Genomic DNA, 72,089 nt, shown 5'->3' with positions numbered 1-72,089 from the left:
TGAACGGAGAACGCCAGCGCTTTCAGTTCAAAGTCTATAACTCCAAACCCACCCTGACTCTTGGGAAGACAAACGGTTTTCCTGGCCACAAGCTCTTTGCGGCCAGACCAAAAGAAACCCCAGACTGCCTTCTTCAAGCGACGACAAGCCCAATCTGGGATTACAAAGTTGTGACAAAGATGCCAAATTTGGCTGAGAGCAAGGGTATTTATAACAGTTGCCTTGCCCTGCAAGGTCAACTGGCGACCCTTCCATGAGGCCAGGCGAGACTCAACCTTCGCGACCGGAGCTTCCCAGGTGCAACGGAATAGTCTCCAGCGCTAAAGGTGGCTCCAAGAAGTGGGAGTTCTTTCACCCACTGGATACCCCATGGCGAGTCTTGGCGATCTTTCCAAGCTCCCAACCAAAGCCCTTCGATTTTGTACGGTTGAGCTTTGCACCAGAGGCAAGCTCGTACTGTCCATAGACCTTGAAAGCAGCCTGAAAGAGCCGTCCGTGTGATAGCAATCGACGTGTCATCGGCATAGCCGGAACACTTGAAGAAAGTGTCACGGCCCGGCAAGGCTACTCCTGGAATATCTGGACAGGCACGGATGGCAACAGCTAAGACCTCGATGCAAAGCACGTAGAGAAGGGGTGATAACGGACACCCTTGTCGAACTCCCCTAGAGGGAGAGAAAAAGGAAGAAGTCCAACCATTGATGACAACGGCAGACTCAATGTTTGTATAAAAAAGGTCGATCCATCGCCGGAAGGAATCGCCAAAACCGAAACGCTCCAGAACCCGCTGGAGGAAAGCCCAGTTAACGCGATCAAAGGCCTTCTCTTGATCTAATGAGAGAATGGCCAAGGGCATGTCTAATCGGTCGGCGTACTCGATGAGATCTCTCACCAGCGAGAGATTTTCCGAGATCGTGCGGCCAGGAATGCCACACGTTTGATCCGAACCGACGATGGATCCCAAAACACGCAACAGCCTACCGCTCAAAGCTCTTGTGGCGATCTTATAGTCCACATTGAGCAGGCTGATGGGACGATATTTTTGGTTTCCAGATGGTCACCTTTTTTATATAAACTATGATGAGGCCACGTCTCTGAGACACGGATAAGCAGCCCTCATCATATGCAATGTTCAAAACACGGACAAGATCAGCTCCGAGGTCATCCCAAAAGTGGAGGAAAAACTCCATGGGGAAGCCATCCGAACCCGGCGTCTTGCCACGTGCCATTCCAGAGAGAGCCCGAAAGCACTCTGGCTGGATAATTTTCCCTCGCAAGATTCCTTGTCCGCCTCGCTGAGGGAGCGTTTAAGGTTACCCAACATTTGCTCCTGTGCGGTGGTGTCACACACCTCGGTGGTAAAGATCCGCTCGTAGTATCGCTGCCACGTACCCAAGATGTCAAAAGGATCGTGATGGATAATGCCAGAGTCGGGGTCACGAATCTTTGTTTAGACTGTTTAGCCCTGTGCTTCTTCTCCAAACTGAGAAAGAAGCTGGACGATTTCTCCCCCTCCTCGGCCCAGCGGACACGAGAGCGAACTTGAGAGGCCTTTGCCTCCCTGAGGTGAATGCCACGCAGCTGCTCCTGCAGCGAGCAAAGTTGGGCAAAAGCAGAAGAATCACCCGCATCAAAGAGAGACTGTAGATCTTTAATTTTTCTCTCTAAATTATTCTTCTCCTTCGACTGACCCGCAGCCTTGGAGCGAGCAAAAGAACGAGTGATCTCCCGCAGATAAAACTTTCCCTGATCCCACCAATCACGGGAAGAACTATATATAGAGAGATCTTCCTGGCCTTGCCAGAAAGACCAAAAGGACCGCACTAGCTTGCCATACTCTGGATCCTCTAAAAGAGAAGTGTTAAACTTCCAAACCTCTGGACCACGAACAAAAAAGTCACCAATGTTAAAGTTAACTAGGAGGTAACGGTGGTCAGAAAAGAAAGAGGGGTGATATTCGCAGCTAACAATAGACTGCTCAAAAATAGTGGGAGCCCACACCATATCAATACGGGAGGAGAACTCTCCCGAAGCATGGTCCAAGAAAAGGTGATGTCTGAAGGGTGAAGGGTCCGCCAAACAGGGTATGTTTGCGTGGCAGAAAGCAGAGACTGTAAAGCTGTAACACTCTCCTGCCTCAGCGAGTTCCTTGATGTTCCAGTGTAGGACCTGCGACGCCAGCGATCTAAATTAGGATCAAGCACGGCGTTAAAATCGCCACCAATGTATGTTGGTGCGAGTCTAGGCCACGCAAGGATGGCACGGAAGAAGATGCCGCTGAGGATGTCCCAGCAGCAGGAGCAGAAGAGCAGAGTAGCATTCCCCCCATTGATTTAGGAGTACCATCCTCATCAGGGAATCGATAATCAATGGGGACAATTGCTGTTTCAGCGGCAGTCACCCGAGGTGTAGCAGGAGGCGATGAGAACTCTCCCTCTGAATCCTGCGAAGAAGATTCTGAGAGAGCCGGTCGAGGTGTAGAGGCAACCGGTGTTCGCTCCGGAGAAGGCAAAGCCTCCGCCTCCGCAGAATGAACAGTGGGGAAACAACCAACTCGGTGTCTACCACCGACTGTCCAAGGACGTCCAAATCGTTAAGGTCCTCCAGATGGTCTTTGAGGGCCTGAAAACGATTAGCTACTGGAATAGAAGGGACATCCAAAGTAGCAGGAGGAGGAAGAGGAACGGATAGAGCAACGGGTGAAACACGCTTCGTCTCTATAAGGGTAGAGCGGTTGATCTTACGCCTCTTATTGATCCCCTTCCGGATAAAGTTATCCTTCTTTGGGGGACGAGGCTTAACCACTCTATGCTCCATGACAGTAACTTCTCTCGAGCAAGAGAAAGTGCCATTGAAGGAGACAGACTCCGAAATTTTGGAAAACTGGCTGATGCATATGGACAGCCCAACCCTACTATCCCTAGATACCTCTGAAGATACCGTAGAAGATATCTCCATTGGCACACCGGAGGTCTGAGGTGGAAAAATAGACTTTGGTAGAGATAGCTTTGCGTTTTGGGCTGGTACATCAACCACAGCAACCCGCTCATTACTTTCAGAGCCAACTGTCTTGCCAGCAGTCTCAGAAGGCTTGACCGAAGATGAACGGTTTGGGACCTTACGCCCTTTATCCTTATGATTTGGGCACTGACGAGGCACATGCCCAAAGGACTTGCAGCCAAAGCAGTAATTTGGCTAGCCCCGGTACTTCACTGCACAAGAAAAGTTTGCAAGTTGAAGCACTGGCGGGATAGGCTTGTTAATGGACATTATCACCATGCGGGTCCCGGTTTTAATATGGGGGTATTTTCGAACAGACAAGTGCTGAACGCTAACCACACGACCATATGGTGACAATGCCGCAGAGAAATACTTATCCGGCATCTGGACAGGGGCGCGGTCAACAATCACCCTAGTTAATGTCTCATATGCCGGAGATGGGGTGATGGTGATTCCCCTAAAAGATAAACCATTAGTTTGGTAGCCAACATTGTAAGACTCTGCCGTAAATTCAACACGAAAACATTTATCTGGCAGGGCCTGCACACACGAAACCCGGTCGGCACCAATGGCATCGATCAATGCTATCCTAACATCCTTGATAGCTTCCTTTGCAATCAAACGTGCTGGAATTTTGAAAATGGATGATGTTTTATTCCATTTGGCAAAATCAGCAGCAGTGAAGTCAGGACAAGACATCGTGAAAAATTAAGAGGTTTATAAACACAGAAATATATACAAATCAACCTCTGAAAAAAAGGATACTAATAAAAAGTATCACCAGAAAGGTCTGTGCCAAATATAGACACAAAGAAATATAGACACAAAAGAGTCCAGCAAAGGCTAGTCCTTTGCCCCCCAAGAAAAAACACACAGAAATAAGGGAGTCCAGCAAAGGCTAGTCCTTTGCCCCCCAAGAAACAGAAATAAGGGAGTCCAGCAAAGGCTAGTCCTTTGCCCCCCCTGGAAAACACAGAAAGGGAGTCCAGCAAAGGCAGTCCTTTGCCCCCCCAAAAAGAAACAACAAAGAAAGGGGTCCAGCAAAGGCTAGTCCTTTGCCCCCCAAATAAAATAAAATAAAATAAAATAAAAAGACCTACAGGGAGTCCAGCAAAGGCCGTCCTTTGCCCCCCCTGAATAAATAATCAAAGAAGAGAAAACAAGGGCCAGTAAACCTAGTGTTCACCCCTTGGGAAAAGATACTCACTAGACTAGACACCCTAAAATTACAAGGTGCCTCTCGCGTCAGGTAAGTATGCTTTTGTGGCAGCGCCGTTGACTTATAACTGTGGCGACGAAGCGTTTCGATCGCGGTCGTTAACGTTACGTAGTGAATAATGTTTATACAGGTACGTACGTTCGCCGTTTCGGTTATCAATGCGGCTGTTCGTAACTGGTTTCCCGATCGATCGAGGAGTCCGGCGGCGGCGGCGGCGGCGGTTCGTCTGAAATGGAAAGCGGCCGTGAGTTGATATGTGAGGTTTAACTCTACCGAAACAGAATTTTAGAAAGAACAATGCCAATTAAGTTATTGCATTGAATAATAATAATATAGAACCGGTTGCATGACTGAATATGAGATAGATAGCTACTAGATTGGATGCTATAGATGATAAAATTACTTATACCGAGGGAATTTTTTGTTTCGATTCAAATGATTTGATTCTTCCCCCGTTGAGGGGAAGAGGGCCATACTCGGATGTAGTGCAATACCGAGACAACCCGTGGCCAGGGCGAAGCAAGCTTCAATCCCAGGGCCGAAGGCCAAAAATCAGTTTAATATATGAGTTAGGCATTGCCTAACATATCAGATATTAAGCTGATAAGAACAGATACTACACTTGATCTTATTTTGGATCGAACGACAACTGGCTTGTCGTCTCCGACGGTGCAATGGAGCCTGAACCCTTCGTGTTGCCACACCCAGGGAGGCCGCTACAAGCGACGCAGATCGACAGAGGTTGTGAGCCTCTCTCCCATGCCATGAAACAACCGTGGATGGTGGATGGATGATGTAAAGCACGTGGTAAGCGTGAAACGACATGAGCGGCCCATGGGCCCAAAACCAGATCGAAAATTCTGCTTCCCGAAAAGGAAGCCCAAGGCTAAGCAGAGACACCCAATAGGGCACCCGTCTCAACCCCGGTTACAAATTGCAATCTACCTGAAAGCAAGCCAAGAATGGCTACTCCCAAGTAGGATCCCTGACAAAACAAAAACAAACATTAAACAAACATTAAACAAAACTGGGCTCACAAACAGGCAACAGCAGTACAACTAGTAAAAGCGACCGCTGTGTCTGCAAAAAAACCGGACTTGACAAAAAAACAGGACAAAGGCTGGAAACGCACGCGGGGGCATGCAGAGAGAAAGGGAGGCCGGGTAGACCACCCCCCTTCCTGGGGCAGGAGACGCTACCTCCATTTACGGGGCAAGGGCATGACCCTATAACCTAAAAGAAGGTATACGGCTTAAAGAGGACGTGCCAAACAAAATTCAACACGCCGTTGCTCGGCTAATCTCCTTACGGAGAAAACACCGAGCCGTTAACCAGAATTAACCGACCACAGGAGGGGTGGGAGTCGACTCTCTTGGACGAGAAGCATCAGAGACCGTCAACAAAGACTTCAGCACTCCCCCAGCAAGCCACTCGTTAGTGTAAAACACTTCACTTGTTTGACGCCGTTGGACCATTGAGACAAATCGGAATGAAGACACGATTTTCTCAACCAAGCCCCAGGGATCTGGACGGATATCCTCAAATTGCCAGGCATTTCTAGCGACCCAGATGTAATGTCTGAGGGTTGCCAAGAGAAATTTATATCCGGCTGGAATTTTGACCGAAGCCGCAAAACCAAACCGGACTTCTGCGTTCGAAAGCTGGCGCCCGAAACGAGGCCAGCGGCTTAACAACCCCTCGAACCAGTCAACCATTTCTTTAGCCACAGGACAGGACTCATAAAGGTGTTGCTGAGACTCCAAAGCACCACAATGACAGTTCATATGATTAAAGATTACTCCCCACTTGGATAAACGGTCCGCAGTTGGCAGGATACCATGACATATTAACCAATTCGTTTTCCATACCGGACGATCGATAAACAGCAGAGATAAGTCCTTCCAAATATTTGGCCAATGGAGTTCATACTGCTGAAACTTGCCCAAACAACGATGAGCCACTGACGGTTGCAATGCTAAGTACGCAACTTTAGCAGTAAGATCAAACAACTGCATTTGTTGATTGTTCACAGGGACCCCATCATTAAGGCCACCTCCTAATCGTAGCCATGCTAGGATGACTTGATGGTAAAAGTCTGGGAGGCGACGTAGAGTTGATGATCCCACGTGCTTGAGGTTGAATACTCGATTGACTGGTTCGGCAAGAAATGCCCGGCGGAGGAAGTGTCGGAAAAAACACTTCCACGGATGCTCTGTACCAACAAGGAAGCGTTTCACCCACATCACCAGGAGTGATGCTAGCTTCAGAGACACGTTGACAACACCTAATCCTCCATTGGAAAAAGGGCTGACAGACCGAGACCCTCTTGAGCCACTCCCCTTTATTGTCCCACACGAAGTCAAACATAAGTTATCTATCCTATGTACCAGATGTGAACTTACCGATACCGTGGAACCCAAGTACCAGAAACGGCTCACACCCAGTACGCATGCAATTATCGCGCGACCTCGGTATGATAACTGACGGCGTTGCCAGGAATGAAAGATTGCTTCCAGCGTTCGTAACGCAGGCTCCCAGTCCTGATCACCCCCTGCGGAGATTCTCGTTCCTAGGACCTTGATGTGGCTGGAAGACCACCGAATATCCACTGGTAGCGAAGTACGATTACGCCAGGAACCAAGAAGTAAACTGTAGCTCCTGAGCATTTGCCCTGATTCAGCCTAGCGCCGCTTGCACGCTCATACTTCGCAAACAAACCAAAAAGTGCGATGAGAGAACCATCGCGGCAAACGAGACAAGACGTATCATCGGCATATTGTGACAGTTTCACGACGTTGTTTCCTCCGGGGAGAGGAAAACCGTCGATGTTTGGATCACCGCGAACTGCACATGCCAAAGATTCCATCACCAAGACATACAATAACGGCGAGAGCGGACACCCTTGACGTACTCCCCGAGTCACCGGAAAGAAATCCGTGAGGAATCCATTCACAGAGACTGCAGAAACCACATCGGTGTAAAGAAGTCTTATCCAGCGCCTAAACGACGAGCCAAATCCCATGCGGTCAAGGACTTTCATCATGAAGGAAAATTCCACACGATCAAAGGCCTTTTCTTGATCCAGGGAGACAATTGCTCCCGGAACGTTGTAACGGTCTGCATAATCGGCGACATCTAACAGAAGTCGCACATTCTCACCACAAAAGCGACCCGGAATTCCACAGGACTGATCGGGCGAAACAACGGTCGCAATTACGGCAAGAAGTCGATTAGCTAAAGCTTTTGCGGCGATCTTGTAGTCCACACACAAGAGTGTTATCGGACGCCAATTCACTGCATCAAGACAATCCCCCTTCTTAAAAAGAAGCGAAATTGCACCGCATCTTAGGGATTTTGGTAGAACACCTTGATGGTAACAGGAGTTAAGCACCTCGACCAAATCTGGGCCCAACAGCTTCCAGAACCGAATAAAAATTCAGCCGGGAAACCATCTACCCCGGGCGTTTTGGCTTTGGACATCTTGGAGACAGCTCTCCAACATTCCTCGATCGTGAGGTCACCTTCACATAACTCCGAATCTTCTGGCGACAGAGTACGTTCTATGCTGTTCAGGAACAGCTCTTGATCTTCTTCAACTAATTCTTGAGATGAGAATAAGTCGAAGTAGAAATCTCGCCAGACGTTCAAGACATCTTTCGTGCTCGTTGCCGTGGAGCCATGTTTCCGCCTAATGGCATCAATCAGTCTCCGCTGACCACGAACCTTTTCCTGTCTCAGGAAATAAGACGTCGATCTCTCCCCTTCTTCAGCATCCTGGATTCTCGCCCGTAACCGAGCACCCTGAGCCCGATGAAGCAACAGTTCATCAAGTTCAGCCCTCGTTTCCTCAAGAAGCACGGAGAGATTGTTACCATCATGGGCCCGTTTCTCGAGATCTTTAAGCTGGACGTTCAACAACAAAATACGTTCGTTCTTTTCCCTAGCAAGTTGCTTTGAAAAATCCCGAACCAAAGCGCGGAGCTTTGTCTTGCCTGCTTCATACCAATTCGAAAGCCGGACAAACCGACTGCGCTCTCGGCGCCAGCTGTGCCAAAATTTTTCAACTTCAGCACAAAAGGCTTCGTTCTGAAGAAGCGAAACGTTGAACTTCCAACAACCTGGTCCACGTTCCACCCCACTGGGGAGGTCCAACTCCAGATACACACAACTGTGATCAGAGCGAAGAAAAGGAGCTATATCTACAACATGGACCCGACCCATCCATCTTTTCGACAGCCAAATCATATCGATTCTAGACCCCTGGGAACCATTCGTCCTCCTCCAGGTGAACTCCTTAACTCCCTGATGTAAAGCACGCCAGGTGTCATACAGTTCGAATGTACTCATCAGATCGTGATGAGTGGAGGCCCAATTGTTTGCCCATGGGGAGTCGGGATTACAACCGAAACGATCAATACGAGGATCAACTGTCGCGTTGAAGTCACCGCACATCAACAAAGGGATGTCAGGATCGATTGCTTGGTAAAGGGACTCAAAAAAATGTTTCCCTTCGGTTTTATCGTTAGGCGCGTAGAGGCACATGACTTGGAAATCACCACTGTCACCAGAGAACTCGGCAACAACGAGTCTTCCCTCATCATCCCTCTTCGTACACTCCACCTGGAATTTAGAACGGTAAAGAATGGCAACACCCGAGGAACGCGCGCTACCCGGGGAACTAACACATTTATACTGGGTGGAATTAGAAGCACAATTATGTGAGTCTAACCAACCCTGGAATTCGGCGATAGAGGTCGCGTGCGTTTCCTGCAGACAGACAATGTCCGGACAGAAACAAGTTAGCCACAAAAAAAAGACAAGTCGAGCATCCAGGGACCACAGTCCCTGACAATTAATTGTTACGATCTTATTGCGATTCTCCTTCATCGGTTAAGGTGGAAAAAATGTTCGGAGACGTAGGAATTACACCGCAGCCGGTAGGTAGCGGGCTTGGGCGAGTAGATTTGCGACCAGAAAGTGGTGAAGCTATAACAGATCCAGACACGTTCCTGCGAGTTTTTTGCACAATCTTCTTCTCACTGGAGGAGGAACCAGAAGATGACGACGATGGTGGTAGGGTAGGCCGGGGAACCAGGGTTTTTTTGGAACCCTCCATTAACTTTCTGACTAAATCAGTACCAGAAGACACCTTTGCTTTATCAGATTCTTGAGATTCAGCTGGATCGGTTGGTGGAGTGACAAACTCAGCAGGTGGATCCGGCGGATCAGCGGGTAAGGGCACGTCTACACCCGACTCAGGGGATGAACGGGACGGATTGGAAGCATCCAAACCGACTGCAGGGTCCTCAGACTCTGCTTCCATGACAGGCTTTGTCATGGAGACATCCATTGCTACAGTCTCCACAGGAGGCACAAACTCGTTTTCCACCACTATTTCCCCAGAAATAGATTGTTCATGGGGAAGGGCTGTAGATGGATTTGTCCCCTTGGGCGGAACCTCTTTGACTACCGGTGGATCATTAGGAGAGGGAGTTTTCGAACGGGGCGGTGGTGGGGGGTGCCACGAAGAGTTACCATTAACCACCTCAGAAAATGACAAAGCATCGTCATCATCTGACAAAACTACACGAGCACGCTTTCGATTGTCCGAAAGAGGAGAAATATCCTTAACGGGGGTGGTTTTGTCTTTCTGAGGACCCAGATCCTCATTACGACGCGGCCCCTTTTTTGTTGGGCAGAACTTGGCCTCATGGCCTGCTTGTCCACATACGAAACAGGATCGGGGTTGTCCTTTGTAGAAGACATTAACAGGGTTGCCTTGGATAAAGATTCTGCTTGGAATACACTGCTTTAGTTCCATTTCCAATACAACCTTAGAGATTGATAAGCCTTTATTTTGGAAGACTTCGAACCCTTTACAACGCCAAAGGGTTTAAGTTCTGCCTCTATGACCTGAGTATTAAGGCCATAAGGAACCCGCTCTAAAACGACAGTTGTCGTTCCCTTTGCAGCAGTCAATTTGACCGGATGACCTCTAAAATTGATTCCATTCGCCACAAATTCGGGAACCTGTTCAGGTTTTACAAGATGGACAATAAACGATTTTGCCGAATGTTGCATTATGTTGACCATCAGGCCAGTTAAACCAGCTGGACCCAACTGGCTTTCAAAGTCATCAATTAGTTCGGTCAGACTAGGTTTCGGTTTTAAGGCCAAGTCAGGGATAGTACCCACCACCGCACGCTTTATCTCGTAGATGGGCATACCAATAAATCAACACACACGAAAAAAAATAAAATGTTACCCCGTCTGCGACAATTTGTCTACAGACGTTGTTGTCCACACGCGACGCCAAGGAAACGCAAAATAGGACAGATAATACCACACTAAGTAAGAGACACCACAGCCCCCAGGCTAGTGGACCAGCGAGGGACCACCAAGGCCCTAGGAGCAGCAACCAAACAGCAGTACACACCAAGACACAGAAGAGAACAGCAACACCAGAAAAGAACTTGAGACCAACAGGAACAGAAAAACACCAACTTTCTTGAATCACTTGAGAACTTGCTTGAAAACCATTATTCTTTTCAAAAAACTAATACTGTACTTAGCCAAAAGGCCGAGAAGCGATAACCCGTCTTCGCCTCGCCACCAAGACTTTATTGCGCCGCGGCGAGCCCGCTCGACCTGGTGGCCGCTGCTGGTGTGCGATCGAGCGAGCTGAATCAGTCGCCGGCACGAAGAAGAAGCGAAGCAATGTCGCTGCAGCTCTCGTTATTTCGTGAACGGGTACGATGCGAGGCCGGCGGGCCACCTACGCTTGCCGAGACGTCCTCGCGGTCACGCTTTGCTGCTACCGCCGAGCCATTACCGTCGAAGTTGGGGTTAGGGTTAGGGGAGCTGTTTTTTGCGGTTTTCGTTCATTTGCTTTCGCAACAGTTCCGAAAGGTAGTTGGTTATTTATTTATCTACGTCGATGTGTTGCCTCGCAAGAGTTGTGGTGCTGTGGTATGTGCTGATATCCGAGACCTTGTTATATATAGTGTGACGAACCTCTCGACGCTGCGGTAGCGGTGGTAGTATATGTATATATAGTAATGGCACGCCATCCATCGATCGGTAGCGAGAGCTGATCAATAGGTGTCGAATTTCAAACGATTTTCCGAGATTCCGATTTTCCGAGTTATAAAATCAAGTTGTTATTATCTTTCACACGCACGCATGCGGCGGCGGCACATTAATAATTGTCGCTGCTTCGCTGTTTTAGACTTGTTGTTTTTCGATTTTTCAGTTTTGAATTATGAGGCCAAACCGAAGGGAGAAGGGGACGAGCGCGAACGCAGGTCCCCACTACCAGAAATTATACGCTCGAGTTACCCACATTAGGGGTAATCGCAGGAGTCAACCCAGTCGAAGTGCAATGAAAGGGCCTCATCCTGAGAGGACCTCCTAGTTGATCAAGGTGCCTCTCGCGTCAGGTAAGTATGCTTTTGTGGCAGCGCCGTTGACTTATAATTGTGGCAACGAAGCGTTTCGATCGCGGTCATTAACGTTACAGTAGTGAATAATGTTCATACAGGTACGTACGTTCGCCGTTTGGTTATCATTGCGGCTGTTCGTAACTGGTTTCCCGATCGATGGAGGAGTCCGGCGGCGGTGGCGGTTCGTCTGAAATGGAAAGCGGCCGTGAGTTGATATGTGAGGTTTAACTCTACCGAAACAGAATTTTAGAAAGAACAATGCCAATTAAGTTATTGCATTGAATGATAATATAGAACCGGTTGCATGACTGAATATGAGATAGATAGCTACTAGATCGGATACCATAGATGATAAAATTACTTATACCGACCGAGTTTTTTGTTTCGATTCAAATGATGATTATTCTTCCCCCGTTGAGGGGAAGAGGGCCGTACTCGGATGTAGTGCAATACCGAGACAACCCGTGGCCAGGGCGAAGCAAGCTTCAATCCCAGGGCCGAAGGCCAAAAATCAGTTTAATATATGAGTTAGGCATTGCCTAACATATCAGATATTAAGCTGATAAGAACAGATACTACACTTGATCTGATTTTGAGTTGAACGACGATGGGCTTATCGACTCCGACGGTGCAATGGAGCCTGGACCCATGCAATCGCCTTACCCAAGGGGGCCACTACTTAGTGACGCAGATCGTCAGAGGGTATGATTCTCTCCCCTGTGCCATGATACAACACGTGAATGGTATTCTAATGGTAATGAATGGCAGTAATGATGGAAATTACACGATCGACGCGAGCGGCCCAAAGTCACCAGTGTAACTCGTCCGCAGGCGAGCTACACTTTAAACACAACGACAGTACAGGACAGTCCATATGAAAGAACAATACGCCGAAGGGACAACAAAATTACAAGTCTCCTTGACAGATGCCAAGAGAGACACGGAGTTACATCACAAACATTGTCGAGAACAACGGCAGTACTTTCCTCTAGGGCGACCACCAAGTCCACGAAGAACAAAAAGACAGCTCGCCGGACACCATTGGCATACCAACGAAGGATGCTGCAGGGCCTTTGAGGTACAAAATAACAAACATTAAAAGGCAATGGAATGTCCCGGGTGTTTAGGAACAAAGGATCTGGGTACATCAGCCAGAACCATGCTCTCTGGACCACAATGTCCGTCCCAAGCATGGGCAACCAAGGAAGCTTAGAAAGACACACTGCTAGCTTGGGGATATTCCGGAAGACCCATCCCCCGACGCAGCCAAACATGATACTTGACCCGCAATGAGAATATTTACATATAGGTGTGCGTTAACATAAGTCATTTTAAGAATGGGCTAAATGCTATAGTTTCAGCCGAGGTGATGGAGCCAAATGTGTCGTTAACTAGCCACAGGTCGGAGAATTGTTTCGGCGAACAGTGTCGATGTTGTATTTTTAGTTGGAATCGAAGAGTTGATTTGATCTTATCTCTGGATATCTCAAACTTGGGAAACACTTTGTCGAAACGATATGAATTTCGAGCGGTCCACACGTAATGTCTGATGATGCCTAAGAGGCAGGGATACACAGGCGGAATTTGAGTAGAGCTTTTGTAGCCAAACAGGATCTGACTGGGAGTGGGGAATTGTGATGCTGGGGAATACTTTCGGAGAATGGCGTGGTACCAGCAAACAAGTTGAAGGGCGAGACAACAGGTGGTGAATATATGGACTAGAGTTTCATTTTGGCCGCAATGGCAGAAGGGATTGACGTTCATGCCGAATCGGAGTAGACGATCTGCTGTAGGAAGGATACCGTGAGCTACCAACCACGATGTATTTCTGACAGGACGAATATAGCGCCATAAGGATAAATTGTGCCAGACCATCGCCCATTCACACTGAAGACCCCAACCACGATACTTCTCCACGCATCGATGTTGTGTACGTTCACGAATTGATAGTAGCTTATAGACAAAGTTGGCTGACAAGGAAGATAAAGTGCAAGAGGAACCATTGGTGCCTTCAATAGTAAATTCGCCATTGATGAACTTTCGAAGAAGCGAGAACCAGGACTCCATAACAGAGCGGTAGAAAGGAGGAAGGTTGACCATAGCATATTTTGGAGGCGTTGCCAAGGATAAGATCTGTTGGATGGAACGGCCAGGAAAGGCAGGGCGAAGATACATTGCAAAATAGATTGCCCACGGTAAGTCTGGATGGAGGACAAGACGCTTTATCCATAATACGTGTAGAGAAACGGCTTTCTGTTTGATGTCAATAATACCAAGACCGCCCAGAGTAGAGTGCTGTGTGACAGAGGAGCGGGCCAGCCATTCTCTCTTTTTTTGCCATATAAAACCGAAAACCGATGAGTTGATTTCCTTAATAACGTTGTTGGGATGCAGGAAAAGGATATCAGGTACCAAAAGAGGCTCTGGCCTAGTACATTTGAAAGAAGAGCACGACCGTGGTATGATAACTTTCGAGTTTTCCAGGTGGAGAACAAGGAGGAGAGGGTTCTGATTTTTGATGCCCAATCTTCAGATCCTGAGTTACGAAGGGATGAGCCAAGTACAGTAATGGAGGTGCTGGACCATAGTAGAAGGATAGGAAGGTCATCGCGACCTTGCCAGGTGCCGAATAGGAGGCCATGTGACTTCTTGGGATTTAATTTTGCTCCAGATGCGAGTTCATAACGATTAAATAACTTGAAGAGGGCTTCTAAGGCAGGCTGGGATAGGACTATAACGGAGGTGTCATCAGCATACTGACAAATTTTTACACGTTTGCTGTTAGGTAGAGGGTAGCCGTCGATACTAGAGTCTTGTCGAATTGCACAGGCAATTGTTTCAGCAACTATGACATATAATAAAGGTGAGAGGGGACAGCCTTGTCGTACCCCCCTAGAAACAGGGAAGAGTTCACTTTGTTCCCCATTCAGCAGGATGCCTGAAAATATTTTCGTGTAGAGTAACGAGACTCAATTACAGAAGAAAGGACCAAAGTTCATTTTTTCGAGAACGTTTCTGAGGTAAGACCAGTCTACACGATCAAATGCTTTCTCTTGGTCGAGAGAGATTATGGCACCGCCAGTACCTCATTTGTTAGCATGATCAACGATATCGTGGAGTAATCTTACATTTTCAGCACTGTTTCGTCCTGGGACTCCACAGGACTGGTCGGGACAGATAACACTGTGGAGGACGCCGAGAAGCCTATTAGCAAGGGCTTTGGCTGCTATTTTGTAGTCGACACATAAGAGGGTGATGGGTCTCCAGTTTTTCATGTCTAATCGATCTCCTTTCTTGTGTAATAGGGTGATAACACCGGATCTTTGGCTGGGGGATAAACATTTGTTCGTAAAGCAAAAGTTCATCATTTCGACATAATCGTCACCGAGGATGGGCCAGAATTGTTTATAAAATTCGGCTGGGAGACCGTCCAAGCCAGGGGACTTATTGGAGGCCATACCATCAAGGGCTTTACGACATTCAGCGTTTGTAAGCTTTCCATCGCGTGGTGTTTTCTCTTCGTCTGACAGACGCATGGTGATACAATTGTGGAAGAAGTTTTGATGTCTGGGGTCCAAAGGTTGGGCTGTGAAGAGGAGTGCGTAAAACTGGATCCACGCCAAGGCAATGGACTTAGCGGAGGATACGACGACTCCGGCAATATTACGTACAGAAGAGATAATTCGTTGACGGGCACGTTTCTTTTCTAATCGGTAAAAGTACGCCGAGGAAGTTTCACCTTCTTCGGCCCATTGGACCTGTGATCGTATTCGGGCACCACAAGCTCTTGCTAGATGAGCAGACTCCAACTCCTCTTGTGTTTCCGAGATAAGTTGCTTGACATCTTCTCCGGCTGATTCACGTCGGTGTACGTGAAATAATGTTTTTCTAGTGATGATATAGTAGCACGGCTTGTTTTAGCTTTAGATAGGGAATATGAACATGCGTGTTGACGAAGGCGAGTTTTTCCGGCATCCCACCAGGCACTCAGAGAGTGGAAGGAGGGTTTCAGTTGGCGCCATGATAACCAGAAATCAGTAATCAGTTCAATAAAAGCAGGGTCTCTTAAATGGCTGGTGTTGAGTTTCCATAAGCCTCTACCACGTTTAATACCGGGTGAACTCAGTTCGAGGTAAATATAAGAGTGATCTGAGCGGAAAAAAGGGAGAATATCCACTCTCGATACATTTGGTACGAAGAAGGATGAAATCCAGTACATGTCTAGACGAGAGGCTTGCTTCCCATTAGGACGACGCCAGGTAAGTGTTTTGTCATTAGGGTGCTTCATTCGCCAAATGTCATTTCAATTGTACGAGGTCATCAGATCAGTAAGGGTGTTAGACCAATTGTATGCCCAGGCTGAGTCCGGATTACAGCCAAATCGATCTTTAGTTGCATCGACAACTGTATTGAAGTCACCACAGAGGACAATAGGAGTGTTAGGATCAAGTACAGCATATAGTGATTCGAAGAACTCGGATCCAGGTGTCTTCTTTCTGGGGGCATAAATGTTGCAGAGTTGAATAGAAAAGTCACCTTTTTCGAACTCAGCACAAATGAGACGACCGCTTTGATCTTTAAAGCTATGAACAAGAGTGTATTCGGGATGATACAAAATGGCAACCCCCGAGCTACGACTGGTTCCTGATGATGAAATTACTTTATAACCAATGTTGATTAGTCCAGAGGATAGCATCTTATAGCCACTGTGAAAATTCAGATTCAGAAATACTATGAGTTTCTTGAAGGCAAATCAGGCTTGCCTTGCAGCAGTTAAGCCAAGAGAATAAAGTGTCACGGTGATTTGTTGTTCGTAGGCCTTGACAATTCAAGGATATAATCGAGATTTTAACAGCCATTAGGAAAAAAAGGAATAAACTTAGAAACACAGCCATTGTTTACGATTTTTTCCAGAACCAAAAACTGGCGTGGGCGCCGTCTTCTTCAATGAGAGGAAGGATGCAAGGATCTCTTGGGTGTTTCTAACAGGAATTTTGCTTTTACGGGGAACATTTGGGGTGAAAGGAGTCGGAGGAGGTGAACGGGTTAGTGTCTGGAAAGACGTTGTTACTTCTGAACTTGCGTTAGAAGAAGAAACATTTTCTGAGCTATCTTTTGCAGTAGGAAATTTACGACGTATTCTAAGACCTTTAGCTCGACTTTTAGCGCTTTCGGATTTTTGGGAGGAATGGCGCTTGCTTCTTTTCTGTGGTCTTCTTCATAGATAAGTTTTTCTGTAGTAATGATTACTTCTTCTTGAGTGCTTTCAGATTCTGTGGGGGGAATAACGCTTGCTTGTGTTCCAGGGTCTTCGTCGTAGATGAGGTCTTCTGTATTAATGATTACCTCTGGTTTGACTTTATCATTGGTATTGGTATTTTGGACAGCATTATTCTTGTTAGTGGTGTTATTCATGTCGACTTCCCGACTATCATTTCGGTTATGATCACGATTGTCCTGAATTTCGTCATCAATATCTTCCTTGTCATCATCATCACCAATCACTCCATCATCATCGTCAACCTTGTTATCGTCATCATCATCTTCGTCAGCATCATCATCATCACCATCATCATCATCATCATCGTCATCATCGTCATCTTCGTCATCATTATCATTCATCTCGTTGACATCTTCAATTTTGTCATCAGCCCCATCATTGTCGTCGTTGTCGTTACCGACTTTGGTTTCTGCTGAACGAACGACTTCACCTTCTAGTGAGGAGAAAATGTTGTCAGACTCATATGGGGATGCGACCTTGCCACGTTTGTCTGTGGGGGAGGAATCGCTGGAAAGCTCATCTTCTGATCTGTCACGTTTGGCTGAATTCACCTGAGTATCATCGTCTGAGGCCATCTCCGAATCGCGGACCATAGCTGCATATGATTTAGGAGTTAGAGACACTTGTGTTGTAAGGACTGTAGATTCAGTGTCTGGTAGTGACGAGTTATTAACTTGACTGTCGACAACAGCGCTCTCGATGGCTTTATCTGTTAGCATAATAGCTGAATGCCTCGCTGGACAGTCTTTAACAGAGTGGCCAGGTTTGTTACAATTGAAACACGTTTGAGTTTGCCCAAGATGAAAGGCATTACACCAATGACCCGCGATGAGAATGCGGGAGGGAATGGGCTTTGTGATTTCCATGAGGACTTTTCTGACTCCCATATACACGTTATGAAACGTGTCCATTTTGACACTTATTATGGTGCCATAAGGCTTCAAGGCGGCGATGACTGTATCGTCAGGGACGCCGTAGCTTAATCGTGTGATGTTCACCCACTTAGATGTTTTCATATTTTGTCTGAATTGGATTGGCTTTCCACGGAATGTTAAACCACTGTGAGAAAACTCTTCCATAGCTATTGGCGTGCGACAAGTCACACGGACTAAGCGAGGAGACAAGAGAACACATGCTTCTAGTAGTTTAGCGAAAGAATCTTTCAATTGATCATGTAGATCGGACATGACCGCTTTGATTGTAACTTTAGGGTCGCCTTCGGGCGTTATGGAAGGCCTACATCCATCGTTCGGTTTGAGAATGGAATTCTCATGATGGTAGGGTATGAAATACACTCACAAGATAAAAAATAAACAGCAAAAAGGTATCAAACACACCAAATATATAGAATTTACACGCTGGGAAAAATCCCAAAACACCCACAATACAAAGGTCAAGAAATTTAAATACGCCCACTCAAGGTAAATAGTCAAAGAAAACAATAACACTCGTGCGTATAGCTAGAGTGAGTAACCACAAGGAAAGAAATTTCGTAAAGGCCAAAGGCCCGTACTCGCTGCGTATAGCTTGGAGTACAAACGCTTCCTTATAGTTAGCGTAAAAAGAACTTCAGTAAGGGCCAAAAGGCCCGTACTCGCTGCCTATAGCTTGGAGTACAAACGCTTCCTTATAGTTAGCGTAAAACACTAGGAAAATTAAAAAAAGTAAAAGAACTTACAAACCACTCGATATACACGGGGCGAAAAGTTGGATTTGGCATAAATTTACACGCAACTCAAACTAGTTCCAAATCAAAAGACTAAGTTTGCTTCAATTTTGCACGCGTGTATTTTTGTAAAACGCAACCTTCCGATTTGCGGCAATTTTGCATACCAGTTTGCTCGCGTGGAAATTTGGATCTAGATTTGCACTAAATTGCCATGCGTGCAAATTTGGAGCAAATTTATAACTAAATTTGCCACGGGTTTTGCACGCGTGCAAATTTGTCGTAAATTTATAACAAAATTTGCCACGGGTTTGCATGTGTGCATATATGACTGCAAGCCTTTCAATTTGAGTTTGGTTTGCAAATCGTTTACACGCGTGCAAACTACTTGTTCGCAAGATTTGCACGATAGCAAATTTGCATGAAAGGTAGTTTTTGCGCTGAATTTTGCAAACAGGTTGTCTAATATAAATTTTCATTGCAAAGTTAATTACAACTTTGCAAGAAATTTGCGAAAGGTTGTACGAGCTGGCAAATTTAAGGGTGCTTCAGAAATATACAATGCTATGTGTTAATTAAAGCAATATTCATATCATTCGCTTCGTGCTTATATTTTAGAATTGTCGAGGACAATTCTAACTGAAGTATAACTATGAATGTAATATATAAAATGCTTGACTACCTTTCAATTGAATGGCGGTAGTTAAATACAAAATTTGTCCAGTAATATTACGAGGATATGTTCAACAATATATTTAATATATATATATATATATTTATATTATAATATATATATTATTATAATATATATATATATTATATATATATATATTATATATTATATATATATATATAATATATATATATAATATATATATATATTATATATATATATATATATATATATTATTACGCATGCCAAACTTTTTTAGGGCAATTTATATGCACTTCGCTTTTTTAATGCTGAAAACAGACTAACAGGCCTGGAGCTGCACTTGAGCACGATTTTTGTGATGTGAATGGCTTTTAATTAGTCCTGATCTATTCTCAACTTAATAAGTGCATGATACTATAGTATTTTTAGGCGAGTTTTGCATCTGGTTCGAAATTTTGTCAATTATTAACAAGAAAGACAGTATTGTGAACGTGTTCCAGGCCAGATCAAGGCCTCTAGTGTAAACGCGGCTTTAGAGTAAGATCAATAAACTTTATCCTATTTTAAAGACGTTTCACAATATTATATAAGTAACATTTGAGAATACTCACGTATAAACATAATCATATATATAATCACGTATAGACATATTAGCGAATCGCGTATATACATAAAAACACATTATGCGTGCTAATGTTGCGTTTGCTTACTGCATGATCCCGCCTATAAGGACGACATTAAACAAGACGAGAAATTTTTTGAGGTATTAGCTTATAACGAGTCTTTATGAAACAATACAAATAAAGCCTATAGTAAAATGGTTAGGAGACTACGACATTGTAAGCTTTACATTTATTTAATTATTTCGCTACTATAAGGGCGTTTCCATTATATGGTAATCAATGCAAGGAGAAAAAGGCGAGATCTCGTCCAAAGAGGTAACCAGATCACTATATATATATACCCAGGCTTTGACGTCGTATATATCTTGCTATAGATCTATTGCATTTTCCGTAAAAACGGCCAGACCGGTCCTGTTGTATTTCAGTATACACAGATTACTGGTATTCAAGAACTCTGCATTCCAGAACAGGAAATGCAGTTCAATTTTCATATGGATTTACTCATATTAATTTCCTTTGCAAAGATACATTTAGTTAAAAATTTGCCAAGAAGTTCGTATGTTATATAAGTGTACAAGCCTTCCCATTACAAATGGTTAAGTTAATTACAAATTCGCATTAAGTTTATACAAAGATAGATTTACTGGGTTTGTTATTTGTACATATTTTCATATACGAGTTATTGCAATAGCCAGAAAATAACTCGAGATCCCTCAAAATTTGATTTTATAAAACAGCTTTAAAATATGGCGTATCCATCAATCTTTTCTCGTCACTGGTTGACTGTATCACTGGTTGCTGTGAAAGGAAATAAAACGGTTTAACCTATAAATTAACCATCCCTTGGCTTGGCATACCGCTGTTCACGAGTGTAAGAGAATTCTATATGCGGTATCTAGTAATTAAAGTTACCACATGCAATGATGAAAATCAAGACAGTCATGATCATTCCAAAGCAAATGTCAATTTCCTTGTTATATATTGGACCATGCAGGCTGTTTGGTCATGTTGTGGATTTCTTAAATAGAAAAAAAATTTATTCGCACTGGTAAATAATAGACCCGCTTCAGGGTAAATATTTTCGTGCTAATTTTTGACGAGTGTGATATCATTCTTTATGCAGTGGCACTAGAAGGATTAAACATTGCTTTTCGTAAAAGATGAAGAAGAAGAAAACTCGACTGATTATTTAAGTTTAAATTCCAACCGAACATTGCGACGAAAGAACCAGCAACAGGTAGAGCAAATTCACGATAAGAAGTGTGATAGCAAATCATAGTGTTATAGTAGTACCAATACTGTTGCTATAATCATAGTGTTACTATACTACGCTCGGCCTTCCAAATTTAGTAGCATGATTCTTATAGTTACGTTGGCGACCCGATAACTTTTAAAAAATCTTACGGCTAACGATATCATGGAGACGCTGATGGAGTGCAGTATGTCGCTTGAAGGAAGATGACTTAATTGACGTATAAGTATAACAAGCATGGATCGTGAAGAAAATAAATATATATCTTCTATGTGGATCAACTTTTAAAAACGTCTAAACCTGGCAAACACTGGGGACGCCAGGAGTTTTGGCTTATCCTAGCGAACCAAGCCTGTGTATTGTTAAAAGTTTAAAACACTATTTGCAATTGACCAAACCATTGGCGTCAATCGAATGTTAATCGAGGGGGACCATATTCATATTTTTTTGAAAACAACTTCACTTTCAATAGAAATAAGCCTGGCATAACAGAATATACGAATATGGTCCCCCTCAATTAACGTTCGATTGACGCCTATGGACCGAACCTATACGAGGAGATTCACCACAACCTCACCATCCCGTTCCCTGTGATACTATTGCGGTGGCTAAAGGAACTGAATTTTTTTAAACTGTTGTATAGTGCGCCACAACTGCTTCTTCGTCGTAAGCCAGAAGAGCCAAGATAAAAGTTTTTTTGTTTATTTAGGCTGAGTTCCACAGCATTTTATGAGAATTACTCAAAGACGTTGCTACGCCCTTCCTTAAAGGGTTATTTTGGAACGTTATGCGAAATAAATTTGAATGAATATAATTGTAACTCAAAGTATAAAGTCGAATACCGCTTAGTACACGACTAATAACGCGTTAAAGAAAGGAACACCCATTCATGGATTATAATTTATAACTTACAATTCATTGGGTACGGATTATGGTGAGACGATGTTATGTATCGCGGAATTTAGTCACCATAAATTTGGCGTGCATCTAATTCATACTTTGAGAGTTAAGGATTTTCAAAAACACGAGCTATTGTAAATGAAGAATTTCAGCTTGTATATACATATAAAAGCAAATTCTAAACCAAGCGATAAAAGTGAAGTCCGAATTCAATAACACAGCTACAAGTTGAGTGAAACTTTCACTCGAAACTGCAAGGCTAAGTTTGATTGGGAAACGCAAAAAATATAGCCCTACGTAATTTAATGAACTGCAAGTTATTAGATTAGCAAACATGGTTATTTTAACAGTGCAAAATATAACTTTGCCCGACATAGCAACTATATTTCTATAACTTTTACTCATCTCGTTGGTTGGCATGAGATATCTTTTCACACTAAACATGCCCTATAATAGCTGAAATATTTACTAGACCCTTTTGGTAATTACGTCATCGCCTCAATTAAATGAAATGAATTACAAGTTTTACTCTCATAAGCCATGTGCAAAGATGCAAAACATACTCTTTCGACACATGTATAAAAAGAGTTCTTAACTTTGAAGAATTTGGAAAAAAATAGCTCCTGAGCCTCGTTCACATGTAATGGCTTAATTTGGTCAGATTAAAAAATCATTTCATTCATGTGTTGAATTGGGGACATAATTAACTAAAACATAACATGAGAGTAAATAACGTATATGAGATTATATGCTGCATACACTTAGGGAAAACTTTGTTCCTTTTAAAGTCCCATTAAACTAAATCTGTCAACTTTGAACATATTTTATAACACTATAACATCCTTACAAATTTACATACACTGGGATTATAAAAAACACTTTTTGTTCAAGGGAAGAACAAATAAAACATTTTCACCATTTAGTTTGTCATAGCCAGGGATAAACTTTCCGCAAATTCGTTGAACGGGAATAAACGCAGAGCACCAAAACAATCAAATAAGCTAGCGCACCAAACTTCTAGGCTACCATCCGACTTGCCACATGAGAAACGCTTAGGGTGGTACTGAAACCAATTCACACGAGCAAAGCAAAAAGTGCAAACACGTTCGCCGACAGTTACAGTCTGTTTGACAAAATAGAGAACGTCTCCCGGTCTTACATCAGTAGAATCGGTACTCACGTTTCCACCATGTTGGGCGGCCCACTTGGCAAGAATGTGGGAGGAACGATTCAGCCGAGAGAACTGAGACCCAAACTGTTCGCCAGCACAGTCCACAGAGGCATACTTATCAAAGAACTCAGGAATGGAAAAAATGGAAACGGATGGGAAAAACATTTGGTAAACCTCCGTAAGGTATCTTAACTCATCGTGATCAAATCTCTCAATTGTGTGTGGACCACCAAAAGAAAAGCTCGAAACATTAAACCACAGTTCGTCGTTAATGTCAACTACACCGTCCGCTAACTTCAGTAACTTCAATACCACCTCATGATTGACAAGTAACAGGCTCGAATTGTTTCGACTCTTAGCATTATCCAATAATGGTTGCAATTGATCCTTAAACTCTGCGGGAAACACCAAATTGCTGACAGTGTGATCCTTTGAAAACTTTCGCATCATTTGAAGCTCGACAGACTTAATATTTGTGAAATAATCACCCAATATCCCATTATAGCGTTCGAAACTAAATAGCCAAAACCCATTTATTGGTCCATAATCAAAAATACAATCGGCTAAGTGTGTATGTAGGTGCATGTTTGGGGTTACACATAGTTTCCCATACAACTTCTCTTATTCGCCACAAAATTTCAGCAAAAGGGAGTCAGCATATGCTATATCTCTCAGCGGAAGAAAAGGAGTACAAATTAATTTACAAGCTCTAACGAAAATCAGCCAACACCTGTAGTGTTTCTCGGGTAGAATGTCATGTAATGCGTACGGAGAAAATATTGTTACCCAATTCTTCCATTGGTCAGCTGTGAAACCAGCAAACGATTTCGATATTTTTCCCGGGATACGACCAATGTTAGTAGGGACATGCATCGCGTCAACCTTATTCTGCACTCTTTGCAAGTCAGCGGGAGTTATTATTGATGCTTCTAGCCATGTTTCCATTACATGCTTAGCAGTACCAAGAAATAGGTTGTGCATTGGATCGATTACGGTGAATCTAATGCAATCAAAGTAGGGGAGTCTAAGGAGCTCTGAATACCTCACGCCATATTTGACTCCGTTCGACTTCGTTCCTCCTGGGTAGTCTTACTCTGAGTATCCTCCACCTGCCGTCGATGTTCATCACTATTTCGTAACGGGCACCTTTCGAAACCGGAATAATCAGTTGGATCGCCTACATTTCCAGTGTTGAATATTTTGTTACATTTATTACAACCACAAGAGGAATTATGTCCCGTGAAGCCACATACTTTTCGACTAGCTGGTATATCACACGCAACACACAATAAACATGCCTTAAATGTTTCTGGAATAAAAGGGGAGCCATGATGTCGCAGTTTCACCCCGTCATTCCACAAAATAAGCAGTTCGTCAACAAGAGGGGAAAGGTAAGAGTTAATATTTAATTTTGGTTCACTAGGTCCAGGAATTACGCCAACAAGAATAACATTTTCAGGTTTAAACCGTTCACTTCTGGGAAGATTCATCAGGACTAAATACATTACACCCAGGGAATATATGGTATGCTTGAACGGTTGCATCCAGTCAACATTAAGCATGAACGCATAATTACGCGGATTGCCCAGGAATGAAACCCCATTAAAAACTTGGAATTCTCGCCAAATTCTACCATCAAACATGTCGCATACTACTTCGCTAACAGAACGCACTTCACGTTGACGCCATAACTCACAGCGAGCGGTGAAGTCCACACGATTAACAAGGACTCTTAAGCTCTCCACGATGCTCTTATAACAAAAAACTTTGTGAGGGTAAAGTTTTTTACGCCCGCACTTAAGAGTCACCTCTTTCAACAGAGGAGTACCACATGTTTGTCTTCGCCAGCGTTGCCTGTGATTTGGAAATTTAACGAAAGAACATTTGTTGGAGATGTGATTTGTTCCAAAAGTACGGTAGCATTTATCAAATTCGTACAAAGAATGGCATTTAGGACATATGACGTACTTAACAAACGCGTCATCAACTAGCCCAATCTCTTTCCGAAAATAATACAAAGTGCCTGGGAAGGCTACAGCCAGCCCAGCCATCCACTGATTAGAGGCGCCAACAATTTCAAGCCATTTTTTTAATCCAGCTAGAATAAATTCCATGCCATTATCCGAGATATGGAAGGAAGTCCAAAAATATGCCAGCAATATAACCAGACAACGAGCCAACAGAAGATTTAATGACCGACAATGCGAATCAATACGTACATTCACACTGGGTAACGACGCCTCTCCAGCATTTGTGGGGAAATCCGCTTCAACATCACAAATACCAACTTCGTCCCATATTTCATTGTTCAAAAGTTCTTCAATATTAACGGTATTCTCGTCAGTGTAAGAACTATCACAGTCATGTTGCTCTCTAAGGAAGGGCCCTTCCATGAACACCTCATCATCCGTGTCATCGGAATCCACCGATACAGAATTTCGCCATGTATTACTAACTGGATCAAAGAACCTTTCACGATGGTCCCTGAAAGTTCTCGCAGGAAGATTACAACCACAATGGGGACAAAACGTAAGATAATCGCAGTGGGACATGTTGTAAACTATAGTTTATATGTTGCTATGGCGATATCACATAAGATTTCAAGTACAGGAATGGTCACATTGAGACAATAGGGGATATGAGTTGATTTATTAGGTGTTTTGGTTGAACATTCGACAACACATTGACCAATCAAAAACCTAGTTTGGCGCAAAAAAGCGGGAAGAAAGACTTATTTTTAAGAGTTTTTCAACTTTTGATCGACAAGCGAGGTATATAATTTTAAAAAATGGAAGCAAGACAAGCAAGTGAAACCGTGGCAGGGGAGGAAATGATGCGAAGAATTCTTCAAAATCAGAGAAAGATAATTGAGCAGAACAAAGCAATAATTAAACAGCAAGAGCGGCAAGAAAACCTGGAGAAAGAGTACGGGAAAACACAAAATGCCCAAGTACCATCATTTGTAAAGGTAAGTACAGCTTCACTAAATTGGCAAGTAGTATAGGAAATGATAAAATAAAATTCTGCATTACTGTATGTGTTGTTATCACCTAAAATATAGGTTAATTGTGAACGAACATAAAGCCAGGATGACCAGCAAGCTTGACAACAAACTCAACTATACTCCACAACACACCTGTTTATGTACTTAGGTTTCTGAATGTTTCTGAAACCAAAACAAAAAACCCCGATATCTATGGATATTTAAACTGAGAAGCTATATGGATATTATAGAGAAAATTCATACTGTAGTTTTGCTGTGGTTAGGTGATTGTTTTTCCACTGTTTTAAATGTTTAAACTGCCCTATATTGATCTCTCAATGCTGAGATTAAAACAGCAAAACATATCCTGTAAAACATGTATATACCCAGTATTGCATATCAAAATTCATAATTAATCACATCTTACCAAGTCATGTTCTGCTTTCATAACACATCATTGAATTTTTAATAATATCATCATATCACATTTCATTAATTTCAGACAATTATCAAACCTGAAAAGAGTATGGATTTTTCTCTGTTATAAATATATGTTTTTATACTATGATTGATCCCAACACATGAACTCATATTTTAACTTATATAGTTCCAACCAACTTATATATCTAAATTTCTATAGAGACATGTTCGCTCAGTAGTTAAAAACACTGAACAGAAATGGAATGTTGTGAAAAGGTACTAAGTAGATTGATTATATGTTATGAGTATATTTTTGTACAGTACTGTAAACAAAGGTCATATTTGTTTAAATGGACTAACAAAATTGTACAATTTAGTTTTAGGGATCCAGTGAATGAGGGATTAAACCAAGCCCTTGTAAAAAACATAAAAGGACTAGATGGCATGCAAAAAATTCCTGTTCATACAATTGAAAGTGAGTAATTTTTTTTAATTTTTAGCAAGGAGTATATTAGGGTTAACTTGCATAAATGTAAGGCCAAATCAGCCCATGGATGGTTATAGAATGGTAAGATTGCTGTTAATTAGTTTGTATACTGGAGTAGATATTACTTCCACTCATCCTCTAATTTTGCTATTTTTGTAGCCTACCTTTTTAACAATATCTTTCCCAGCTCATGGATTTTCTCTTACAAGTTTCAAAAACTAAAAAAATAATTAAAACACACCTTAGAAGCCTATCCTTAGACAATAACACATGAATTTGTAGATCCTACTAAACAATTGGTAGGGTATCCTACTAAACAATTGTACCATCATTGCATGAAGAAACCGCGTTTGTATATTATTGAACAATGTACCTATCAAAATGGTTAAATCAAATTATTTGAATTACTTAGTTAGATCAGTTATATTTTAGCTGATATCAAAGGAAGGGAAGGGAGTAGTTTTACTTTATAAGGTAGTAGTTAAATAGTTGTATTGATATTTTTGTACCTCAACTAGGTTATTTAAATATTTCGTATGTGCCGAAATTTCTTGAATCATATTATATTTTTTGCTGGCTGATTTACTTTGTCCATGTTCAAAGAATTTTCAATATACAGACACATGAAATCATACCAAACAAGACTACCAGTTTTTCAAGGATATATAAATGTTTTTAAGGGTTATTTTGCCTGTGATAAAAGACCAGTTATAAGTAAAGTGCAATCTGCCTTTGTATATTTATTATTACCCCACCCCCTAGATGAAAGACCAATAGCCAGTACTCTCAAATTCTTGCAGCACTAAAATGAGTGATTTACCCAAGTGCAATGAACCTTAATTATATGTATAAATTATAATATAATCACACTTGACCCACACTTAATGTGGTGCACAATTATTTCACTGCGATTAAGTCATAATGATAGCTAAGCCCCCTTTTATCTTTAACCCAAACCCCTAATACATATCTCCTGATTGAATCTCTAACTGAATTATAATATAGTGGATTTCTAATCCATTGCAATTGCACTCAGCCCAATATTATACAACATTTCAAATTAGGCCTTTCATCTAGGGGAGGGGGGTTAATAAATATACAGTGTCAGGTTGGAAGCCTTTTCATCCATTTTACTTATAAGTTATACTGTACTCTTATCACAGGCAAAATAAACCACATTTATATATCCTTGAAAAAAACTAGTAATCTTGTTTGGTATGATTTCATGTGTGAAATAATTCAAACTGTTTAACTACTACCTATGAAATAAACCTATCCCCTTCCCTTCCTTTGATATCAGCTAAAGTGTAACGGATCTAACTAAGAAATAAAAATAATTTGACTTTACTATTTTGACAGGCTTGTAATATATAAAGTACAAACTGTATGCGGTTTCTTTAATGCAATGATGGTACAAGCCAGGCAGGCAGCAAATACTAAACTTGTTATACTGACCTCCATTCTGAAAATAAAATTTGATTCAAGAGATACTAGGAAATGGTAATAGACATCGTGACTTCTCAGCCTTTCAAAACGACGACTTGATTACACCACAGTTACACGACACCAAGGGCAAGGCACACGCCATGCAGCGTGGATCAAATTTGTGACCTGCAATATGCCCACTGGATTGTGACATCCGGAAACAAATTTGCTTGAAATTTGCTACATCCGGTGTGTCAACCCTAAAAAGCAGGCGTCGCTGCGTTCATTCGACGTTTTCGGCGTTCATTCGGCGTTATAATAGTGAGTTTTAAAATACAACGGCACGGCAACCGCAACATGCTTATCAACAATGGCATTGATCCTTTAAGACAAAAGAAAATGTAAATTCGGCTTCGTCTCGTGAAATATCGACAGGTCTCGAGCAAATAAGTGTTAATTATGGCAAAAATTTACAAATGAATATTGAGCGAAAAACAAATAAATATTTACAATATAAAACTTTCAAGAAAATTGTTTTAAGCTTTTTCAGGACTTAAACGACAAAAATTATCACGCAAGTAATACTCATTACGCTAAATACTCGAAAAATAATACTTTTATATTAATATCCGACAATCCACAAATGCCGTACTTTGATTAAAGGTAGCCTAACAATCCGCATGGCGTGACATATTACTGTATCAATGCTTGTATATATCGACTGCAGTCTGCAGAGTGCAGTGTTCTAGTAGTTAACATTCACCAAAGGCGTTGAAACGAACGCAAAGTCTCATTACTGAACGAAACCATCGTTAAAATACAGTTTCCCATTGGCTAACAGCGCTGAATCCGTAGAATAGCAAGCTCTTATTGGACAAACGTTTAATAACGTTCGGCTTAATTTATTCGAACGAAAGTTGCCAGCTTGCATGGAGAACTGAACGCTTGCTAATTGCTTATGTTCGGAACGCGATCATGGAATTTGCGTGCATGAGATGTTATAACTCTGGCCTGTGGCATGTCACAAATTTTATATTTCACAACTCGGGGAAACGGTATATAGCTTACTCATTAACTTTCTAAGATCGTCGTGCATGTAGCTCTGCCCGAATGTATCCCAGTTTTAAATCATGGTACTTGCTTGAATATATCAAATGATACTACTAGTCTAGACTGTACATTTAGCGATAACAAATCGATATTTTACAGGGGGTTAAGGTATAAAAGTTTTATACAACTCGATAGAAAGGGATCGCTAGAAAATTTTATTGCACTTTATTACGTTGTCGGGGACGCACAAATAACTAATGCTATCCCCTTGCGACTGTTGTGACTTTGCCTAGAAACGTTTCATATTTTTAAACTCTGCACGATGATTTAAACTCTCACAACTTGACATGTTCGACAGTATAATCTAATGATCTATAGATTAGGCGTGTACAGGTACCGACATAGCGATGTTCGATCCGAAATTGATATTAGCGAAATTTTTGCTAAAACCTGTCCCCCTCACGTTTTGATTGCACTCGGTTAACGGAACGAAGCTTTGCATTAATAAAGATACGTGGTGTAGCTGAATTGCAAGTTGATAATTATCTGAAACTGCATGCGTTTACTAAGGACCGTATTTTTTTCTATTTATAGGAGCCCTCCGTTCCCACTTTCACACTAAAAAAAGAAAAAGCAACGCTGTTGCCGACGGCAGTGCACCTGTCATTCTCCAACGGGAAAGGAGAAGGGCAAGAGTTCTGAAGGTTTGTTTTTCTTTCAGTCTAGTAACAATTAAAATTGGACCTGAGGCCCTATCCTCCAGCATAAGAACCGGTCACAGTTTTATAAATAATGAACCATTGGACCCTTAGGGGCTGTTTACATGAGTCCGGTTACCCGAGTTTCAACCGACACGTGAGAGCACTTTGAGGTAATTGAAATAAGCCTTGCTATTGTTGTGGTGATTATATGACTGCCAGGATCATGTTATCTGTTCATTTCAATACCTCAAAATCATCTTACGTTTCGTTGAATCTCGGGTAACCGAGCTCATGTAAACAACCCCTAAATAGTATAGTTAGGATCTCATAATTGGTTCATGTAATATTGTACCACAGTAATGTACAACCTGACGTTTGGCTGCATGTTGTTGGGAAAGTATTCGGTTTAAGAAAAAAAGCTCTCATAGAGGTTTGGGAGAATGCTCCCCGATCTTTTGGTCCTAAACATTGATCCCGTCCCACCCTTTTCGTCCATGGACAAAATGATAACATTTGACGTCATCCTTTACCGGGCCTTACGTCCAAGCCTAAATGTATAATAAAATTTTTTCTAATTCTGGGTATATTGATATGTGTAGAAACTTAGTAGAAGAAAGAAGGCGTTAGAGCTGACGTCCAGTCTCAACAAGGCCTCAAGGCAAGACGTCAAAAGAGGCCTCATACTGGAATCGATGTCGGCCGAGGAGTCTGTGACTGACTCGGAAGATGAAGGTGGCAGAGGGCCAGATAGCGATGATGATCTCGATGCCCCTAAAAGGAAAAAGTTGGTGGTACGTCCACTCTCTTGGAGAAGTGGACGATTTAACGATCTCTTGCAGAGCCTTGATCGAAAATGGACCCGACGGGCATCTGAAAAATCGAAGATAATGAGCAAACCACGACAACAAGGAAGTCTTAAAGAAGGCAATCCTCCAAATGGTATTCCTGGCTGGATGATAAGGCAATAACTCTTGCATGGTAAACGCACCCTGCATCAGTAAACGCACGAATTCAGTGCCGTAATGATTAATATGTGCAACTCAACTAGAGCGGTTCATACACAAACATTTAGTTTTAGCTCCGGATATCAAAAAAGATCATAACAGAAAAAGTGAACTCGTTGGGTTGTGCAGCTGGAAAGCTTGATGGTACACGAAGTTTGATTGGTTCCGCAAAACTGATATTAAGAATGTTCTTAAGGGCTGCTTTCCACTTACGCATTTTTTATACGCACGTACACGCATGGAAATTTTTAAATGCTTTTAGATTTTTATTATTTAACATCTAGGTCAACTAATGCGTACTAAAATGTGCAGAATAACTTCCTTCAATTTATTCACTTAGTTTTTTTGAAGGTAACATGCATAAGAATTTAGACTTTTCGGTGCGTGTACGTGCGTATGAAAAAAACGCGTAAGTGGAAAACAGCCGTAACTCAGGCTTGCCTTAAGGGCGTATTATATCAACAAATATATAGAGTTATATAGATTATTAGACTAATTGTTTATTCTTACTGTAGAGTCTTTAATTTCTGTCGCTTTGACGACAGATTTTAAAGGAATTTGTGTTTTCATTGATTACAATTAAAGCAATATTCGTAGAATTGTGTTTGTAAAGTATTGCATACTAAATACATAGTTTACAAACGAAATTATTTTGTCATTTGTTTATTTTGTTCCCAGTTTACAGTGATGCAAATGTACTGCAAATCAATATAGCGTTTGCCACGCATTTGCAAGAGACGCAAAACTGTGGTTGGATGTATTATTTGCTTTAATAAATTCACACACGACACAAATCTGTTGCAAACTTATTATGCTTGCAAGAGGTTTACACGCTGTGGAAATCCATGCAAAATCATTATTTGCGGCACAATTACACGCGAGGCAAACAATAATGCAAATTTAACATTTATGCTATAGTTTTGCACCCGAAGCAAATCTATAGCAAATTTAACGTTTGTGCTATAGTTTGCACGCGAAGCAAATCTATAGCAAATTTAATGTTTGCTATGCGTTTACACGCGAGGCAAACAATAATGCAAATCTGGTAAAGTTACTGGGTTTGCAATATGTTTGCACCATACGCAATCGCAGCGGATGCCAACTTTGCAACTGTTTTACATGCGAGTGGAAACTAAACGTTTACACGCGTGCAAATCTGGCAAACTATGGTCAAAATTAAGTTTTGTCGCAGATTTGCGATTTGATTTACAAGTTCGCAAACCTAACTTTTCGCCCCGTGATAACTTGTGTGAACAATAACTTGCACTGAATCAACACCAACTCTAGTTGTACAATCTTAGCCAAAAGGCCGAGAAGCGATAACCCGTTTTCGGCTCGCCACCAAGACTTTATTGCGCATCGGCGAGCCCGCTCGACCCGGTGGCGGGTGTGCGATCGAGTGAGCAGAATTGGCCGGCACGAGGAAGCCAAGCACCAATGTCGCTGCTGCTCGTTATTTCGTGAACGGGTTCGATGCGAGGCCGGCGGGCCGCCTACGCATGCCAAGACGTCCTCGCGGTCACGCTTTGCTGCTGCCGAGCCATTACCGTCGAGAGTTGGGGTTAGGGTTAGGGGAGCTGTTTTTTGCGGTTTTCGGTCATTTGCTTTCACAACAGTTCCGATAGATAGTTGGTTATTTATTTATCTACGTCGATGTGTTGCCTCGCAAGAGTTGTGGTGTATGGTGCCATATGCACAGTACTGCCGCCGGCCGGCGCCATTTGCTGCTGCATATGTGCTGATATCCGAGACGTTGTTATATATAGCGTGACGAACCTCTCGACGCTGCGGTAGCGGTGGTAGTATCGATCGGTAGCGAGAACTGATAAATAGGTGTCAAATTTCAAACGATTTTCCGAGATTCCGATTTTCCGAGTTATAAAATCAAGTTGTTATTAGCTTTCACACGCACGCACGCGGCGGCACATTAATAATTGTTGCTGCTTTGCAGTTTTAGACTTGTTGTTTTTCGATTTTTCAAGTTTTGAATTATGAGGCCGAACCTAAGGGGGAGAAGGGGACGAGCGCGAACGCAGGTCCCCACTACCAGAAATTATACGCTCGAGTTACCCACATTAGGGGTAATCGCAGGAGTCAACCCAGTCGAAGTGCAATGAAAGGGCCTCATCCTGAGAGGACCTTCTAGTTGATCAAGGTGCCTCTTGCGTCAGGTAAGTATGCTTTTGTGGCAGCGCCGTTGACTTATAATTGTGGCGACGAAGCGTTTCGATCGCGGTCGTTAGCGTTACTACAGTGAATAATATTCATACAAGTACGTACCTACGCCGTTTCGGTTATCAATGCGGCTGTTCGTAACTGGTTTCCCGATCGATCGAGGAGTCAGGCGACTGCGGCGGTTCGTCTGAAATGATGGAAAGCGGCATGAGTTGATGTGAGGTTTAACTCTACCGAAACAGACAGAATTCTAGAAAGAACAATGATGCATTACATTAAGTTATTGCATTGAATAATAAATAATATAAGGGTGCATGGCTGAATATAATAGATATAGATAGCATATACTGAGCGAGTTTTCAGTGTTACTGAATTCGGCATCAGTATTTTTGTTTCGATTAAAATGATTTGATTCCTCCCCCGTTGAGGGGAAGAGGGCCGTACTCGGATGTAGTGCAATACCGAGACAACCCGTGGTCAGGGCGAAGCAAGCTTCAATCCCAGGGCCGAAGGCCAAAAATCAGTTTAATATATGAGTTAGGCATTGCCTAACATATCAGATATTAAGCTGATAAGAACAGATACTACACTTGATCTTTTTTTGAGTTGAACGACGATGGGCTTACGACTCCGACGGTGCAATGGAGCCTGGACCCGTGCAATCGCCGCACCCAAGGGGGCCACTACTTAGTGACGCAGATCGTCAGAGGGTGTGAACCTCTCCCCTGTGCCATGAAGCAACACGTGAGTGATATTCTAATGATGGTGAATGGCAGTAAATGATGGTAAGTTACACGATCAACGCGAGCAGCCCTAAAAACACCAGCGTAACTCATTCAAACCCAAGTCGAAATGAGCCACACAAAAAATTCACCTAACGGTGGTCACCTGTGCAGCCCAGCCGAATCGAAGCTCGACTAAACCACAGGCCAAAATTAAGGACAATCACATACAAAGTACACAACATACCACATGACAAAACAAATTACGTAGCAATACAACTTAGAAGACAACGGCAGTACTTTCCCATAAGGCGACCGCCGCGTCAACGAAGAACAAGTAAAGACAAGGAAGATACAATAGGATTAAGAGATGAAATCACGAAAAGGAGAAAATTCAATCCAGTTCAAGTCATTTACGGAACCAATGTGGCCGTCTGCTAGCCAATCATGTTCAAAACGAGTCGGACGACAATGACGCTTCTGCATGTGAACCAAAAAACGGAAGGTGGACCGGGCTTCCCGTAAAGAGATTAGAACATCAGGAGCAATGTGCTCAAAACGGTAAGCATTTCGAGCAATCCAGATACGATGACGAAGGATCCCCAACAAGGCCGAATATGCTACCGGAACATTAGCTCCTGAGGAAAAACGAAATAAAATAACATTTGTAGACAATGGAGAAATGGATCGTCTAAATTTGCAAAGGCATTGAAAAAACCAGTCAAAAACGGCTATAGCAAAAGGACATGTCGTGAAAAGGTGTAACAAAGTTTCTTGTTGGCCACAAAAACAATTGGGATCAACTTGCATTCCAAAGCGAACGAGACGGTCTGCAGTGGGTAGAATGCCATGAAAAGATAACCAAGAACTATCTTGCACCGATCTAACAAAACGCCAAAGATAAAGACTCGACCAGGCATCGTTCCACTGAACAGTAACCCCCCAGTCTTGAAATTTTGCAAAGGCACGATGAGGCACTAGCTGGTCACGAGAAAAGGAACGATAAGCAAACGAAGCGGTTAATTCACTGATAGGTAAAGGAGGACAAAAAAAACGAGGAATCACCCAAACACCATGCACACGAGTGCAATGGAGCTCAACCCACGCTCGAACAATGGAGGCATAAAAGGATGGTAACCTCTTAATGAGATATACAGGTATATGATCACGTGAAAAAAGATCATGTACAGAAGAACCAAATATAGAACTGATGTGATAATCAAAAAAAGTAGACCAATGCGAGGGGCGAGGCACTAAGTAACGACGAATCCAGACTGCTCGTAAAGACAGGATCTTACGTGCAACATCTACCACCCCGAGGCCCCCTGAGGACACTAGTTGAGTAACCGAAGAACGAGCTAACCATTCGCGCTTCTTCTGCCATACAAAAGGGAAGAGGATCTTGTTAATCTGGAAAATAATTGTCTTTGGGATGTCAAAAATAGTAGCTTGATACCAAAATAAAAAAAGACCAAGGGTATTAGCAATCAAAGCTCTACCTCGAAACGACAGTTGTCTGTGTTTGCACAGGGTTAATTGATCTTCGAATTTATCTAGAAGAGATTGCCAATCCACTTGATCATCATTAGCCAGACGACAACCCAGAACGATGACTGATTCATTTGACAACTTTAAGGGGACAGCAGGACGATGATTTTTCCAAGGACCAAAAAGGAGCCCATGACTCTTAGAAATGTTGAATTTGGCACCCGACGCGTTCTCATATCTGGCAAAAAGGGAAAAAAGTGCTTGAAGGGCCGAGTCGGATCTCACCAGCACAGTAGTGTCATCAGCATACTGGAATAACTTTACACATCGGCCGTCTGGAAGGATGAAACCATCAATATCAGAAGCTTTCTGAATTGCGCTCGAGATTGTCTCAGCAACTAGTATATATAAAAGTGGCGATAACGGACAACCTTGACGAACACCGCGGGTTACACGAAAAGCTTCGCTAGTAAAACCATTGACAAGCACACATGAAAAAATACTAGAATAAAGTAAACGAACCCAGCAACGAAAAACCGGACCAAAATTCATCCGAGCCAAAACTCTTTCAAGAAATGACCATTCAACCCTATCAAATGCTTTTTCTTGGTTTAACGAGATCAATGCCCCACCAATATTAGTTTTATTTGCATGATTAATAATATCCTGTAGCAAACGAACATTCTCTCCAGAAAAACGACCAGGAATCCCGGAAGTTTGGACAGGGGATATCACAGATGCAAGAACAACTTTAAGACGATTTGTCAATACTTTGGAGAGGATCTTATAGTCGGCACAGAGCAGCGAGATGGGACGCCAATTCCAAGTATCCATGCGATCATTCTTTTTATATAATAAGGTAATTAAACCAGTCCGTTGAGTATATGAGAGAAAACCAGACGATAGAGAAGAGTTATAAACATCAACCAAATCAGAACCGAGAATGCTCCAAAATTTCTTATAGAATTCATATGGTAAACCATCTATCCCAGGAGACTTATTAGATTTAAAACTATCAAGAGCAACACGACATTCCTCAAGAGTAACTTCTCCTTCGCACAATGCGGAATCACGATCAGAAAGACGACGATCTAGAGAATTTATATCTTTATCATCAGATGGACACAGAACTGCAGCAGTGAAGAACTGTACATAGAAAAGGCACCAAACCCGAATGATAGCAGAAACCGAGTGAACAATAACACCTTGAGCGTTCCGAATACCTGTAAAAAGGCGACGGACGGCACGGGATTTTTCTAACGGAAAGAAGTATGATGACGACGTTTCACCCTCTTCTGCCCACTGTTCTCGAGCACGAATCTTGGCTTCCTGAGCCGAATGTAAATGCTCCTGGTCAAGAAGATCCTTTGTCTCTTTAATAAACCGCCCAACATCATCTCCGCTATTCTCACGGCGAGTAAGATGATAAAGAGTATGCTCCAACGACGAAATGCGGGCACGACAAGCAGCAGCTAAATGACGAGAATAACGGCGAATTAATTTCTTAAGGTGGTGTTTTCCTTCGTCCCACCACAGGTCAATATAATCAAAAGATTCTTTTTTAGATTGCCAAAAGCACCAAAATTCTCGAACTTTGATAGAAAGGTTCTCATCGGACAACAAAGATGCATTCATTTTCCAGACACCAGGGCCGCAATCTGGTAAACCAGGAAGTTTCAGACGAAGAAAAACATACGAATGGTCTGAACGAAAAAAAGGATATATATCAATGTCAAATACTTTGTCTACCAGAAAGGAAGATATCCAAATCATATCTAGGTGAGAAGCTTGAGCCCCATTAGTGCGACGCCAAGTGAATTCACGAGCTGTTGGGTGTTTAAAATGCCAAATATCTGTGACATTCAATTCAGAAGTAAGAAGCTGTAAAGAACGTGGCCAATTATAAGCCCAAGGTGACGAAGTATTGCAACCACGACGATCTATTGATGCATCAACAACTGTATTAAAATCACCAGCCAAAAAAAGAAGAAGAGATGCATCAATGCAAGGCATTAAATCAGCAAAAAATTTTTCCTCCTCCACCTTCTTATTCGGACCATAAAGACAAACGACCTGAAATTCGGTGTTATCTTTAGAAAATGTAACAATACACCATCGACCAAAATAATCGGAAGAAGATGAAACCAAACGAAAGCTAGGTTTGAATAAAATAGCCACACCTCGACTGCGAATTGAACCAGGAGATGAAACAACCGAGTAAGATTGCAAATTATTACCATTATCTTCTTCAGATTTTATCCATTTAGTAAACTCAGCTGATGACGAAGAATGAGTTTCTTGGAGGCAAACAATGTCTGCTTTAACACAGATGAGCCAAGAAAATAAAACAGAACAATTCGTCGAATCGCGAAAACCTTGTACATTCAATGTAATTAAGGATATAGTATTCTCAGCCATATTAAATTTAGAATAAAGCAACAATTAATTAAACAATATTATTGGTAACAATTAAATTATAAGATTAATTAATCTATTCAAGACTGCTCTTCCCCAAAAGGAGAAGATTGTTGAAAGATTCGATGAATAAATAAAGATTCTTCAGAAGCCTGGGATGGCTCTGGTACAGGAGGAGGGGGAGCATAGGTTTTCGTAACCCGAGGAACATTTGGGGGAAAGTCCAATTCAAGAGAGCCCGATTCGTGTCCAGGATGACTAGCAAAAAAGAAAGTCATAGAATTCTCATCTTCCACGCCAGAAGTTGCTGTATGGGAAGTATCAGAACACAAAGTATCCGACTCGCCATTGGTCATATCATCAGAAGGTTCAGAATCCGACACTGAACCAGGACCAGTTGAAAAATCAGTACGTAAAGGTGACCGGGAACAACGACGCGATAAGCGTACTGGAGATACTGACTTTGAACGGACAGATTTTCCAGAATTGTCATTTCGAGAAGGCCTTCGCTTACGAGTCTTTACTGAAGACTTAGCAGTAGCTAAAGGAAGCTGTTTGGAGGATTCAACTCCCACAGGAGGATCGGCTGCATCAACCGAATGTTCTTCACCAGATTTTCCCTTAATTTCAATTTGAGCAGGATTTTTATGAGAATCATCCACATTAGGAGGATCATCATTTTTAGAAGGGTCATCATTAAGATCATTAGGAGGATCTTCAGGATGTGGATCAACCACTTCCATACGAGATGGTGGCCTATCAGGGCAACTACGACTAAAATGACCTTCGTTACCACAGATGAAACACTTCCGAACCTGACCTTTATAATAGACAGCGCACCAATTATCTGCAATGCGTAGTCTGGCCGGGATCTCAGTCGTGATATCCATTAAGACATTTCTAGTACCTGTGTATATTTTAGAATACGTCTCACTTTTAATTAATTTTATTTAACCATAAGGGGATAAAGCAATTTGAATTTTATCATCCGGGATACCATAAGACAGACGGGTAATATTCACCCATTTGTATTGCGACACAGGTTTAAATGTTACGGGAAAAACTCGAACCAAATATAAAGCTGATTCCACAGCACCCAGTTTACGAGAACTTTTGCAAGTTATGCGAAAACGGCCAGGCGCCATATAAACAATCGCCTCAAAAGTTTCAAAAAAATTTTCACATTGTCCACGGAATTCATCTATTACCTCGCAAACATTAACGTTGCGAGCTTCGATTTCCTCGGACAAAACAATGTCAACAGTACGGTTTATGAACGGAATCATATCCAAAATACCCACTGTTTGTGGCAGACTACCAATATATAACAATAATACAAAACTTGTTCACACAGTAATAATATATTTGAGCAGAATAAAGCTCAGAAATACAATCAAATAATATACACTTAATTCACCTCAGCTCAAAGAAAAGAAGTAAACTACAGCCAAAAGACAGTAAAAGCAAAGGCGAGACCCTTGCCCAACAGAAAGACAGAGAGTCCAGCAAAGAAAAAACTTCACACTCTCAAAATACAGAAAAAATGGAGTCCAGCAAAGAGGCTAACCCTTTGCCGTCCAAAAGACAAAGAAAGGGAGTTAAGCAAAGACTGAGCTTTGCCTCCCAAAAACACACAGAAAAGGGAAAGCAAAAAGCTTTGCCGCCCGAAAAGAGAAAGGGGAGTCCAGCAAAGGCTGAGCTTTGCCCCCCCTAAAAACACACAGAGAATAGGGAGTCCAGCAAAGACTAAGCTTTGCCCCCCCCTAAAAACACACAGAGAATAGGGAGTCCAGCAAAGGCTAAGCCTTGCCCCCCCAAAAAAAGAGAAGAAGAAGAAGAAGGGAGTCCAGCAAAGTCCCAGCTTTGCCCTCCCAAGAATAAAGAAAGAGTATAGTAAATAACACGGAGAACCAGAAAAGGCAGACTATTCCTTTTCCCTCCACTAAAAAAATAAAGAAGGACCAGCAATTAAATTGCCCCTTCACCAAAATTCTCGACCAATTGATCTTATTTCAATTTATTATACGTTTGAAATTATATACATGAGAGTGCTATATGTAATATTCCAAGAACTGGATACAATAAGATCTACAGGTATAATTACATAGTCACGATCAAATTTAAAAAGCTACACTTAACCAGCAAATGATTTGTCCTTTAAATTATCAAGAGACCGTGATAACGTTCAGCAATAAAAAAGAATGATCAACATTCATAAGAGAATTCGACGTTTTTAGCAACTAGATCATAAAGTTCGCATTTGAGATCAAAGTCAATAGCATCTATATCATCGATATATTCCGGGTGCCTAAAGGCGAAAAAGTTCAGGTAACCCCTCAGGGTCTCAGAATCCAGGTCTTTTAATACTGATAAATCATTCTCCGATGGAGGGTTCAGAAGATCCGGCAGAACCAAAGCGGCGCAGAACCAGGACCTAAACAGTTCGTATTGGGCATAGGTAACGGGATGGTCAGCTTTAGCCGTAGAAGGTAATGGGGGTTCAACAAAGAAGGGATCGTGAAGGAAATCTAGATCAGGAGGCAATACAGGGGTACATATAGCAGCGAGTGCCGCTGGACGAAGGTCACTTTCTTCCGGGGATAACAGCGTTGGATGACGGAAAGCGAAAGCTTTCTTGAAACGGGGCAAGTCAACAGGAGGAATCGATTCGGTCATATCTTCAATGACTTTCTTGTCATCGGCGGTCACCTCAGAAAAAGCGACAAGTCTGACACGGGCTTGTTCATAATCGATATACTCTACTGGAGCATCATCATCCATAGACGGAGGTGGAGACAAGTCTTTAGCTTGCTCCTCAGGAGAAGTTTGTTGCTGCGTTGTCGACTGGTCGTCTACTGGAGCATCACGATCAGGCAAAATTGGAGGCAAATCAATGACTTGCTCCTCAGGAGAAATTCGCTGCTGCTTTGTCAACTGGTCGTTTAATTCTGGACCCAAACGTTTCCCAGAATCCACATGACACGGGGTTTCTTCAGAAACGTTTGAAAAGGTGGTATCGTCGGATGACTTTGTCACTGTTACGTATGTCGAGGGCAAATCTGGCGTAGGCAGAACCACCTCCATCGGTCCCGTAATTGGGTTTGGGAGAGTGGGACCTTTTTTGCGAGGGCAGTTTTTAGAAACATGCCCCGTCTGTTCACACCTGAAACACTGTTGAATCTGGCCGCGATAGAAAACGTTCACAGGATGATGATCGATGGTTATACGAGAGGGTATTGGCCTCTTCAAATCCATCTTAACGGTGAACACCGAGATACCGATACCGTTCACCAATTCACGACGTATCTTCAGCACATTACCATAATCTGATAACCGAGATTTTATCGTATTCTCAGTCGTGCCAAACATGACACGAGTCAGCTTTACCCATTGAAGACTAGGAGCTGGAGAAAGCTTGATCGGGTGACCTCGAAAAGTCAACCCCTGAGCTCGAAGCTCGACAGCAGCCTCGGCTGTACGGCAGTGGATGAGCACTGATGCTGCGCCCGACTGCATTACAATTTCAATCCAAGATGGAATATTCTCTGATTGATGACAAAAGTCATCAACCAACTCTTGTAGCGTGATGGACTTGCCAGCGACCAGCGACAGTTCAGCCAGAACACCAACAAGCGCCCGTTCAGCATGGGGAATAGAGACCATCCTGAAACGAAGATCCAAATCGCCACAACACCAAAGGGAGCCACCAAAAGAGACCACCAGAGGAGGAGAACCGACTGGATCCAAACACCGGTAGACCACCAGAAAGACACCAATGGACCACCAGCACACAACACCAACTTGATTTTGGACAGATTATCGAGAATTCTTTTCAATACACTTCTTTCACGAGTACGAAAACTAAATCACTTGATCTTAGCCCAAAGGCCGAGAAGCGATAACCCGTTTTCGGCTCGCCACCAAGACTTTATTGCGCATCGGCGAGCCCGCTCGACCCGGTGGCGGGTGTGCGATCGAGTGAGCAGAATTGGCCGGCACGAGGAAGCCAAGCACCAATGTCGCTGCTGCTCATTATTTCGTGAACGGGTTCGATGCGAGGCCGGCGGGCCGCCTACGCTTGCCGAGACGTCCTCACGGTCACGCTTTGCTGCTGCCGAGCCATTACCGTCGAGAGTTGGGGTTAGGGTTAGGGGAGCTGTTTTTTGCGGTTTTCGGTCATTTGCTTTCACAACAGTTCTGATAGATAGTTGGTTATTTATTTATCTACGTCAATGTGTTGCCTCGCAAGAGTTGTGGTGCATGGTGCCATATGCACAGTACTGCCGCCGGCCGGCGCCATTTGCTGCTGCATATGTGCTGATATCCGAGACGTTGTTATATATAGCGTGACGAACCTCTCGACGCTGCGGTAGCGGTGGTAGTATCGATCGGTAGCGAGAACTGATAAATAGGTGTCAAATTTCAAACGATTTTCCGAGATTCCGATTTTCCGAGTTATAAAATCAAGTTGTTATTAGCTTTCACACGCACGCACGCGGCGGCACATTAATAATTGTCGCTGCTTCGCAGTTTTAGACTTGTTGTTTTTCGATTTTTCAAGTTTTGAATTATGAGGCCGAACCGAAGGGGGAGAAGGGGACGAGCGCGAACGCAGGTCCCCACTACCAGAAATTATACGCTCGAGTTACCCACATTAGGGGTAATCGCAGGAGTCAACCCAGTCGAAGTGCAATGAAAGGGCCTCATCCTGAGAGGACCTCCTAGTTGATCAAGGTGCCTCTCGCGTCAGGTAAGTATGCTTTTGTGGCAGCGCCGTTGACTTATAATTGTGGCGACGAAGCGTTTCGATCGCGGTCGTTAGCGTTACTACAGTGAATAATATTCATACAGATACGTAGGTACGCCGTTTCGGTTATCAATGCGGCTGTTCGTAACTGGTTTCCCGATCGATCGAGGAGTCCGGCGACTGCGGCGGTTCGTCTGAAATGATGGAAAGCGGCATGAGTTGATGTGAGGTTTAACTCTACCGAAACAGACAGAATTCTAGAAAGAACAATGATGCATTACATTAAGTTATTGCATTGAATAATAAATAATATAAGGGTGCATTGCTGAATATAATAGATATAGATAGCATATACTGAGCGAGTTTTCAGTGTTACTGAATTCGGCATCAGTATTTTTGTTTCGATTAAAATGATTTGATTCTTCCCCCGTTGAGGGGAAGAGGGCCGTACTCGGATGTAGTGCAATACCGAGACAACCCGTGGCCAGGGCGAAGCAAGCTTCAATCCCAGGGCCGAAGGCCAAAAATCAGTTTAATATATGAGTTAGGCATTGCCTAACATATCAGATATTAAGCTGATAAGAACAGATACTACACTTGATCTTATTTTGAGTTGAACGACGAAGGGCTTATCGACTCCGACGGTGCAATGGAGCCTGGACCCGTGATATCGCCGCACCCAAGGGCGCCACTACTTAGTGACGCAGATCGTCAGAGGGTATGATCCTCTCCCCTGTGCCATGATACAACTTGTGAATGGTATTCTAATGATGATGAATGGCAGTAATGATGGTAAATTACACGATCAACGCGAGTAACCCCGAACACCGGTCCAAAAATTCATCCAAAAGGACGGTTACCTGTGCAACTTATTCTAATCAAAGTTAGAACAAACCACAGGTCAAAATTCAAAGGGACATTTAGACACGACATACTTACAAGACAGAACAACACACGTGGATTAAAGGCATCAGCAGTACTTTCCCATAAGGCGACCGCTGCTTCTCAATCCAACACAAAAAAGGAAACGGTTTCACGTAATGAATTCGCGAGTAAAATGGACCCAATTCTTATCAGTTACAGAACCAATGTGTCCATCTGCCAACCATTCGTGTTGAAAGCAAGACAGAAGACAACGACGTTTCTGCATACGGACCAAAAAACGAAAGGTGGAACGAGTTTTGCGTAAGGTAGTATGCACGTCAGGGATATTATGGTCGAAGCGATAAGAGTTTTGGGTAAGCCAGATCTGATGGCGAAGAATTCCCAATAAGGCTGAAAAGGCAACAGGAATGTCAGCTCCAGAAGGAAACCCAAATAGGATGATACTTGGTGTGAGAGGACCGATAGATGGACGAAACTGTTGGAGGCGTTGGTAAAACCATTCCATAACTTCCACAGCAAAAGGACACAAAGAAAAAGGTGGATTAGGTCCTCTATTTGACCACAGAAACAATTCGGATCGATGCGCATACCAAAACGGACAAGACGATCTGCGGTAAGAAGAACGCCGTGAAAGGATAGCCAGGAAGTATCTTGTACTGACCGAACATAACGCCACAGGTGAAGGCTGGACCAAGCGTCATTCCATTGTACAGCAATACCCCAATTCTGGAATTTGGCAAGACAACGGTGAGCCACCATCTGTGCACGGGAGAAGGAACGGTAAGTAAATGAAGTCGTCAATTCCTGTATAGGCAAAGAGACACCAGGGGGACGAGGAATAACCCAAGTTCCTTGTTCACTAGTACCATGCAGTGTGGTCCAGGCACAAATAATGGAGGCGTAAAAAGGTGGTAATCTTTTAACAAGGTATTCTGGAACGTGTTGACGCATAAACAACTCTGAAGGTGATGAATCAAATACAGATCTCACATAATAGTCGAAAAATAAAGACCAAGGTGATGGCTGAGGGACAAAGTAACGGCAGACCCAGACAGCGCAGAGGGAAGAAAGCTTACGGGCTATGTCGACAACGCCAAGCCCACCAGAGGTGAGTAGTTGGGTAAGGGAAGAACGAGCCAGCCATTCTCGTTTTTTCTGCCATATGAATGGGAAAAGAATCTTGTTAATTTGGAAGATAACAGTTTTCGGAATGTCAAAGATGGTAGCCTGGTACCAGAACAGTGATAAACCAAGAACATTGACGATCATAGCGCGGCCACGAAATGACAACTGGCGATGTTTCCATAAGTTCAGCTGGCTTTCAAATCGATCTAGAAGAGAACTCCAATCAACTGTATTTTCATTTGCCAAACGACAACCAAGAACGATAATTTCTTCTTGAGACCATTTTAAAGGGACTGGAGGCTGACGATCTTTCCAAGAGCCAAAAAGTAACCCATTACTCTTGGTGACATTGAGTTTAGCACCAGAAGCTGTTTCGTAACGTGCGAACAAGGAAAACAAGGCTTGAAGAGCTGAGTCAGATCGAACCAATATAGTAGTGTCGTCAGCATATTGAAATAGCTTGACCCGATGCCATTAGGAAGGATAAAACCATATATGTCTGGAGATTTCTGGATGGCACTTGAAATAGTCTCGGCAACAAGGATATACAAAAGCGGAGACAGGGGACATCCTTGGCGAACACCACGTGTTACTCGGAAAGCATCACTAATAAAACCATTAACAAGAACTCATGAAAAGATAGCAGTATAAAGTAAGCGAACCCACGACCGAAAAACAGGGCCAAAGTTCATACGTTCTAAAACTTGTTGTAAAAAGGACCAATCCACTCGGTCGAAAGCTTTTTCTTGATCCAATGATAAAAGAGCACCACCGGTATTCGTAACATTTGCATAATTAATAATGTCTTGAAGGAGGCGGACATTCTCACCAGAAAAACGGCCTGGAACACCGCAACTTTGAACCGGAGAGACGACTGATGCAATGACACCCTTGAGACAATTGGTCAAAACTTTAGACAGGATCTTGTAATCTGTACATAATAAGGATATGGGGCGCCAATTTTTGGTATCCATAGGATCGTTCTTTTTGTATAGTAAAGTAATTAGCCCAGTCCGTTGGGAGTATGAGAGAGAGCCAGATGACAGCGAATAATTATATACATTGACTAGATCAGTTCCAAGTATGTCCCAGAAATGTTTATAAAATTCATACGGTAAACCATCAATACCAGGTGACTTGTTGGAATGAAAACTGTCAAGGGCAGCCCGACATTCAGCAAGAGTGATTTCTCTTTCACACAAGGCAGCATCGCTATCGGAAAGACGGCGGTCCAAGGTATTGATAAAGTATTCTTGGTCAAGCGGACACAGGACTGCAGCGGTAAATAACTGAACATAGAAAAGGCACCACACACGAATTATGGCAGATATAGAATGAACAATTACACCATGGGCATTTCGGATACCAGTGAACAAACGGCGTGAAGCGCGAGATTTTCCAATCGAAAAAAGTACGAAGACGACGTCTTACCATCCTCAGCCCACTGCTCCCGAGCACGGATCTTGGCACCTTGAGCTGAGTGTTCATGTTCCAGGTCAAGAAGATCTTTTGTTTCTGTGATGAACTGACTAACATCGTCCCCATTGTTCTCACGGCGAGTCAGATGATATAAAGTATTTTCCAACGACAAAATACAGGCTCGACGAGCGGCAGCTGAACGGCGAGAGTAACGTTGAATTAATTTCTTTAGTCTATGCTTGCCTTCATCCCACCATAGATCAGTATCCTGAAAAGAATCTTTTTTGGATTGCCATGAAGACCAGAATTCACGAACTCGAGCGGAAAAATTTTCATTTGACAGCATAGAAGTGTTCAGTTTCCAAACACCAGGACCGCGATCAGGAAGGCCTGGTAACTTCAGGCGGAGGAATACATACGAATGATCCGAACGAAAAAAAGGGAAGATACCAATATCTAGCACGCTGTCAATAAGATAGGAGGATATCCAAATCATATCTAAACATGATGCTTGAGCACCATTAGCACGACGCCAGGTGTACTCTCGAGCGACTGGATGTTTAGTTCGCCAAGCATCTTGTACATCCAATTGGGTTGTAAGTGTTTCTAAGGAACGTGGCCAGTTGTAAGCCCAAAGGGATGAGATGTTGCAGCCATGACGATCTATGGACGGATCAACAACAGTATTGAAATCAGTAGCAAGGAAAAGGGGAATAGAGTTGTCTATACTGGAGAGCATATCAGCAAAAAATTGTTCACCCTCCACTTTTTTGTTTGGGCCATATAAGCATACCACTTGAAATTTAGTATTATCTTTGGAGAATGTAGCGATGCAAAAACGACCATTGTTATCAACAGAGTGATTGACCAAGCTGAGGCTAAGCTTGAAGAGGACAGCAACTCCACGACTACGAACAGAACCAGGCGAAGAAAGAACAGAATAACACTGTGAATTATTAGCTTGATTATCTTCTGTTTTGAGCCAGTCTTCAAATTCAGCTGACGACGTAGAATGGGTTTCTTGAAGACACACAATTTCAGCTTTAACACAGTTCAACCAAGAAAAAAGGACTGCACGATTGGTAGAATTACGAAGACCTTGTACATTTAAGGTAATTAAAGATATAGAGTTATTAGACATAGTATAAAGTAAAAAATAATATTAAAGTTAACAATTAATTTATAAGATTATAATCTACTTCAAGACCTCTCCTTGCGCAAAGGAGAAGATTCCTCAAAGAGGCGACGAATGAACAAAGATTCTTCAGATACCTGAGAAGGCACTGGTGCTGGAGAAGGGGGAACATTTGATTTACCAGGGAGGTTTGGAGGGAAATCCGATTCATATCCAGAAAACGAAGCAAAAAATTCAGTTACAGGGTCTTCATCAATTCCAGAAGTTGCAGTACGAGAAGTGTCCGACGCTACAACATCAGAATCACCATTTATAGTGACTACTGAGGATTCCGAATCCGACCCCAAAGCAGTACTGCCATGAGTAGATCGTAAGGGCGACCTCGAACGACGACGAGAACGTGTTGGTGATAGCGATTTTGAACGCCTAGGTACCTTATCAGCAGGTATCTTATATCGAGAATGTCTTTTCGGAGGAACTTGCCGTTTTTCACGAGGTTTTATTGCAGGCTTCTTAGGAGGGAGTTTATTTTTTCCTGCAGACTCACCATCCACAGCTACTTCAGATGAAAGGACTTCCACCTCAGAGGGAAGGGAGGCAACCCCATGAGGATTTTCACTGCTCGTATCCCCAGGAGGATCTGGCAAATTTTCCTGATTCTGGTCTGGCAAATTTTCCTTATTTGGGTCTTCAGCTTCAGGAGGAACTTCGTTATCGACAGTCGGGTCAACAACTTCCATATTAACCTTATCAGGACATCGACGACTAAAATGACCCTCCTGACCACAATTAAAACACTTCCGTGGTTGTCCTTTATAATAAATTGCGCACCAATGGTTAGAAATTCGTAAACGAGCTGGAATTTCATGATTAATTTCCATTAATACATTGCGAACTCCTGTGTAAACCCTTGAGTATGTTTCACTTTTTATTTGTTTTATGATACCAAATGGGGACAAAACTGTATGAATTTCGGCATCAGCGACACCATACGATAATCGCGTGATATTTACCCACTGATACTGGGAAACAGGTTTAAAGATTACAGGGTGACCGCGAACACAATATGGAGTTTCTTCAACTGTACTTAGTTTTCAAGCACTTTTGCATGTAACACGGAAACGCCCAGGCGCCATGTAAACAATAGCTTCAAAAATGTCAAAAAAATTGTCACACTGACTGCGAAACTCGTCAATAACTTCCCGAACAGATACATCTCGAGCTTCCACAGCATCAGCTAATATAATATCTACCGTACGATTTATAAACGGAATCATTGTATATGTAGCAATGGAGCTGCCAGCTCCCACCAACTACCAAAAGAGACCGGCAAACGTCGAACCAAGGATTCGGGACCACCCGACTAACCGGACGTACAAATAAGAAAAGAAAAAAGTCCCCTCCTTTGAGGTACCTATAAGGCCCCTCGACAGGAACAACACGACACGTCAGGAATATGTATAAGAGTAGATATAACACAATTATTGTGGTGCACACCAATAAGCGCGAACAAATTAAATCGATAAACAAAATCCGTCTAAAACGGTATAATATGATGTTCAATATAATGCACAATTTAGTATGAGACAAGGCTCTTCAATTGGTACTTAAACACTCCCAAATGTGAATATAACAAATCTATTTCAATGATGATAAAATAACCACCAATACACACAATTAATACCAAAAGCAGGTAAGAAAACACTCAGAAATAAACTCACGCAGTCCTTAAGCAACTGTTGTTGAATCAGCAATGCAGCTGTTCGTAGAATCCGGCGGTGGCGGTTCGTCAGTGAGCGACACTGAATTAGCACACCAAGAAACCACTGGACCAGGAGACTAGTACCAGGAACAACAGGAACAACAGGAACACCAGGAACACCAGGAACAACAGGAACAACAGGAACACCAGGAACAACAGGAACACCAGGAACAACAGGAACACTTGCAAAATTCCACCAAAATCACTTCGGAAAATACTTGCTTCAAATAATCGAGAAATAAAATATTCTTTTCTTAGCCAAAAGGCCGAGAAGCGATAACCCGTTTTCGGCTCGCCACCAAGACTTTATTGCGCATCGGCGAGCCCGCTCGACCCGGTGGCGGGTGTGCGATCGAGTGAGCAGAATTGGCCGGCACGAGGAAGCCAACAAGCAATGTCGCTGCTGCTCGTTATTTCGTGAACGGGTTCGATGCGAGGCCGGCGGGCCGCTTACGCTTGCCGAGACGTCCTCGCGGTCACGCTTTGCTGCTGCCGCCGAGCCATTACCGTCGAGAGTTGGGGTTGGGGTTAGGGGAGCTGTTTTTTGCAGTTTTTTTCGGTCATTTGCTTTCACAACAGTTCCGATAGATAGTTGGTTAAATAAATCTACGTCGATGTGTTGCCTCGCAAGAGTTGTGGTGCATGGTGCCAAATGCAGTACTGCCGGCATATGTGCTGATATCGGAGACGTTGTTATATATAGCCTGACGAACCTCTCGACGCTGCGATAGCGGTGGTAGTATATTATGCCACAACAGAAGAGTGCCCGCCCAAGCGAAGGATGCTATGAACATGCCTTTCTTCTTGAGTCCATTGTGAACGATGCCCGCAGACAACCTCGACCCCTCTGTCTCGCCTGGTTGGATATCCATCCGCAATGCCTTCGGCAGTATCCCCCACTCAGCTCTACTCACCACCCTCACACACATGGGCTTCCCCTCTGACCTTGTATCAATGATACAGAATGCGTACACCGGTGCCACAACCGAAGTCGTCACCCCTCTTGGCAAAACAGCCCCAATCCACATCTACTCTGGCGTAAAGCAAGGCTGTCCCCTCAGCGCAATACTCTTTAACCTCGCCGTCGAGCTAATCCTCCGGAAATGTGTTGCCAAAGCTTCCTCCCTTCCTCGCGGCCCTCTTAAACATAATGGCTGCCCTATATCAATCCTGGCCTATGCGGATGACATTGTAATCCTCGCCCGAAACAAGGACACCCTACAAATCCTCCTAGATACTGTCACATCAGCAGCCGATAGCCTCTCTCTGGAGTTCCGACCAGACAAATGTGCCAGCCTCTCGCTCGCCAAAACTACCCCTCGCGTTCAGAGCAATGCCTTCCGAGTTCACGGAACACAAATCCCTGCCTTGCAACGTGAAGACCACTACCGTTACCTGGGTGTTCCCATTGGACTTATTCCCAACATCGCCGACCTCCATACCCTCGTCGATAAACTCACATCCAAACTGGAGAAAATCGAACTCTCTTTGTTATCCCCTTGGCAGAAGCTGGATGCCATAAGAACTTTTATTCAACCCTGCCTCACCTATGTCCTACGTTCCACCGATCCCCCCACCAAAGCTCTTCAAGCCTACCGATCCCAACTCACGAAAACTGTCAAAGCCATATGCTCCCTGCCAAACCGTGCAACACCTCATTACATCTTTGCCTCGAAGCAAGCGGGTGGCCTTGCCCTTGTCGACCCTATTCGTGAGAACCACATCCAAACGATTGTCCAAGCAACTCGAATGCTCGCTTCTGATGATCCCACGGTAGCTGCTGTTGCCAAGAGAGAACTCCGCCAAACTGTTAGGTTTGCATCTCAGTCAGATCCTACCCTAGCACTAATCTCCTGTTTCCTATCAAACACCCCCGATCGTCGCCTTGAAACAATTCGATCCCGAACTGGTTCCCTTTGGACCCGAACACGTCAGGCTACGAAATCCATCCCCATCACAATCCACGTGCCCGATGTGGGTCCCCCAACCATCACTGCGCCAGATTATCCTGACCATATCCAAGCAAAAGATGTCTGTCGGTTCCTACACAACCTAGATCGTGATCATGCCGCCCATAACCTCCAGGACCTCCGCGACCAAGGCAAAGTCTCTCGCACCCTCACTACTGATAAATTTGCCAATGGCTCCAACTGGCTATACACCGGACTAAACATCCGCTTTAAAGATTGGAGATTTATCCACCGCGCCCGCCTTAACTGCCTGCCTACCAACAGCATCAAAAGTCGATGGTCTGACTGTTCGAAAACCTGCCGCCACTGTGATGCTGACGAAACCCTGCCTCACGTTCTCTGCCACTGCCCAACCAACATGGTCGCCATAACCACCCAGCACAATAGAATCGTTGACCGCCTCACCAACGCTGTCCGATCGGGCTCCATCTCCACTGACAAAACCGTCCAAGATAGTGGCTCTTCAGTTCGCCCTGACATCGTCATCGATTCCAACAACCACGTCACCATAATTGATGTCTGCTGCCCTTTCGAAAATGGTCAAGAAGCCCTCGAAGAAGCTGTTTCACGCAAAGAACTTAAATATGACCATCTTAAAACCTTCTTCGAATCTCAAGGCAAAACCTGCGATGTCTTTGGTTTGCGACGTCATCCAAGGGTCAACCGACATCTATCGCCAGCACCTCGGCTGCGATGATGTCCTACCTTAAATATCTGTTATTTTCACTTTTATACCTTTGATTGACCCCCTTTACTCACCTCACGCTTATGGTTTTTCCGATTATCGGACAAGTTTCATTTATACTTTTATTTTGCCATCCCCAGGCACTTTTTTATCTAATTTTTCCTTTGCATATCTCATGGATAACTGAGTCCCCTCAATCTTATCCTTTTGACTGCACTAAATTAGGTCACATGAACACTGAGATGCCATTAAGGCAAACCATTTGGCATTCGGAATATAGGACGCACTATGAGCCTGTATCTCCTATTTTCGATCAATTTTAAATTTTAAAACAACAAATTTTCGTAGATATGAATGTTTCGGCCCAAGATAAGAACTCTGTTCTTATCAGCTTAATATCTGATATGTTAGGCAATGCCTAACTCATATATTAAACTGATTTTTGGCCTTCGGCCCTGGGATTGAAGCTTGCTTCGCCCTGGCCACGGGTTGTCTCGGTATTGCACTACATCCGAGTACGGCCCTCTTCCCCTCAACGGGGGAAGAATAATAACCACCATTTGAATCGAAACAAAAAACTCGCTCGGTATAAGTAATTTTATCATCTATAGCATCCGATCTAGTAGCTATCTATCTCATATTCAGTCATGCAACCGGTTCTATATTATTATTATTCAATGCAATAACTTCATTGGCATTGTTCTTTCTAAAATTCTGTTTCGCTACAGTTAAACCTCACATATCAACTCACGGCCGCTTTCCATTTCAGACGAACCGCCGCCGCCGAAGCCGGACTCCTCGATCGATCGGGAAACCAGTTACGAACAGCCGCATTGATAACCGAAACGGCGAACGTACGTACTTGTATGAATATTATTCACTACTGCAACGCGGCGGCGGTTAACTACCGCGATCGAAACGCTTCGTCGCCACAATTATAAGTCAACGGCGCTGCCACAAAAGCATACTTACCTGACGCGAGAGGCACCTTGATCAACTAGGAGGTCCTCTCAGGATGAGGCCCTTTCATTGCACTTCGACTGGGTTGACTCCTGCGATTACCCCTAATGTGGGTAACTCGAGCGTATAATTTCTGGTAGTGGGGACCTGCGTTCGCGCTCGTCCCCTTCTCCCTTCAGTTCGGCCACCTCTTATTCATGATTGAAACAAAAAAATCGAAAAGCAAGTCTAAAGCTCAGAAGCGAGCGAGCGTGCGTGCGTGCGTGTGAAAGCTAATAACAACTTGATTTTTTAACAACGTTATCAAGTGTAACCTCGGAATCTCGGAAAATCGTTCGAAATTCGACACCTTTTGATCAGCTCTCGCTAGCGATCGACGGATGGCGTGCCGGTACTATATATACATAATATACTACCACCGCTATCGCAGCGTCGAGAGGTTCGTCAGGCTATATATAACAACGTCTCCGATATCAGCACATATGCCGGCAGTACTGCATTTGGCACCATGCACCACAACTCTTGCGAGGCAACACATCGACGTAGATTTATTTAACCAACTATCTATCGGAACTGTTGTGAAAGCAAATGACCGAAAAAAACCGCAAAAAACAGCTCCCCTAAACCCAACCCCAACTCTCGACAGTAATGGCTCGGCGGCAGCAGCAAAGCGTGACCGCGAGGACGTCTCGGCAAGCGTAGGCGGCCCGCCGGCCTCGCATCGAACCCGTTCACGAAATAACGAGCAGCAGCGACATTGCTTGTTGGCTTCCTCGTGCCGGCCAATTCTGCTCACTCGATCGCACACCCGCCACCGGGTCGAGCGGGCTCGCCGATGCGCAATAAAGTCTTGGTGGCGAGCCGAAAACGGGTTATCGCTTCTCGGCCTTTTGGCTAAGACGAAGTTCGAAGACGAAGACGAAGCAAGCAAGAGGAAGCTAAGAAGAGGAAGCCAAGAAGAGGAAGCTCTAGAAGACGAACTCTCGATTAGGTTCTCTGGCTGGTTGCCACACAACTTTTGGTCGTTCTTTTAAGAACGTTCTCTTGCCTAAGTTGTGTTGGGCTCCTCGGATTCGCCGAGTTTGAGCGTTGCCAGCGAATTGTATAGCGTGTTCGGTTTGTTTAGCGCCGTGTTTTTCCCTTGATCCGCAAGGTTTTTTCCCACGAGGCTATTCTAACCTTACTAACTATACAATTTCTTGTTCTCGGTCTCCCTTATCCGAAGGTTTGAGTTAAATATAGTTAACCTACTTCTACTGCGGTAGGTTCGCTCCGAGTTCAAGGTTTTTAATTTATTCAAATTTGGTTTGTTTGTTTTGATTTTCGGCATTTTAGCAGTATGTTTCTCCCCGGCTCACGCCGCGTTTGAGAGTTCGGAACCAACTATTTTGCCGTGTCTGTTCGAATATCTCCGAGTGGCAGTCAACTATACGTGTGACCTCGACCCACAAAGCTATATTCGCGGTATTTGTGACCCGGACTAGTACATCCGTGCCTCGACTACGGTGTTCACGAATATCGGGCAAAATAGTTGCCAAGCTAGGTCTCCTCTGCGCTTGCAGAGTTTGAGGAAATTCTAGAGGGGCACTATTTGTTGTGAATAGGGGTCGCTCCTAGCTTGGATTTGGCTTTTCGATTTTCTGCCACTAAAACACAACATTCCATGCTCATTGGTTTCACCAGAAGTGTATGTTTGCCCCCTATTAAGTATCTTTCCTCTCTGGCTAACCTTTGCTAACCTCTGAAAGCGTCTTAATCCTTGCCGAGCAATGGCATCCCCAAGTGAGAGCGAGACTACTCTTCTGAGTACCTGTAATAGCGGTCGGAGCCTGAGTTGCGGAACGTGCAGTAAAACGTTTACTTCCTTGATAAGCCAACGAAAGCGCCGCCTACGGCAACCATTGACACCAACTGGTCCAGGAAACCCCCTCGCAAATTCTCCCTCTACCTCCTCCCCCACAACATCTGACACCCGAGCCTCATCCCCTACCGACCCCCCTTCTTCCCCCTTATCCCTCACCATTGACCTTTCCCACTCCAACCCTGATGCGGATATCCCACCAACCCAAAACGAATCTTCCCCGATTTACCTCTCACCAACCCCGAGCGACAATATGACCTTGATGAACCGCTTTCTTCAAGCATGTGAAAACTCACCACCGACCCTCCCAAACCAAGGAAAATCTGGCTCACCCTCTGAGAAGCTCTCCCCCCTGAGCAGTGCATCCACCACAGGAAGTAATGCCCTCTCCACCCCCGAACACCAAATATCCACCCGACCTACCTCTACACCCCCAGCGGCAATCCCTCCGCTGATGTCTAACATCTTCACCTCACCTGATCGCACCCTTCCTACCACGCGTCAACCGTGCCAACAACAGCCACGACCTCAAGCAGCAGACTTCTTCGACCCGCCACTGAACCCTGCACCACAACAACCAATACTGGAAACAATTGAGGATCCAGACGCACATCACCCTTCCCCTCCTTGCCCAAACTCCCTCAATCCACCCTCCCAGACAACACATACCAATTGTCCAAGCCCCCTGGGTGAAGACCCATCAACACAAACCTTCCCCACCACCCAAACCTCCACCTCGGTCCACGAGTTCCGCACACACTGGTCTACAGCATTTAGCGAAACCATGAATTTCTCTGCTTTCTCCAACCTCGCAGACCAATTCGCTACCGATGGCCTCAACCTTGCCCGCGAAATATCGTCCCAACAACGACCGCGGCCTGCTCCACGCCGTCCGGACCGCCCGACCTCCCATTGATCGTCGTCGACCATCTTCTTTTGACCCCACTGCTGCAAGACGTCTACAGCACCTGTACAGGGTCTCGAAGAAACGAGCAGCACGAACAATCTTTGGTGATAATAGTCCGGGTTTTGATGGTACTCTCGAAGAGGCGCTCAACTATTTCACTGATTGCTTTGGCCCCAAGAACTGCGACATCGAACGCCTAAAAGAAGACCTAAATAGCTTTGTTCCCTCCGCAAACACAGATGAAAACCTTTTCTCTCCCCCGTCCCCCCACGAACTCTCCCAAAAGCTCAGATCACTTGCGAATTCGGCACCGGGAAAGGACCGCATAGAATACCGCCACCTGCGTTTGCTAGATCCCAAATGTGAGGTCCTGGCTAAGATGTACAGCCACTGCTTCGCCCAACGCGATGTCCCTACAAGTTGGAAAACAGCCACCACCATCCTAATTCATAAAAAGGATTCCACCAAAGATGCGAGCAACTTTCGCCCCATTGCATTAATGTCATGCCTCTACAAACTCTTGATGGCAATCCTAGCAAAACGTATGACCCACTTCTCGATCAACAACGACCTCCTTTCCGCGGAACAGAAGAGCGCCCGTCCAAACGAGGGTTGCTACGAACACGCCTTTTTGCTAGAATCGATAGTTAACGATGCAAGACGTCAACCCCGACCATTATACCTCGCCTGGCTAGACATTCGCAATGCCTTTGGCAGTATTCCTCATTCAGCCCTGCTATAGACACTGTCCCACATGGGTTTTCCCCAACCACTAGTAGATATGATCGGCAATGTGTACACCAATGCTAGCACTGAAGTCCTCACACCATTGGGGAAAACACCACCTATTCCCATCCACTCTGGTGTAAAACAAGGCTGCCCGCTCAGCGCCATACTGTTCAACCTTTCCTTGGAATTAATCCTGCGCAAATGTGTAGCACAGGCAACGACCTCTCAACGGGGGCCCTTAAAGCACCATGGAATAGCTATATCTGTCTTAGCCTACGCTGATGATTTGGTGATCATGGCCCGAAACCCTGAATCCCTACAAGCCCTTCTTGATGCAACATCATCAGCTGCAAACGTCCTAGGCCTCCAATTCCGCCCAGACAAATGTGCGTCACTCAGCCTAACTAAAAGAACCCCACGGATAGAACAAAACAACTTCTCAATCCAAACCCAACCCATTCCACCGCTGCAAAGAGAAGACCACTACCGCTACCTCGGTGTTCCTATAGGATTACTCCACAATGTAACCCAAATCGGCTCACTGGTAGATGAACTCACCGAGAAACTTGTCAAAATCGAACAGTCTCTCCTAGCCCCTTGGCAGAAACTCGATGCAATTCGAACTTTCGTCCAGCCTTGCCTCACTTATGCGCTGCGGTCCACTGACCCAACCACCAAATCTCTTCAGGGATATCGTGCACAACTGTTACGGACAATCCGAGAAATTTGCTCTCTCCCAACCCGTGCAACCACCCATTACATCTTCGGCGCCAAACAAGCTGGTGGTCTTGGCTTCACCGATCCGTGCAATGAAAACCATCTGCAAACAGTCGTACAAGCTGTCAAAATGCTCGCCTCCTCAGATGTCACTGTTGCCACCATTGCCAAACGAGAACTCAGACAAACTGTGCGTTTCGCGGCCCAGGCTGACCCGACTCCTGCTCTTATCTCTTCTTTCCTGTCCAATGGACAGGATCGTCGCCTTGAAACTCTCCGATATCGCACTGGCTCATTGTGGACCAGGACACGTCGTGCAACAAAGCACATGCGCCTCACCATCAACGTCCCTGACCAAGGTCCTCCCACAATTACCCACCCAGACTATGCAGAACCTGTCCATGCCAAAGACGTATGCCGTTTCTTACACAATGTGGCCCGTAACGACTCTGCCAAACAGCTCCGTGAGCTTCGTGATCAAGGGAAAGTTGCCCGAGCACTATCTACGGACGCATATGCTAATGGCGCATCGTGGCAGTTCACCGGTCTTAATATGAGGTTCAAGGACTGGAGATTTATCCACAAAGCTCGTTTAAATGTTCTTCCAACTAACGCAGTAAAGAGCGGATGGTCAGATGCCAACCCAACCTGCCGGCACTGTGAACAGTCGGAAACTCTGCCCCATATCCTTTGCCATTGTCCACCGAATATGCCCAGTATAACCACTCGTCACAACAAGGTCGTAGAACGGCTCACGAAAGCAATCCGAAACGGGGAGATTACCACTGACAAAACCGTTGAAAACAGCAACTCACCAGTACGTCCAGACATCGTCATCCAGAATGCTGAGCAAGTAACAATCATCGACGTTTGCTGCCCATTTGAGAACGGTGAAGAGGCCCTCGAGGAAGCTGCTGCCCGAAAAGAAGTTAAGTACGAACACCTCAAAACTCACTTCGAATCTCTCGGTCAGAAATGCGATGTCTTTGGCTTTGTCGTCGGTGCACTTGGTGCTTGGTTTCCCGGAAATGAACGTGTCCTATCTGCTCTTGGAATGTCCAAACGGTACAAAAACCTCTTCCGTAAATTGTGTTGCACAGACGTGATCCAAGGTTCAACTGACATCTACCGCCAGCACTTGGGCTGCGATGATGTCTCAACCTAATTCCTCTCTGTTAACCCCCTTTTTTTTGTAATGTCCTTTGTCTGTAACGTTCTTTGTCTTATACCACTCCATACCCGCTCCAACTAATGGACAAGCCGTTTACATTTTTAATTTGCCATCCCCAGGCACTCTTTATTTTATTTTTACATATCTCATGGTTAACTGAGTCCCCTCAATTTTACCCATTAACCTACACTAAATTAGGTGTCATGATCACTAAGACGCCGCCAGGGCAATCCATTTGGCTTTTTGGAATATAGGACGCACAATGAGCCTATATATCCTATTTTCGATTATTTTTTCAAAAGTTTAAATTAACAAATTTTCGTAGACATGAATGTTTCGGCCCAAGATAAGAACTCTGTTCTTATCAGCTTAATATCTGATATGTTAGGCAATGCCTAACTCATATATTAAACTGATTTTTGGCCTTCGGCCCTGGGATTGAAGCTTGCTTCGCCCTGGCCACGGGTTGTCTCGGTATTGCACTACATCCGAGTACGGCCCTCTTCCCCTCAACGGGGGAAGAATCAAATTATTTTAATCGAAACAAAAATACTGATGCCGAATTCAGTAACACTGAAAACTTGCTTAGTATATGATTCTATCATCTATGGTATCCCCGATCTAGTAGCTATCTATTATATTCAGCCATGCATCCCTATATTATTATTCAATGCAATAACTTAATTGGCATTGTTCTTTCTAGAATTCTGTTTCGGTAGAGTTAAACCTCACATATCAACTCATGCCGCTTTCCATCATTTCAGACGAACCGCCGCAGTCGCCGGACTCCTCGATCGATCCGGAAACCAGTTACGAACAGCCGCATTGATAACCGAAACGGCGAACGTACGTACCTGTATGAATATTATTCACTACTGCAACGCGGCGGCGGTTAACGACCGCGATCGAAACGCTTCGTCGCCACAGTTATAAGTCAACGGCGCTGCCACAAAAGCATACTTACCTGACGCGAGAGGCACCTTGATCAACTAGGAGGTCCTCTCAGGATGAGGCCCTTTCATTGCACTTCGACTGGGTTGACTCCTGCGATTACCCCTAATGTGGGTAACTCGAGCGTATAATTTCTGGTAGTGGGGACCTGCGTTCGCGCTCGTCCCCTTCTCCCCCTTCGTCAACCACATCTTGTTCATGATTCAAACAAAAAAATCGAAAAACAAATCTAAAACTCAGAAGCGTGCGTCGTGTGAAAGCTAATAACAACTTGATTTTTTAACAACGGTGCCGCCGCCGGGTTGTCACAAGTTATTAAGTGTAACCGAATCTCGGAAAATCGTTTGAAATTCGACACCTATTGATTAGCTCTCGCTTCCGATCGACGGATGGCGTGCCGGTACTACATACATATACATATACTACCACCGCTACCGCAGCGTCGAGAGGTTCGTCACACTATATATAACAACGTCTCGGATATCAGCACATACCACAGCACCACAACTCTTGCGAGGCAACACATCGACGTAGATAAATGAATAACCAACTATCTATCGGAACTGATAAAAAAACCGCAAAAAACAGCTTCACGATCATCGTTGTTAACCAACTCTCGACAATATAGAATGGCTCGGCGGCGGCAGCAGCAGCAAAGCGTGACCGCGAGGACGTCTCGGCAAGCGTAGGCGGCCCGCCGGCCTCGCATCGAACCCGTTCACGAAATAACGAGAGCTGCGGCGACATTGCTTCGCTTCTTCTTCGTGCCGGCGACTGATTCAGCTCGCTCGATCGCACACCAGCAGCGGCCACCGGGTCGAGCGGGCTCGCCGACGCGCAATAAAGTCTTGGTGGCGAGCCGAAGACGAGTTATCGCTTCTCGGCCTTTTGGCTAAGATCTCGTTTACGAAAAGAATATTTGTTGGAAGGTGTTAAGAAGAGTAATTTCAAGTTTGGTATTCAAGTTCCTGTTTGTTCCTGTTCCTGTGTTTCTGCTGTTTCCTGTTTCTGGTTCCTGATCCATTCCTTGGCGGTTCTGCTGGTCTTTGGCTTGTCCCGTGGTCTCTGGCCTCGTCGGCTGGTCCTTGGCTGGTCTGCCGGTCCTTGGCTGGTCATCAACTTGTGTGTTCCATTGTATTTCTGTTAAAGTGCGTGCGCATTGTGTGGACCGTGACTGTTTTGGTGCGTTTGGTGTTTATATCACTCGAGTCATTTGGTCAACAACGTCATCTGACAAGTTGTCAGAGGCGGGGTAACTTTTTTTCTTCTTTTTCTGTGTGTGTATATATAAGCTATGCCCATTTACGAACAAAAACGAGCTGTAGTGGGCTCTCTTCCGGAGCTGGCCTTGAAGCCTAAGCCAAGTCTCACGGAGATCATTGACGATTTTGAAAAACAATTAGGCGGACAAAAATTGAAAAGCTTGATTTGTAATATCATGCAACATTCAGCTACCTCCTTTATCGTGCATTTGGTAAAGGCGGAACAGGTACAGGAATTTTTAACTGAAGGAATTAACTTTCGGGGTCATCCTGTAAAATTGGTTCCAGCTAAATCTACAACGACTGTTGTATTGGAACGTGTCCCGTATGGGCTTAATAACCATGTCCTCGAGGCCGAACTACGTTCTTTTGGAGAAGTCAAGGAAATGAAAACTTCAACGTATAAGGGTCGCGGCATCTCTAAAGTTATCGTCGAGATGGTAATAAAATCGGATATTCCTAGCCGGGTTTCTATCCAGGGTTGTCCAATTAATGTTTTCTACAGAAATCAACCCAGGTCGTGTTTCGTATGTGGTCAAGCCGGTCACGAGGCCAAATCTTGCCCATCCAGAAAATCGCGCCGTGCTCCGAGAACTGATCCGCAGAAAGGCAAGTCTACTCCAGCAGAGCATTCCCGCAAGCGGTCTCGTGTATTGCTGTCTTCTGATGAGGACGAAGCATTGTCCTTCTCCGATGTAGTCGGTGGAAATGGTCGTAGAAACCCTCCCCTCCTCCTCCCCCCCCCCCCCTCCCCCTCCTCCTCCTCCTGGTAATTCAAAGTCCCCTCCTTCCACTAGTCAACTTGATGACCCAGCTTCCGTTGATCCTGGGGTTGTTGATGGTAATGATCCTCCGTTGCCGATGGACCCTGAAGATGTTTCATCAACACAAGCTGTTCATGATAAAGTTTCCGAAGCGCAAGAGGTTAGGACTGAGCCTGTGCCTACTACGGATCCAGTCTTGTCGGCGGAGTTTGTGCCGCCTGTAGATTCCGTTTTGATGGATGTCTCAGGACAGAAGTCTGAAGTAGTAATAGAGTCCGTTGACTCTGTGGATATGAGCAAGGCATCTGACACTGCCGTTGCTGCTTCCCAAGACGAAGAGGCTCCTTCAGAAGGGGTCCCAGTTGATGTTTCGGTCTCGACTACAGTTGATAACGTGTCATCGCAGGAGGACAATATCTCGATTATGTCTTCGGCGACAGAGCTGGTACGCAAACTGGTTGAAGGTTCCAAGAGGACCCTTATCCCTCGTCCTACCCTTCCTTCCTCATCCTCTTCTACAAGCTCTGAGACTTCGGCGCGTTCCACTAACAAGGCAATTAAGGATAAATCCAAAAGCAACTCCGTGCAACCGGAAAGAACCATCTTGAATAAAATTACAAGAACGAGAAAGACCCGAAGAAATGCTGGGGCCATTGCTGTTGCAAGTTCCTGCCTTCCAACCCGTAAATCAACTCGTCCGAGCCCACTTCCTGCTGGCCGTAATACGATCTCATTGTCCCCGAATCCTTTTTCCACACTGAACGATGAAGGAGAATCGCAGCAGTAAGATCATTACTATTAATTGTCAAGGACTGCGGTCCTTGGATGCTCGCTTAGTCTTTTTTTCGTGGTTAACTTGCTTTTGTCCGGACATTGTTTGTATACAGGAAACGCACGCGACCTCAATTGCCGAATTCCAGGGTTGGCTAGACTCACACAATTGTGTTTCTACATCCGCCCAGTATAAATGTGTCAGTTCCCCGGGTAGTGCGCGGTCCTCGGGTGTTGCCATTCTTTACCGTCCTAGTTTCCAAGTGGAATGTACAAAGAGGGATGATGAGGGAAGACTTGTTGTCGCCGAATTCTCGGGAGACAGCAGGGATTTTCAAGTTATGTGCCTCTATGCGCCTAATGGCAAAGCTGAAGGGAAGCAATTTTTTGAGTCCCTTTATCAAGCAATTGATCCTGACATCCCTTTGTTGATGTGTGGAGACTTCAACGCGACAGTTGATCCTCGTATTGATCGTTTCGGTTGTAATCCCGACTCCCCATGGGCAAACAATTGGGCCTCCACTCATCGCGATCTGATGAGTACATTCGAACTGTATGACACCTGGCGTGCTTTACATCAGGGGGTTAAGGAGTTCACCTGGAGGAGGACGAATGGTTCCCAGGGGTCTAGAATCGATATGATTTGGCTGTCTAAGAGATGGATGGGTCGGGTCCGCCTTGTGGATATATCGCCTTTCCTTCGTTCGGATCACAGTTGTGTGTATCTGGAGCTGGACCTCCCCATGGGGGTGGAGCGTGGACCTGGTTTATGGAAATTCAACGTCTCGCTTCTCCAGAATGAAGCCTTTTGTGCCGAAATTGAAAAATTTTGGAGCAACTGGCGCCGTGAGCGTAGTCGGTTTGTCCGGCTTTCTAATTGGTATGAAGCAGGCAAGACGAAGCTTTGTACTTTGATTCGGGACTTCTCCAAGCAAGTTGCACTGGAAAGAAACGAACGAGTTTTGCAGTTGAATGTCCATTTAAAAGATCTAGAGAAACGGGCCGATGATGGTAACAATCTCTCCGTGCTTCTAGAGGAGACGAGGGCTGAACTTGATGAACTGTTGCTTCATCGGGCTCAGGGTGCTCGGTTACGGGCGAGAATCCAGGATGCTGAAGAAGGGGAGAGATCGACATCTTATTTCCTGAGACAGGAAAAAGTGCGTGGTCAAAGGAGGCTGATTGATGCCATTCGGCGGAAAGATGGCTCCACTGCAACGAGCTCGAAAGATGTCTTGAATGTCTGGCGAGATTTCTACTTCGACCTATTCTCGTCTCAGGAATTAGTTGAAGAAGATCAGGAGCTGTTTTTGAACAGCCTCGAACGTTCGCTGTCGCCAGAAGATTCGGAGTTATGCGAAGGTGACCTCACGATCGAGGAATGTTGGAGAGCCGTCTCCAAGATGTCCAAAGCCAAAACGCCCGGGGTAGATGGTTTCCCGGCTGAATTTTTTATTCGGTTCTGGAAGCTGTTGGGCCCAGATTTGGTTGAGGTGCTTAACTCCAGTTACCATCAAGGTGTTCTACCAAAATCCCTAAGATGCGGTGCAATTTCGCTTCTTTTTAAGAAGGGGGATTGTCTTGATGCAGTGAATTGGCGTCCGATAACACTCTTGTGTGTGGACTACAAGATCGCCGCAAAAGCTTTAGCTAATCGACTTCTTGCCGTAATTGCGACCGTTGTTTCGCCCGATCAGTCCTGTGGAATTCCGGGTCGCTTTTGTGGTGAGAATGTGCGACTTCTGTTAGATGTCGCCGATTACGCAGACCGTTACAACGTTCCGGGAGCAATCGTCTCCCTGGATCAAGAAAAGGCCTTTGATCGTGTGGAAATTTCCTTCATGATGAAAGTCCTTGACCGCATGGGATTTGGCCCGTCATTTAGGCGCTGGATAAGACTTCTTTACACCGATGTCGTTTCCGCAGTTTCTGTGAATGGATTCCTTACGGATTTCTTTCCGGTGACTCGGGGAGTGCGTCAAGGGTGTCCGCTCTCTCCGTTATTGTACGTCTTGGTGATGGAATCGTTGGCATGTGCAGTTCGCGGTGATTCAAACATCGACGGATTTCCTCTCCCGGGTGGAAACAACGTGGTGAAATTGTCACAATATGCCGATGATACGTCTTGTCTCGTTTGTCGCGATGGTTCTCTCGTCGCACTTTTTGGTTTGTTTGCGAAGTATGAGCGTGCAAGCGGCGCTAGGCTGAATCAGGGCAAATGCTCCGGTTTACTTCTTGGTTCCTGGCGTAATCGTACTTCGCTCCCGGTGGCTATTCGGTGGTCTTCCAGCCACATCAAGGTCCTAGGAACGAGAATCTCCGCAGGGGGTGATCAGGACTGGGAGCCTGCGTTACGAACGCTGGAAGCAATCTTTCGTTCCTGGCAACGCCGTCAGTTATCATACCGAGGTCGCGCGATAGTTGCATGCGTACTGGGTGTGAGCCGTTTCTGGTACTTGGGTTCCACGGTATCGGTAAGCTCACAGTTGGTACATAGGATAGATAAGTTAATGTTTGACTTCGTGTGGGACAATAAAGGGGAGTGGCTCAAGAGGGTCTCGGTCTGTCAGCCCTTTTCCAATGGTGGATTAGGTGTTGTCAACGTGTCTCTGAAGCTAGCATCACTCCTGGTGATGTGGGTGAAACGCTTCCTTGTTGGTACAGAGCATCCGTGGAAGTGTTTTTTCCGACACTTCCTCCGCCGGGCATTTCTTGCCGAACCAGTCAATCGTGTATTCAACCTGAAGCATGTGGGATCCTCAACTCTGCGTCGCCTCCCAGACTTTTATCATCAAGTCATCCTAGCTTGGCTACGATTAGGAGGTGGCCTTAACGATCATAAAGAGTGGGTGGTCCCATCGAACACTTTGTCAATTCCATTGTCAGACCTCACAGCTAGAACTGCTTACTCGGTATTACACCCAGCCATAGCTCATCGTTGTGCACGCAAATTCCAACATTACGAACTTGATTGGTCAAATATCTGGAAGGACTTATTGCTACTGTTTGTGGACCGTCCTGTATGGAAAACGAACTGGCAGTTATGTCATGGTATCTTGCCGACTGCGGACCGCTTATCCAAGTGGGGAGTGATCTTCAATCATATGCACTGTCACTGCGGTGTCCTTGAGTCTCAGCAACACCTGTTCGAGTCCTGTCCTGTGGCCAAAGAAATGGTTGACTGGTTCGAGGGGTTGTTAAGTCGCTGGCCTCGTTTCGGGCGCCAGCTTTCGAACGCAGAAGTCCGGTTTGGTTTTGCGGCTTCGGTCAAAATTCCTGCCGGATATAAATTTCTCTTAGCAACCCTCAGACATTACATCTGGGTCGCTAGAAATGCCTGGCAATTTGAGGATATCCGTCCAGATCCCCGGGGCATGGTTGAGAAAATCGTGTCTTCATTCCGATTTGTCTCAAAGGTCCAACAGCGTCAAACAAGTGAAGTGTTTTACACCAACGAGTGGCTCGCTGGGGGAGTGCTGAAGTCTTTGTTGACGGTCTCTGATGCTTCTCGTCCAAGAGAGTCGACTCCCACCCCTCCTGTGGTGGGTTAATTCTGGTTAGCGGCTCGGTGTTTTCTCCGTAAGGAGTTTAGCCGAGCAACGGCGTGTTGAACTTTTGTTTGACGCGTCCTCTTTAAGCCGTATACCTTCTTTTTAGGTTATAGGGTCTTGCCCTTGCCCCGTAAATGGAGGTAGCGTCTCCTGCCCCAGGAAGGGGGGTGGTCTACCCGGCCTCCCTTTCTCTCTGCATGCCCCTGCGTGCGTTTCCTGCCGTTGTCCTGTGTTTTGTCAAGTCCGGTTTTTCCTGCAGACACAGCGGTCGCTTTTATTAGTTGTACTGCTGTTGCCTGTTTGTGATCCCAGTTTTTGTTTAATGTTTGTTTAATGTTTGTTTTTGTTTTGTCAGGGATCCTACTTGGGAGTAGCCATTCTTGGCTTGCTTTCAGGTAGTTTGCAATTTGTAACCGGGGTTGAGACGGGTGCCCTTTTGGGTGTCTCTGCTTAGCCTTGGGCTTCCTTTTCGGGAAGCAGAATTTTCGATCTGGTTTTGGGCCCATGGGCCGCTCATGTCGTTTCACGCTTACCACGTGCTTTTACACCATCCATCCACCATTCACGGTTGTTTCATGGCATGGGGGAGAGGCTCACAACCTCTGTCGATCTGCGTCGCTTGTAGCGGCCTCCCTGGGTGTGGCAACACGAAGGGTTCAGGCTCCATTGCACCGTCGGAGACGACAAGCCAGTTGTCGTTCGATCCAAAATAAGATCAAGTGTAGTATCTGTTCTTATCAGCTTAATATCTGATATGTTAGGCAATGCCTAACTCATATATTAAACTGATTTTTGGCCTTCGGCCCTGGGATTGAAGCTTGCTTCGCCCTGGCCACGGGTTGTCTCGGTATTGCACTACATCCGAGTACGGCCCTCTTCCCCTCAACAGGGGAAGAATAACCATCATTTTAATCGAAACAAAAAATTAATATGAATTCAGTAACACTAAAAACTCGCTCGGTATAAGTAATTTTATCATATATAGTATCCGATCTAGTAGCTATCTATCTATTATATTCAGCCATACACCCTTATATTATTTATTATTCAATGCAATAACTTAATGTAATGCATCATTGTTCTTTCTAGAATTCTGTTACGGTAGAGTTAAACCTCACATCAACTCATGCCGCTTTCCATTTTCAGACAAACAGCCGCAGTCGCCGGACTCCTCGATCGATCGGGAAACCAGTTACGAACAGCCGCATTGATAACCGAAACGGCGAACGTACGTACCTGTATGAACATTATTCACTACTGTAACGCGGTTAACGACCGCGATCGAAACGCTTCGTCGCCACAGTTATAAGTCAACGGCGCTGCCACAAAAGCATACTTACCTGACGCGAGAGGCACCTTGATCAACTAGGAGGTCCTCTCAGGATGAGGCCCTTTCATTGCACTTCGACTGGGTTGACTCCTGCGATTACCCCTAATGTGGGTAACTCGAGCGTATAATTTCTGGTAGTGGGGACCTGCGTTCGCGCTCGTCCTCTTCTCCCCCTTTGTCAACCACATCTTATTCATGATTCAAACAAAAAAATCGAAAAACAAATCTAAAACTCAGAAGCGTGCGTCGTGTGAAAGCTAATAACAACTTGATTTTTTAACAACGGTGCCGCCGCCGGGTTGTCACAAGTTATTAAGTGTAACCGAATCTCGGAAAATCGTTTGAAATTCGACACCTATTGATTAGCTCTCGCTACCGATCGACGGATGGCGTGCTGATACTACATACATATACATATACTACCACCGCTACCGCAGCGTCGAGAGGTTCGTCACACTATTTATAACAACGTCTCGGATATCAGCACATACCACAGCACCACAACTCTTGCGAGGCAACACATCGACGTAGATAAATGAATAAGCAACTATCTATCGGAACTGATAAAAAAACCGCAAAAAACAGCTTCACGATCATCGTTGTTAACCAACTCTTGACAATATAGAATGGCTCGGCGGCGGCAGCAGCAGCAAAGCGTGACCGCGAGGACGTCTCGGCAAGCGTAGGCGGCCCGCCGGCCTCGCATCGAACCCGTTCACGAAATAACGAGAGCTGCGGCGACATTGCTTCGCTTCTTCTTCGTGCCGGCGACTGATTCAGCTCGCTCGATCGCACACCAGCAGCGGCCACCGGGTCGAGCGGGCTCGCCGACGCGCAATAAAGTCTTGGTGGCGAGCCGAAGACGGGTTATCGCTTCTCGGCCTTTTGGCTCCGTTATAATTCGATTCAAATGTAGTCAAAATTCGACAATTCGTAGGTAAAAAACATATCAAAATACTCGCAAGGACGTTCTGCATCGATTGGTAGTATTTGGAACGTAAAAGATTGGGATCCGAACGAAATACAAGCGTCTGTAATTAGTCGCGTGACCGGCGTGTTTGTTTACGCGCGAGCACGGCGGCGTTCGTCGCTATTACAGCGCTAATACTGAGTCGCGGACGTCGTGTTTAGTATCGGCGGAATCGGCGCAGCTTCCTCGTTATTTTGGTGTATGTTGGACGACGGTAGGTCGGATATTTTACTAGTTACGAACGATAATATACCTGCGTCTACCACTTGAGACGGAAATTCTCCAGCTTGGACATTATACGAGTCAAAGGTCACGGCTACGCAATTATGCAAAGACCGCGATCTCTATATTTAAATCTGGAGGGCTTGCCAGCTGAGGCCACCGCAGATGGACCAGCTGTCCTCCGGAAGGAAATTTTTAATAGCCTTAGAACAGCAGAAATTGATACGAACAGTATCTACGGCATTGAATGCTTTAGCAAAGCGGCTTGGTATGTGGTTTTTAAAACAAGGCAACAGAAAGACATGGCAAAAAACCGGAAAATCACACTGCGTGACCAGCAATTTCAGCTCACGAGCACTGAGACGGAAAGAGTTCGACACATCTGGGTGAGGATCTTCGGCTACCCTCTGGACTGTGACAGTTCTTTCCTGCAGCAGACCATGGAGTTGTACGGAGATCTTGTGTCCCTCGTCGATGACGTGGACGGCAGAATACAGATAAAGACGGGCATCAAACTGGCCCAGTTCAAGAGCATCAAGGAAAACATACCATCATTCATCTACGCTGGCAAACACCGAGTAAGAGTGTCATACCCAGGGCAAAGGCGCACCTGTCGGAACTGCCAGCAAGAAGGGCACGAAGCGAGGGACTGCAAAGCGGGAAAAGTATGTAAAGAATGCGGAAAACCCGGCCACACAAAAGGGTCATGCCCGGAAAGGCGGTGCTTCCACTGCCACGAAAAAGGCCACGAGTCGATCGATTGCCCAAAATACCAAGCCGAATTCCCGACGCCCAACAATGAAGTTGAAACGTCCTAAAACCGAATGGACACAGAAACCCAAGAACCAGATGGAGAAGAGACAGAAACAGGCTGGGGAAACCCAACCCTTAAAACCCACACCAACAAAACATCAGAACACCCCGCCCAAACCGAAGCAAACAACGAAACCGCCACCTCCGATGAGATGGACACAGAAACGCCCAAACACGGCGAGAAAGACACACCCTCCACGACGCCAGTCCACAAGACACCAGAAAACCCTGGCTTGACAGAGGGTGGTATGACCACCTCCACTGCAACTGAAAGTGCCACCAGTACGACCGAAACAGAGAAACCCCCACTGGGACCAGGAGAGAAAACACAAGAGAATGAAGAAGACCAGTCCTTCAAAAAACCTGATCTCCCCCCCACTCGCACAACCCTAGACCCCCCAACTGCGTAGAAGACCTGAAGAAAGATAAATACGGAGGAAACCCACTAAGCGGCACCATCGGCGTAGAGGAACTTCGAGACTTCGTGGACAGCAACAATTTGACAGACACGTGGAGAGATACACATCCACAAGACAGGATATACTCCTGGAGCAACAAAGATTTCTCGATACGATCACGGCTCGACCGCTGGTATACAACGGACGGACTGAAAGTGCACTCAAGCATCAGAGCCTGCCCGCACTCGGACCACTCCGTAGCGGAAATTGCACTCACCTTGAATGACAACAACAGGGGTAGAGGAACGTGGAAATTGAATGCCAACTTGCTAAAGGACACTGGGTTCCAAAGAGACGAGCCTTTTTTACATATTGGCAGACAAAAAAAGACCAATTCCCAAATATGCTAGAGTGGTGGGACGCAGCCAAAGAACATTTCAAAGAGATCGCCATTACCCACGGAGTAAGAAAGAGCAGAGGGAGAAGAGCGGCTGAAAACAATCTGCTGCAGGAATTAACGGCCCAAAAGAACGCAACCCACCCCGACAAGACAACCATCCAGGACCTCGAACAGAAACTGGACGTGCTAGTACAGGAAAGACTCGACGGGGTAAAGATACGCAGCCGAGCGAGATGGCTCGAAGATGGAGAACGTCCAACTCGGTACTTTTTCCAGCTAGAACGAGCAAAACAACAAAATGCAACAATCTCCAGTCTAGAAACGGATCAAGGCGAAGTGACGTCCCAATGGGATATCCTAGAAGCAACACGGTCGTTCTATCAAGACCTATACGCCGAAGAACCAGTAGACCAGACAGGACAAGATAGATTCCTAGATTACCTACCCAACGCGCTGAGTAACGGAAGCAAGAAAGCCTGCGAAGGCCCCGTAACCAGCAACGAACTCGACCAAGCGCTCGGCCACATGCACAACAACAAATCTCCAGGCCCGGACGGACTCACCACCGAATTCTACAGAATGTTTTGGAAAGAGTTTGCACCCGAACTGCTAACCATATTCAACCATGCTTTCCAGTACGAAGAACTCTCACCATCACAAAGAGAATCGCTGCTACAACTTTTATACAAGAAAGGGAACAGGCTGCGCCTCGAGAACTGGCGACCAATTTCCCTTCTGAACACGGACTATAAGCTGCTGACCACCCTCCTGGCCAACCGTCTCAGACCAACACTGACGGACGTGATTCACAAAGACCAGACGTGCGGCATACCAGGCCGAACAATCTTTGACAACGTGTTCCGACTTCGCGACATGGCCCACGATGCAACCGCTAACACTTCTAACCTTATTTTAATCAACCTTGATCAAGAGAAAGCCTTCGACCGGGTAAATAGAACTTTCCTGGAGAAAACCCTGACAAAACTCAATTATGGTCCATCCTTTCGCCGGTGGATTCGCACAATCTACGCCGGGGCAAACTGCCGCGTCACGAACAACGGACATCTGTCAGACAGAATCGAAATACACCGTGGGGTACGCCAGGGATGCCCACTCTCGCCACTGCTATATGTACTCACCATCGAAAGCGTGTGCGCAGCCATACGAGCCAACCCATCCATTCGGGGAATCCAGATCCCAGGCACACCGGAGAAGAGCAAGATAGTGGCATACGCAGACGATGGTACCCTAACACTACCAGACGACGGTTCGGTCATCGCGGCTTTTGACACACTGGCGGAATACGAAAGGGTTAGCGGCAGCAGATTGAACCTACGGAAAACCGAAGGCACCTATGTTGGCGCACAAGCTGGGCGAGACCATGGCCCCATTCCAATTCAGTGGAGAATTGATTCCATCCGAGCTCTTGGAACAAATATCGGCAACAATATGCAACAAGACTGGACTAAGCCGGTGTCTACAGCCGAAACAACATTGGAACGTTGGTCCAAACGCCACCTTACTCTGAAAGGAAAATCGGTCCTTCTCCAGACATATGCCATAGCCACCTTGGTTTACCTGGCTTCTATCTTCGTCATACCTGATAACATCATCACACGGATGCAGCGAGCAACGTTCCACTTTCTCTGGAGCGGAAAGAACGAGTTAATATCACGAGAAACATGCCATCTACCATTCAGCAAAGGCGGCCTTGGAATACCCGATCTACACCACACCCGGACCACCTCCCTGATTAAGTGGTTACGAGAGATCACCACGCGACCCTTCAATGCCCCATGGGTGAACTACGGACGCTATTGGACCGGACAAATACTTGGAAACGTCCCAGAATGGCAATGGTTGAGATCCAACACAAAACCACACGGAAACCCCGGAAAAACGCCCCCGTGGTATGCAGAGATAAACTCCTTTATCCAGAACAATCGAAGAGCACTCAAGCCAGCAGAACTAACAACCAGAAACCTGAGAACCCTCATCTCCAGTGAACACCAACCCCGAGCTGAACGAGAATGGCGAAGGTACACACAAAACATCCCGGCCTTCCCTGACGTTTGGGCATCCCTGTGGCGCATGGCTTGCCACAACCGTGCAAAAGACTTTCTATGGCGACTAACCCACAGAGTTCTGACCACGAAGAGCTATCTGCGAAAATGGGGAATGGACATCAGTAAAACCTGTCCCTTCTGCACTGCCGGAGAAGACATGTACCATGCCATAATTAGCTGCACGCGAGCGCAAGAGTTATGGAAAGACATGCAGACCTTACTTACGCAAATTGCCGGCCACGACATCAAAATTACCATCGAACTTTTGGTATTCAAACGCCACCTACCAACAAATGACCAAGTAAAGGAATTATGTCATACCATAGCTGTACTGAGTGCATACCATATTTGGAAAACGCGGAACAAAAAGGTCCAGAATGCAAAATTCTCCCACGGAAATCTACGGAAGAAAGTCTTGCACGACATCAAAGAACTCATC

The 72,089-nt window shown here is 44.7% G+C and overlaps 12 non-coding genes and 1 pseudogene across 12 annotated transcripts; 6 read left to right on the top strand and 7 right to left on the bottom strand.

The window, feature by feature from the left end:
* Positions 1 to 4,679: 4,679 nt before the first annotated feature.
* On the bottom strand, positions 4,680 to 4,872 carry LOC114542808. The gene has a single exon (XR_003689777.1). It is a non-coding gene; the product is annotated as a U2 spliceosomal RNA (small nuclear RNA).
* Positions 4,873 to 11,502: 6,630 nt separating this feature from the next.
* On the bottom strand, positions 11,503 to 11,666 carry LOC114542818. Its single transcript, XR_003689784.1, has one exon. It is a non-coding gene; the product is annotated as a U1 spliceosomal RNA (small nuclear RNA).
* A 414-nt stretch (positions 11,667 to 12,080) lies between these two features.
* On the bottom strand, positions 12,081 to 12,263 carry LOC114542806. The gene has a single exon (XR_003689775.1). It is a non-coding gene; the product is annotated as a U2 spliceosomal RNA (small nuclear RNA).
* A 21,031-nt stretch (positions 12,264 to 33,294) lies between these two features.
* LOC114542804 lies at positions 33,295 to 33,458 on the bottom strand. Its single transcript, XR_003689773.1, has one exon. It is a non-coding gene; the product is annotated as a U1 spliceosomal RNA (small nuclear RNA).
* Positions 33,459 to 33,882: 424 nt separating this feature from the next.
* LOC114542809 lies at positions 33,883 to 34,065 on the bottom strand. The gene has a single exon (XR_003689778.1). It is a non-coding gene; the product is annotated as a U2 spliceosomal RNA (small nuclear RNA).
* Positions 34,066 to 42,673: 8,608 nt separating this feature from the next.
* On the bottom strand, positions 42,674 to 42,837 carry LOC114542817. The gene has a single exon (XR_003689783.1). It is a non-coding gene; the product is annotated as a U1 spliceosomal RNA (small nuclear RNA).
* Positions 42,838 to 43,261: 424 nt separating this feature from the next.
* Positions 43,262 to 43,456, bottom strand: LOC114542805. Its single transcript, XR_003689774.1, has one exon. It is a non-coding gene; the product is annotated as a U2 spliceosomal RNA (small nuclear RNA).
* Positions 43,457 to 52,157: 8,701 nt separating this feature from the next.
* LOC114542815 lies at positions 52,158 to 52,338 on the top strand (annotated as a pseudogene).
* Positions 52,339 to 52,771: 433 nt separating this feature from the next.
* LOC114542816 lies at positions 52,772 to 52,935 on the top strand. Its single transcript, XR_003689782.1, has one exon. It is a non-coding gene; the product is annotated as a U1 spliceosomal RNA (small nuclear RNA).
* Positions 52,936 to 58,465: 5,530 nt separating this feature from the next.
* On the top strand, positions 58,466 to 58,660 carry LOC114542813. The gene has a single exon (XR_003689780.1). It is a non-coding gene; the product is annotated as a U2 spliceosomal RNA (small nuclear RNA).
* A 448-nt stretch (positions 58,661 to 59,108) lies between these two features.
* Positions 59,109 to 59,272, top strand: LOC114542814. The gene has a single exon (XR_003689781.1). It is a non-coding gene; the product is annotated as a U1 spliceosomal RNA (small nuclear RNA).
* A 6,867-nt stretch (positions 59,273 to 66,139) lies between these two features.
* Positions 66,140 to 66,332, top strand: LOC114542807. Its single transcript, XR_003689776.1, has one exon. It is a non-coding gene; the product is annotated as a U2 spliceosomal RNA (small nuclear RNA).
* A 451-nt stretch (positions 66,333 to 66,783) lies between these two features.
* On the top strand, positions 66,784 to 66,947 carry LOC114542802. Its single transcript, XR_003689771.1, has one exon. It is a non-coding gene; the product is annotated as a U1 spliceosomal RNA (small nuclear RNA).
* Positions 66,948 to 72,089: the final 5,142 nt, after the last annotated feature.

Source organism: Dendronephthya gigantea, unplaced genomic scaffold (genome assembly GCF_004324835.1).
Source record: "Dendronephthya gigantea isolate DGI-Jeju-01 unplaced genomic scaffold, DenGig_1.0 000401F, whole genome shotgun sequence".
Taxonomy (NCBI): Eukaryota; Metazoa; Cnidaria; class Anthozoa; order Malacalcyonacea; family Nephtheidae; genus Dendronephthya; species Dendronephthya gigantea.
Note: the sequence above shows the minus strand (reverse complement) of the source record. Positions and strands in the feature narration are given on the sequence as shown.